At 42.3% G+C, this 72,089-nt stretch overlaps 1 protein-coding gene and 1 long non-coding RNA gene across 2 annotated transcripts; one reads left to right on the forward strand and one right to left on the reverse strand.

Annotated features, from left to right (window-relative positions):
• Positions 1 to 25,865: 25,865 nt before the first annotated feature.
• Positions 25,866 to 31,113, reverse strand: LOC110499470 (zinc finger protein 503). The gene is made up of 2 exons (XM_021576607.3): positions 28,424 to 31,113; positions 25,866 to 28,054 (listed from the first exon to the last, which is right to left on the reverse strand). Exons 1-2 carry the CDS (start codon positions 28,676 to 28,678, stop codon positions 26,630 to 26,632), a joined length of 1,680 nt encoding a protein of 559 aa, XP_021432282.3. The 5' UTR covers positions 28,679 to 31,113; the 3' UTR covers positions 25,866 to 26,629.
• Positions 31,114 to 46,610: 15,497 nt separating this feature from the next.
• On the forward strand, positions 46,611 to 50,814 carry LOC149974605 (uncharacterized). Its single transcript, XR_016489524.1, has 2 exons — positions 46,611 to 46,880; positions 50,570 to 50,814. It is a non-coding gene; the product is annotated as an uncharacterized LOC149974605 (long non-coding RNA).
• Positions 50,815 to 72,089: the final 21,275 nt, after the last annotated feature.

The raw sequence follows: 72,089 nt of genomic DNA on the forward strand, positions 1-72,089 counted from the left end.
CTGGGAGTATCAGAGGGGACTAATTGTCAAGGTTAGGTCTGGGAGGATGATTGATGTCGGGCTGTTTTTTGTCAGCCTGTCAGGTGACTGGAATGTTTAATGTTCTCATTATTAGTTGATATGTTATGTATATTTCTCTGTCGGTGCCAAGTGGACCCATCTGAACTGCTCCTGTCAGCGTCAAGAGGACCCATCTGAACTGCTTCTCTGTCAGCGTCAACCAGACCCATCTGAACTGCTTCTGTCAGCGTCAAGCAGACCCATCTGAACTGCTCCTGTCAGCGTCAAGAGGACCCATCTGAACTGCTCCTGTCAGCGTCAAGAGGACCCATCTGAACTGCTTCTCTGTCAGCTTCAACCAGACCCATCTGAACTGCTTCTGTCAGCGTCAAGCAGACCCATCTGAACTGCTCCTGTCAGCGTCAAGCAGACCCATCTGAACTGCTTCTGTCAGCGCCAAGCAGACCCATCTGAACTGCTTCTCTGTCAGCGTCAAGCAGACCCATCTGACCTGCTTCTGTCAGCGTCAAGCAGACCCATCTGAACTGCTTCTGTCAGCGTCAAGCAGACCCATCTGAACTGCTTCTCTGTCAGCGTCAAGCAGACCCATCTGAACTGCTTCTCTTTCAGCGTCAAGCAGACCCATCTGAACTGCTTCTCTGTCAGCGTCAAGCAGACCCATCTGAACTGCTTCTCTGTCAGCGTCAAGCAGACCCATCTGAACTGCTTCTGTCAGCGTCAAGCAGACCCATCTGAACTGCTTCTCTGTCAGCGTCAAGCAGACCCATCTGAACTGCTTCTGTCAGCGTCAAGCAGACCCATCTGAACTGCTTCTCTGTCAGCGTCAAGCAGACCCATCTGAACTGCTTCTGTCAGCGTCAAGCAGACCCATCTGAACTGCTTCTCTGTCAGCGTCAAGCAGACCCATCTGAACTGCTTCTGTCAGCGCCAAGCAGACCCATCTGAACTGCTTCTCTGTCAGCGTCAAGCAGACCCATCTGAACTGCTTCTCTGTCAGCGTCAAGCAGACCCATATGAACTGCTTCTGTCAGCGTCAAGCAGACCCATCTGAACTGCTTCTGTCAGCGTCAAGCAGACCCATCTGAACTGCTTTTCTGTCAGCGTCAAGCAGACCCATCTGAACTGCTTCTGTCAGCGCCAAGCAGACCCATCTGAACTGCTTCTCTGTCAGCGTCAAGCAGACCCATCTGACCTGCTTCTGTCAGCGTCAAGCAGACCCATCTGAACTGCTTCTCTGTCAGCGTCAAGCGGACCCATCTGAACTGCTTCTCTGTCAGTGTCAAGCAGACCCATCTGAACTGCTTCTGTCAGCGTCAAGCAGACCCATCTGAACTGCCAAATAATTTCAAAGTCTTTCAGGTCATCCGTCTTCCTCCTGATGTCCGCAATGTTCAGCCTCAGCTGAGTGCCGGTGATTTGTTATGACTCCAGAGCCGCAGTTGACAGACAGGACAGGACTCCTATTAAAAAAACCACAGGACACATTTCCCTTTTGTGGTGAGGTGCGGAAAGTGAAAATATCACTGTGGAAACATCACCGGCGTAATGGCCGACAACGGTCACAGTAGGCTGACACCTGACAGTTGTGTTGTCTCGCTAATTTGCTGGAGTTGGACTGACTGAATTCTATTTATTTTTAACTCACACCCCATCACACTTATTCTGGTTATGATGTCACAGGCTGTTGCTGAAATGTCTCCTTATTCTCTGGTGCAGTTGTTTTCATTGGGGCCTGGAGTTCCCTATGGGCCCTGGTCAAAAGGACCCATAACCCTATTCCCTTATGGGCCCTGGTCAAAAGGACCCATAACCCTATTCCCTTATGGGCCCTGGTCAAAAGTAATTAACTATATACAGAATAGGGTGCCATTTTGGATGTAGCCACAGATGTGTACAGGTCACAATCTGTGGCGGCGTACCAGGGGAATGGGCGGTAGGCAGCGAAGAAGGATCACTATGCTCAGGCACATTTTCAAGTCATATTCATCAACAGTGACACCTAGTATACCAGCGAGGGAGATGCAGATAGTGTTAGCCACATAGCCAAACCTGAAGAGAGATGGAGAGAGTGACAGAGAGAGGCAGAGACAGAAAAAGTGAGAGAGAGAGAGAGGAGCGTTGCCTGAAAACTAGACATTGAAAACTAGAGGTTGAGAAATGAAATCTGAATCTAGATTATTTTCCCAGGCCGTGACAAGATTGATAGTGTTCTGCTGATCTAATTTAGGAACATGGGAAAATAGTCCATCCGTCTTGAAGAGAAATGATGTGAAAGCTGAAAAAGATTAAAGAGAAACTCTCGTCCTTAGACCTAATCACGAGCCATAGATGATTCTGTCCCCAGACGGTAAGGCTTGATTCGGCAGCTCCTCCTGTATATTAATGAACACCAGTCTGTTATATTTGACTTAGGTAAGTGAGATGTCCATCACCCATAATGGTCTGCCAGCTGGCATTATGCATGTTGTTACACTCTAATGTCCTAGCGGCATTCTTCAGCCACCACATCATCCGCTACATTATCAACTACATCATCCACCACATCATCCACTACATCACCCACCACATCATCCACTACATCACCCACCACATCATCCACTACATCACCCACCACATCATCAACTACATCACCCACCACATCATCCACTACATCACCCACCACATCATCCACTACATCACCCACCACATCATCCACTACATCACCCACCACATCATCAACCACATCAACCACCACATCATCTGCTACATTATCCACGACATGATCCACTACATCACCCGCCACCACAGCACCCATCACATCACCCACCACATCACCCACCACCCACCACATCATCCACCACATCATCCACTACATCATCCACTAATCACCCACCACATTATCCACTACATCACCCACCACATAATCCACCACATAATCCACTACATCATCCACCACATTATCCACTACATCATCTACTACATCACCCACCACATAATCCACTACATCACCCACCACATTATCCACAACATCATCCACTACATCACCCACCACATAATCCACTACATCACCCACCACATAATCCACCACATCATCCACCACATTATCCACTACATCATCCACCACATTATCAACTACATCACCCACCACATTATCAACTACATCATCCACCACATTATCCACTATATCATCCACCACATAATCCACTACATCATCCACCACATAACCCACCACATCACCCACCACATCACCCACCACATCACCCACCACATCACCCACCACATAAACCACCACATAAACCACCACATAAACCACCACATCAGCCACCACATCAGCCACCACATCACCCACCACATCAGTCACCACATCAGTCACCACATCACCCACCACATCAGCCACCACATCAGCCACCACATCACCCACCACATCAGTCACCACATCAGTCACCACATAAACCACCACATAAACCACCACATCAGCCACCACATCAGCCACCACATCAGTCACCACATCAGCCACCACATAAACCACCACATAAACCACCACATCAGTCACCACATCAGCCACCACATCAGCCACCACATCATCCACCACATCATCCACCACATAAACCACCACATAATCCACCACATCACCCACCACATCAGCCACCACTTCAGCCACCACATCAGCCACCACATCAGCCACCACATCAGTCACCACATCAGCCACCACATCATCCACCACATCATCCACCACATAAACCACCACATAAACCACCACATCAGTCACCACATCAGCCACCACTTCAGCCACCACATCAGCCACCACATCAGCCACCACATCAGTCACCACATAAACCACCACATCAGCCACCACATCAGCCACCACATCAGTCACCACATCAGCCACCACATCATCCACCACATCACCCACCACATAAACCACCACATAAACCACCACATCAGCCACCACATCACCCACCACATCATCCACCACATTATCCACTATATCATCCACCACATAATCCACTACATCATCCATCACATTATCCACTACATCATCCATCACATTATCAACTACATCATCCACCACATCACCCACCACATAATCCACTACATCACCCACCACATAATCCACTACATCACCCACCACATCAGTCACCACATAATCCACTACATCACCCACCACATAATCCACTACATCACCCACCACATCACCCACCACATAATCCACTACATCACCCACCACATAATCCACTACATCACCCACCACATAATCCACTACATCACCCACCACATAATCCACTACATCACCCACCACATCACCCACCACATCACCCACCACATAATCCACTACATCACCCACCACATAATCCACTACATCACCCACCACATAATCCACTACATCACCCACCACATCAGTCACCACATCACCCACCACATCATCCACCACATAATCCACTACATCAACCACCACATCATCCGCTACATTATCCACTACATCATCCACCACATAATCCACTACATCATCCACCACATAATCCACTACATCACCCACCACATCATCCACCACATAATCCACTACATCACCCACCATCTGATCATAATCTGACACTTTTAGACAGAAAGCTGTCTAAGAGCAGGTTTAACCTCTACTATTAGAAAGCTGGATCAACTAAGAATACCTAAGAGTGAACTAAGCTATTTTGAAAACGCAATTAAGGGAATTAACTAGATTGATCTCTTGTCCTATACAGACGTGGAAGCTGATAGTCAGGTTTTTCTATCCACAATCCAGACTACAATAAATGGCTTCCTAAAGAAAATCAAATCCAAACCTGGCCAAAAGAGCACTCTTCCTTGGCTAAATGGAGAAATCTGGAAATTGATGTAGGAACGAGATTATGCTCTAAAAACAGCCCTAAAATCCAAATTAGAGCATGACAGACGTAGGTTTACCATGTTGAGAAATAAGGTGATGAAAGAAATCAGACAGGCCAAGGCAAACTTTTTTATTAACATAATTGGTGAAGCAAAGGGAAATTCTAAACTGATCTGGGAGAATCTAAAAAAGTTAACAGGGAAAGACCATAGTAACACTGCAAAAAGACTAGAACTCATGGTGAATAAAAATCTAACACAGGATGCAGTCGAAATAGCAATAGCCTTCAATTCCTACTTTATTGACTCTGTCAGGGTACTGACACAGAACCCCTCCACTGGATTCCTGGGCTCAGTGCTAGTGAATGACGCTCAACCTGTCTTCATCATTAGGGAGGTTTCTGAGTCAAAGGTGAACAAGGTGATTAGCTCACTAAATAACTCTAAAGCCAAAGATGTGTTTGGGCTGGACTCTACCTTTCTTAAAAACTACAAAGAGTCACTCATTGGCCCCATTACTAAGGTCACCAACACATCTATTGGTCTCTGGGTGTTTCCAAGGGTATGGAAGTCGGCCATAATAACGGCCATCTTTAAATCAGGCGACCCTGCCGACGTGAGTAACTACAGGCCCATTAGTATACTACCTGTGGTGTCAAAGGTTGTTGAAAAGTGTGTAGCAGAACAACTGATTGCCCACCTCAACAACAGCCCCTTCACATTACATTCCATGCAGTTTGGCTTCAGAGCGAAACATTCCACAGAAATGGCCAGCTGCTTTCTTCTGGAAAATGTGAAGTCCAAGCTGGACAAAGGGGGCGTTGTTGGGACTGTGTTTCTGGACCTGAGGAAGGCTTTTGATACTGTTAACCATGAGATTCTCATCACAAAATTGTCCAAGTTAAACTTTTCCCCTGATGCCTTGAGATGGATGAAATCATACCTTGAAGGCAGAACTCAGTGTGTCAGAGTGAGCAATGAGCTGTCGCCCACTCTTAGCTATGATGTGGGAGTGCCCCAAGGGTCAATACTGGGGCCCCTCCTGTTCATTAATGATCTGCCTTCTGTCTGTACTGGGTCTGAAGTTCAAATGTATGCAGATGATACAGTGATATATGTGCATGCAAAGAGCAAACAACAAGCTGCACAAGAACTCACTACTGTAATGGTCCAGGTTACAAAGTGGCTCAGTGACTCGTGTTTGCATCTCAATTTGATTTTTTTTTTTTGCATGTTCTTTACAAAGAGGGCAACAGATGCTACTGAGCCAGATGTCTATGTGTCAGGGGAGAAGCTCCAGGTGGTATCTGATTTGAAGTACCTTGGCATCATACTTGATTCCAACCTCTCTTTTAAAAAGCATGTGAAAAAGGTAATTCAAATAACCAAATTCAACCTAGCTAATTTCCGATATATACGAAATTGTTTGACTACAGAGGTAGCAAAACTGTACTTCAAATCTATGATACTACCCCACTTAACATACTGCTTGACTAGTTGAGCCCAAGCTTGCTGTACAACATTAAAACCTATTCGTCTGTCTACAAACAGGCTCTCAAAGTGCTTGATAGGAAGCCCAATAGCCATCATCACTGTTACATCCTCAGAAAGCATGAGCTTGGGAAATCTTGTGCAATACACCGACGCATGTCTTGTATTCAAGATTCTTAATGGCCTGGCTCCCCCTCCACTCAATATTTTTGATAAACAGAAAACCCAAACATATGGCAGCAGATCCACAAGGTCTGCCATGAGAGGTGACTGTATAGTTTCCTTAAGGAAAAGTAGTAAATCCGCTTTCTCTGTGAGAGCTTCCCATGTCTGGAATACACTGCCATCAGACACACATAACTGCACCACCTATCACACTTTCACAAAATGCATGAAGACATGGCTAAAGGCCAATCAGATTTGTGAACATGGTCCTTAACTGTGTTGCCGCTTTCCATGTTGTCTGTTGTCTGTAGCTTGTGAGGTGTGGAAACACTTTGTTGCTTTTATGAATTTTGTCTTGCTGCTTTTTGTTCTATGTTGCTCTGTCTGTATGCTATGTCTTGCTTGTCCTATGTTGCTCTGTCTGTATGCTATGTCTTGCTAGTCCTATGTTGCTCTGTCTGTATGCTACGTTTTGCTTGTCCTATGTTGCTCTGCGTGTGCTCACTGCTCAATGATTGTCTACATTGTAATTGTTTAAATAACCTGCCCAGGGACTGAGGTTGAAAATTAGCCGGCTGGCTAAAACCGGCACTTTTACTGAAACGTTGATTAATGTGCACTGTCCCTGTAAAAATTAAATTAACTCAAACTACATCACCCGCCACATCACCCATCACATCATCCACTACATTATCCACCACATTATCCACTATATAATCCACTGCACTATCCACCACACCACCCACCACATAATCTGCTACATCATCCGCTACATTATCCACTGCATCATCAGCTACATTATCCACTACAACATCCGCTACATTATCCACTGCATCATCAGCTACATTATCCACTACAACATCCGCTACATTATCCACTGCATCATCAGCTACATTATCCACTACAACATCCGCTACATTATCCACTACAACATCCGCTACATTATCCACTACAACATCCGCTACATTATCCACTGCATTATCAACTACATTATCCACTACAACATCCGCTACATTATCCACTGCATCATCAGCTACATTATCCACTACAACATCCGCTACATTATCCACTGCATTATCAACTACATTATCCACTACAACATCCGCTACATTATCCACTGCATTATCAACTACATTATCCACTACAACATCCGCTACATTATCCACTACAACATCCGCTACATTATCAACTACATAATTCACTGCAGTATCCACTCCATTATCGTGGAACATTTTTGTTTCCATCATTGTCAATGCCTGGCCAAACAATACCTTTCACCTGGAAAATAAATAAATACATCTGGAAAAAGCACACATTTTCAGAGTCGGCCACAGCTCGTTTCTTCCCATAAGTCAAGTCTAATACTTCTGGCACTAAAACCATCACCTTGGGTGAGGCACAACAAGTTCCATAGTAACTTGATTAAGTTAGTCACATAACTGCAAAAAAACAGCAATATGTTAACAAACCTAATTATAGGAGGCACGTGGGTGATAAAATGTGTGCGACGGCTACAGCATATCTCACAAGGCATGTGTCGGCTAGCACAGGGTGGATCCCATTGCCTACATTCATTTTCACCAGATCCCTATGGGCCCTGGACAAGTTAAGTACACTAAATATGGGAATATGGTACATTTGGGAACTTTCAATTTTAGTTGGGAATATTGTTTGTTAGTCTGTACTAAATGTTATGTTCGTACAGTGTGTATGTTTCCTCAGGAAACAATTGCACCATTTTCTGTTTAGATTGAAATTCAAATCGATGTGGAATTTTGACGGAGAAAATCCCCAGAAACGTTAAAGAACTGCTTGCCTTGTCCCAGTTAACTACGTTTAAAAGAAAGTGCTGAATACTCTCAAAAGGGAAAAGAGCACATGTCTGCCAGGTTAGTATCTCAGAAATACACTACATGAATAAACCAATCCTCATTTTTAAACCCACAGCGGCGGGGGGGGGGGGGGGAAACTCGGACTGCCGTTTCCAAACTGTTCCAGAGCACCAACAGTGCAGGAGCATAATGCCAGTATGTCATACATTTAAACACAGTTAACTTATAGCCTGTTTACTATTCCTGGAAAGACCATTCATCAACGTTGGTCTGCTGCTTACAAATGTGTCAGTAAGAGCTTCCACATGCCAAGGTTTCTGCGAGTGGGAGGAAGGGAGCGAAGAAAGAGTTCAGGTTATCAGGAAAGATTTTCATAGCGTGTCTTCACTCAGTCTGCAGTTAATTAGTGAGCCTCTACACAATAAGGCCATAAGTCATTAATCATGGCCCTAGCAGCAGTCAGTGTGCAGAGACCTGGGATCAGTCCCAAAGGGCACAATATTGCCTATATAGTGCACTACTTTTGATGAGGGCCCATAGGGTCAAAAGCAGTGGACTGTGTAGGGAAAAGGGCGCCATTTGGAACGCAATTCCAAAGACGTTGGTGGGAGACATAAAATGTGCTTTCTCTGAATGCTATGGTGGTCGGACATGTCTGTCTTCAGTTGAGAATGGATCCTGGCTGAATGACTGGACTGCCAGTAGACTGTTGTATAAATTACAGGACAGTGTAGTCCGTCTTCGGTCGACTGCCAGTAGACTAGTGTATAAATTACAGGACAGTGTAGTCGGTCTTCAGTCGACTGCCAGTAGACTAGTGTATAAATTACAGGACAGTGTAGTCGGTCTTCGGTCGACTGCCAGTAGACTAGTGTATAAATGACAGGGCCATGGTGAGTACTGGCAGACAAGGGACCACTGTTCCACACACTGCTGCCCACCCTCTCTACAATGTAGTAGCCAGTGCACCAAAACATCTAAGAAGTTTAGCCTCGAGCTCCAACGCTTTTAGTTGTTATGGAAACTGACCCATTACACTGTTTACTCTGTGCATCTACTTCACATCCCTGAGTCTACCCTTAAGCTATGATATGTCCTTTGAGTAATATTGATCAATTGCTATGGATTTTGGCTGAATATATATGTTTCACTGAATAGAGTAGAAAATTCTACCGAATTTAATATGATAAGGATGGCAGCATGCCATTGGTTCAGAGTAATCTGTGTGATCCCTCACAGAAAAAAAAACATGATTTCACATGTGGAAAATTACATGATTTCCTGTGACATGTGAAATCATGCGAAACCATGTTTTTTTTGGATGTGATGATATTTCACGTGAAATTCACATGTGGATTTTCACATGAGATTTGCAAACAAAAATGTGTTGTTATGACACATACACAGTGCTTTTAACATAGTATTTTCTACTTATATTTTTTTACACACTTTGACACACAGTACATGACTACATTGTGTATCTTTATATGTACAGTAATTCATATTCAACATGTCGTTACCTGGGATTTAATGTAAGGATCTGGGTGTAGCTGGTGCAGAGGAGTCAGGCGCAGGACAGCAGAGATGAGTAAACACAAGGAACTTTACTCAAAATATCAAAATACATGAAGTAACACCAGGCCCACAAACAACGGACCGAATTTACAATAAACAAACACACACAAAAACCATGGGGAAAACAGAGGATTAAATAATTAACATGTAGTTGGGGAATTGAAACCAGGTGTGTAAAAAAAAGACAAAACAAATGGAAAATGAAAAGTGGATCGGCGATGGCTAGAATGTCAGAAGGTGAGTGTAGCTGGTGCATGATGTCAGTCGCAGGAGAGCAGAATGAGTGAGCAACGTACTTTACTCAACAAGGCACAAGGCAACAATTACACTTGACCAAAACAAGACGGTAAAGATAACGCACGGGTGAAACACAGCAACTGTCAAAAAAAACAGCCATCAAAATAAACCTAACTGAGCATGTAATAATCCTGCACAACACCATGGGGGAAACAGAGGGTTTAAATACAGGAACAAATAATTGTGAAATGGGAAACAGGTGTGTGAAAACAAAGACAAAACCAAAGGAAAAAGAAAAGTGGATCGGGCGATGGCTAGTAGACCGGCGACGCCGACCGAACAAGGAAAGGCACCGACTTCGGCGTAGGTCATTTAAACTCACAACCTCTTGGTTCACGGCATTCCGATCTTCCTGCTACGCCACCATGTTTATGTCAGTAACTGATTTCACCCGTATTCCAACACTTTGGACTTCACAGCAAATCTCAGCTCTGTTAAAAATACACAAGAAAAACTATCCTAGTGATTCGGTGAATAACATTAAAACAGAATAATATTCCCCACCAACATTAGACAACAGAAAAAAACACAGAAAAAAACTAAATAATTAAATCAATGATGAGATGAATAGTCAGAATAACTGTCACGTTCTGACCTTTATTTCCTTTGTTTTGTATTTATTTAGTATGGTCAGGGCGTGAGTTGGGTGGGCAGCCTTGTTTGTTTTTTCTATGATTTGGGGATTTGTATGTTTCGGCCTAGTATGGTTCTCAATCAGAGGCAGGTGTCATTAGTTGTCTCTGATTGAGAATCATACTTAGGTAGCCTGGGTTGCACTGTTTGTTTGTGGGTGATTGTCTATGTTAGTTGCTTGTGTCAGCACAGGTCTCATTTATAGCTTCACGGTCGTTATTTGTTTTTGTATTCAGTGTTCAGTACTTTCTTTAATTAAATATTCATCATGAACACATACCACGCTGCATTTTGGTCCTCCGATCCTTCTCACCTCTCCTCTTCAGATGAAGAGGAGGATGACCGTGACAATAACAGATGGCACCTGTAAGTGCAGAGATGTATTATAGGAAATTAATGTTGTTGTTTTTTTACCCCCTTTTTCTCCCCAATTTCGTGGTATCCAATTGTTAGTAGCTACTATCTTGTCTCATCGCTACAACTCCCGTACGGGCTCGGGAGAGACGAAGGTTGAAAGTCATGCGTCCTCCGATACACAACCCAACCAAGCTGCACTGCTTCTTAACACAGCGCGCATCCAACCCGGAAGCCAGCCGCACCAATGTGTCGGAGGAAACAGGAAATCAGAGCTCAGGAATGATAGACGTGTTTCTCACCAGTAATTACCAGTTGGAAGGCCATTCAATATAATTTTTGCCAGTCGTATGTGGTAAATTCCCACTTTCCACTTGGTTACGAATGCAGCATTAGGTACACTCATTACTGCACTTTGAAATGTAGGCGGGGCAATGTGCTGCTGAGGGCTCATTAGCATATTTGGGGGCATGTTGTATTTGTGGCAACCGTCAGTGGAAATGTTGTACCAGTTTGGGGTTTCATGATTATGTTGTTGAAGGTTGAGCACGTCTTTTGAAATTGTCAGTTGTCAATTGCAATCTTAGTAAGAAGTTGTGACAATCAAGAGCTGCACTGTTAAGACGTTCCTGTGCATTTTCCAATAGCTTTATGACAGTTAATTCGAAGGTAGTTCATGTTTAATTTGCAATAACTTATTGTCAACTAGTTAAAAGGGATTTATTGTCAAATTCACAGTAACTTACTCTAGCTGATCCATCACACTCACTGGTGTGATAGGGAAGTGAGTATTCAAAATTCAAAAGGCACTAGCACATCTAAGCTATCTTTACTGCGGGTACACGGCAACAGCTGAATATGATGAGAAAAAAAAGAAACCCGCACACTGCTCTTGCTAGTATCACTGCTCTTTATTAAGCTTTAAAGAGCTCTGACGGAGGCCTTGAGGCCGAAACGTAAAGCTTAACAACGAGTAGTGATACTAGCAAGAGCAGTGTACATGTTTCTTCTTTTCTCATGACTTCAACCCAATAGAAATGGTTTGGGATGTGTTGGACCACAGAGTGAAGGAAGAGGAGCCAACAAGTGCTCAGCATATGTGGGAACTCCTTCAAGACTGTTGGAAAAACTTTCCAGGTGAAGCTAGTTGAGAGAATGCCAAGAGTGTGCAAAGTTGTCATCAAGGCAAAGGGTGGCGACTTTGAATAATCTAAAATATATTTTGATTTTGTTTAACACTTTTTTGGTTACTACATGATTCATATGCGTTATTTCATAGTTCTGATGTCTTCACAATTATTCTACAATTTAGAAAATACTAAAAATAATGAAAAACCTTTGAATGAGTAGGTATGTCCAAAGTTTTGACTGCTACTGTAATATATATATTTTTATTTTAAAAAAAATTATCATGAAATTAGTGCACTGAGCCTTTAATAGTGCTGTATTAGTAGACCAATATAGCTCTGTGGCATGTGCACAACATTTATTTCAGCACCCGCCTACTCAACAAAAGAGTAAAGAAATAATAAAATAATATTATTAACCCCCAAACTACTTCCTGTAACTTACTGACAAGTAGTTTCCAGTTAAGAAATGACAAATTCACAGCAACTTCTGGCTACAAGTTGCCATTAAGTCAATGCACAAAAACCTCTTCACAGGGTAGCTCATTATTTAGCTATGGGCTTTGCTCAATCCACCACATCCATCGATACCTGTTGCCTTTGTGGTGAAAAGTGGCAGAGCTACAGAGCTGTTTGTCAGACCAGGAAACGTTCCTGTTGCATCCCTGGGTAAAGGAAGCGGGTTCTTTTTAGCTATTGCAAAGAGAAACTCGACAGTATAAAGCCTTAACATCACAAAGACGGTTTATTTCCAACATGACAGCAGATACAACGTAGCCGCTTCCGAGCTGAGTCCATCTGCACCTGCTCAAAGGAAGCATACTTGAATACCCTGGCCCAAAACCAATGAGGCCCTGCCAATTAAGCTATGGGCATCCAATCAGATGTGCATTTCTAATATCACGCACTGAACACGTGCATACCATTTCAACCAGGTGTGCAAAATAACATGCTGCTTATCTCTCAAACACTACAGTTCCGAAAATCTGTCTTCTCACGAAAACGTCTATGGGCATCCGTATGGGTTTGCCTACAAACGAATTGACCTATTTACCTATCTATGGAAAGGGGAGACTCACAAACACGATGGTGTTCCCCGTTTAGTTCTACCTGTTCCAATTTCAAAAAGGAATGGAAGTAGTTTTGTGCCCCACCCCCCCCAAAAAATGGGTTAAATATGTTTTTAAAAAAAACATCTTACAAATAATGCCTGAGCTTTCTTATATCTCAATACCGTATTCCTGATGTATTTTTTTGTACTGTGTGTTTTTCCCTTTATGAATGTCTTATTCAATGTATTTCTATGGGCTATAGCAGTAAAGGCCGAATTCTACATTTTATCAAATACTTTTTAAATATATTTTTTAAATACCTACAGAGGCCGTACATTTCCAAACCAAACAGCAGCTTAGTACAATGCAGAGTTCACATGTGCTTTTATTCATAAGGAATGTAAAACACAGGTTTATAACTCCCCCTGTTTTAAGGTCTGGCTTAGGTCCCAAATGCCACACTATTACCTAAATAGTGGATTACTTTTGACCAGAGCACTATGGGGCTTGGTCAAAAGTAGTGCACTATATAGGGAATAGGGTGCCATTTTGGATGTAAGCGGTTTACTCTGTCCTGTCAGTATCAGGATGTGATGAAGTGGTGATTAATATGGCTCTTGTTTGGAGAACTAAAGTCTTTCTCCAGCAAAAATAAACCAGCCTTTTTTCTCACAATGATTGAATACACACTTCTCAGTTGATTGAACAGGCAAAAGGTCATCTGTTTTCCTATGCCTTTGTAAGCAGTGAGCCAGCAGCAGCGAAGCAGTGAGTAGTGAATGGTCTCCTTTCCAGGACCAGAAGGTTACATAACCATTGTGGAAGGTGTATCAAAGCAAGCCAGTCAAACCAACGCTAAATTTGAAGTAAAAACAGGGTCTCTTGATTGGGTCATTTATTTAGAACTACAAGGCTACGTACATAGTCACTTTAATAACTCTACCTACATGTACATATTACCTCAATTACCTCGACACCGGTGCCCCCGCACATTGACTCTGTACCGGTAGCCCCTGTATATAGCCCCGCCATTGATATTTACTGCTGCTCTTTTTAATTATTGGTTATTCTTATCTCTTACTATTTTTTGGGGGGTATTTTCTTAAAACTGCATTGTTGGTTAAGGGCTTGAAAGTAAAGCATTCACCGAGAGGTGGAATACGACACCTGTCATATTTGGCGCAAGTGTCAAATAAAATTTAATTTGATTTACATTTACTATGTTACGTCTAACCCTGAGTCCAGGTTGCACCTGTAGTCAGCTGTGACTCGTACTAAGCCAAGGTGAGTCAAAGGTAAAAACACACAGAACATTATATATATATATATATATATATATACAGTTGAAGTCGGAAGTTTACATACACTTAGGTTGGAGTCATTAAAACTTGTTTTTCAACCACTCCACAAATGTCTTCTTAACAAACTATAGATTTGGCAAGTCGGTTAGGACATCTACTTTGTGCATGACACAATAAATGTTTCCAACAATTGCTTACAGACAGATTATTTCACTTATAACTCACTGTATCTCAATTCCAGTGGGTCAGAAGTTTACATACACTAAGTTGACTGTGCCTTTAAACAGCTTTGAAAATTCCAGAAAATTATGTCATGGATTTAGAAGCTTCTGTCGTGTCTTTGGCTATGCCGGATTAATTGATATGACATGATATTCTATAAAATAAATTCTCCGTAATTAATATCACCTGATTGAGCTAATCATGTAAATGTAATTAACTAGAGAGTCGGGCACCACAAAATAATATTTATAGAGCTGTTATCTTCCGAATAAACTCTTAAAGACCTAGTAATATTTTACATCAATACCAGTCAATATCAATAGTCATCTCAATTCAGTCTCATCTGAAAGTTGTAAATTATTTTATCTGCACGAACCCTGGCTAACAAGTTGAATCAGCAATCCAAAATTGGGTTAAATGATTTATTTACTAAATACCTAACTAATCACACAGAATTACACATACACATAATTAAATCATAACTTGATTACAAATTATGTCATAAAGGAAAACGTCCCTAGCGGGCGGAACAGATATGACGGCTTGTTACACAAAAGAAAAGGGCTGGGTTGAGTGAAGGAGCGGGAAGACTGAGGAACAAAGGGAAGAAGCTGTGCTATCGTAAATACAGTATCTTATGCATTCTAAATTACCGCCCATTTGGAAAAGGAAAATGCAATAAATATTTACTTTGAGCTGCGCTTTAGTAGGTTGGTGGTAGATGGAAGGCCGTGTTGCCAAACTGAGTCCTTTGTCCTTTGAAGAATGTCTCTGGTGGTCTGGTGGTTGTTGTAACGTTGTTGTGTGGTAGACGGGATACTCTGTCTGTTTCTTCCTAACCTGCAGCTGTGGTCGCTAACTCAACAGCTAGGAGGTATCACTTCTGTAGTGAATAAGAGTTCAAAGTTCATACCATTCGCAACCATAGCTCACGCTAATGTTGGCTTCATTCTGTAGTTATTATCTGAACCATTCTGACATCGGACCGTCGTCCTCGGAACAGGTGGTTCTATTGTCGTCAAGGCTTTATATAGGAAGGGAGAAAAGGGGTGTGTTTCATAGTTTACAACCTCTGTCTCTTCACGTGGGCGGGCCACTCAGTGAGCAGCCCTATCTTATGAAATTTCATATTCAAACATTTAAATTGAACAACAATTCCATGTGAATCCAATAACTCTGTGTAGACTTTCCACTGTAGAGTTTGTCATCTTATCATTGATGAGAATGTCTCAGATGACAACCGAACTGACATCATATTCATTAAGTAACACTGCATATGTTCAATTGGTCGGATTACCAGAATTAGTTAATTTCCCCCCACCTTCTGATGTTCCCAGAATCTCTATGTTAACCAAGGGGTTTGCAAATGTAACCTCAATAGGGTAGAGAGAGGAAAAAGGGGAGGAAGAGTTATTTATGTCATAAACCTACCCCCCAGGCCAACGTCATGACACTTCTGATAGGCTAATTGACATAATTTGAGTCAATTGGCGGTGTACCTGTGCATGTATTTCAATGCCTACCTTCAAACTCGGTGCCACTTTGCTTGACATCATGTGAAAATCAAAAGAAATCAGCCAAGACCTCAGAAAAAAGAAGTCTGGTTCTGGGAGCAATTTCCAAACGCCTTAAGGTATCACGTTATTCTGTACAAACAATAGTACGCAAGTAAAAACACCATGGGACCACGCAGTCGTCATACCGCCCTAGAGTTGAACGTACTCTGGTGCGAAAAGTGCAATCAAATCAATCCCAGAACAACAGCAAAGGACCTTGTGAAGATACGTTTGTACCTGTTTGCTAAAGCATCTATATCTACAGTAAAAAGAGTCATATATAAACATAACCTGAAAGGCTGCTCAGCAAGGAAGACGCCACTGCTCCAAAACCGCCATAAAAAAGCCAGACCACGGTTTACAACTACACATGGAGACAAAGATCGTACTTTTTGGAGAAAAATCCTCTAGTCTGGAGAAACTAAATTGAACTGTTTGGCCATAATGACCATCATTATGTTTGGAGGAAAAAGGGGGAGGCTTGCAAGCCGAAGAACTCCATCCCAGCCGTGAAGCAAGGGGGTGGCAGCATCATGTTGTGTGGGTGCTTTACTTCAGGAGGGACTGGTGCACTTCAAACAATAGATAGCATCATGAGGTAGGAAACTTATGTGGATATACTGAAGCAACATCTCAAGACATCAGTCAGGAAGTTAAAGCTTGGTAGCAAATGGGTCTTCCAAATGGACAATGACCCCAAGCATACTTCCAACATTGTGGCAAAATGGCTTAAGGACAACAAAGTCAGGGTATTGGAGTGGCCATCACAAAGCCCTGACCTCAATCCTATAGAACATTTGTGGGCAGGACTGAAAAAGCATGTGCGAGCAATGAGGCCTACAAACCTGACTCAGTTATACCAGCTCTGTCAGGAAGAATGGGCCAAAATTCACCCAAATTATTGTGGGAAGCTTGTAGAAGGCTACCCGAAATATTTGACACAAGTTAAACAATTTTAAGACAATGCTACCAAATACTAATTGAGTGTATGTAAACTTCTGACCCACTGGGAATGTGATGAATGAAATAAAAGCTGAAATAGATAATTCTCTCTACTATTATTATGACATTTCACATTATTAAAATAAAGTGGTGATCCTAACTGACCTAAAAAAAACTGAATTGAAATGTAATTGGCTAAGGTGTATGTAAACTTCTGACTTCAACTGTATATGTGGTATTGTATTAGTGTTGTATTTATTAGGGTTCTGGTGAAAAGTAATCCACTATATAAGGAATTGCAGGGAGCCATTTAGGACTCATTTAAAGAAGGAGCTACATTCATATTACTACGAAATGTATTCACAAAATCCCAACCGTATAAAAGTGAATGTACCAATAAAAGGTGTCTGGAGTCCAATAATATTGTATTGGGACATTTCAATCATTATTTTTATTAGATAGGTTACTTCAAGCATGTGTGAATAATAACCGAATGTAACATCGACATGAACGAACCCATGTATCCCTCAGCACGTACCCCCCCCTCCCCGAAACACATTGAATAACACATTCATAAATGGCAAAACAGACTGTCAAAAAATACACCGCAAGGAATAAGGTTTTGAAGTGTCTGTCCTACATCTAGGAGATATAAGAAAGCTTAGGAAATATTTATGTTTTTTTGACACATACAAAAAGGTTCTGTACAGAGCCTTCAGACAGTAGTCACACCCCTTGACCTATTCCCCATTTTGTTGTGTTACAGCATGAATTTAACATGGATTAAATAAATAAAAATTCACCCATCTTCAAACAATATTTTGTAGAAACGTTTGCAAATGTATTGAAATTGAAATACAGAAATATCTCATTTACATAAGTAGTCACACCCCTGAGGCAATACTTTGTAGAAACACCTTTGGCAGTGATTATAGACGTGAGTCTTTCTGGGTACATCTCTAAGAGCTTTCCACACCTGGATTGTGCAATATTTGCCCATTACTCATTTAAAAATTCTTACATCTCTTTCAAATTGGTTGTTGATCAAAACTTGAGAACCATTTTCAAGTAGATTGAAGTCAAAACTGTAACTCGGCTACTCAGGACCATTCACTGTCTTCTTGGTAAGCAACTCTAGTGTAGATTTGGCCTTGTGTTTTAGGTTATTGTCCTGCTGAAAGGTGAATTAATTTCCCAGTGTCTGGTGGAAAGCAGGCTGAACCAGGTTTTTCCTCTAGGATTTTGCCTGTGCTTAGCTCCATTCCATTTCTTGTTTATCCTGAAAAACTCCCCAGTCCTTATCGATTACAAGCATACCCATAACATAATGCAGCCACTACCATTCTTAAGAATATGGAGAGTGGTACTGAGTAATGTGTTGTATTGGATTTGCCACAAACATAACACTTTGTTTTCAGGACAAAATTATTTTGTTGGCGCAAAACTACCTCCATACTTCCATGACTTTTTTTATACCAAGTTACCTTCAGACCAGTTCCGCCGACATGGGAGGATATGGTGGTTTGAGAGGAAGCCCAGATATCTCTAGCTTAAACTGACTGATTTTGATGTGATTTTTGTATCATTTGTTTATTATGTTACTTAGATCGAAGCACGGGTGCATCAATAGACTATTAAGAATTAAGGTGTCTCCAGAGCCTTTCAAGCATTACCCCAGTAGTGTTTGACTCACTGTGGTTTTCAGTAGCGACCCGTCACCTGTTCAGATAAAAAAAATGTTTTGTTTGTTTTGCATGTTATTTTGGCATTAATACGTGTCACATATGTGTAATGTTCTCCAGATGCGCCGTAATTGGCTCAATGTTCTGTCACTCATGGGGACACTACGTCACCGTAAAATCGACCGGGAGAGCTCGAAATTCAAGCCCCTTGGGTGCTGCCATAGATTTACTTTAGAAGTGCCCATCCAAGAAGGCTCAACGTCATTGGCCACAGATAAAATTACGTCAAATCACGTTATATCTGATTGGACTGATCATGTCAACATCATACTTTCAAAATCTTAGCTAGCAAGCTAGCAGACATCGTCATGAATCAAGTCGACAATCTACTGGCAAAAACTTTTCGATCCTTGTCATATCAAGAGAAATTATGAAGAGAAATTATCGATAAAACGTATCAGTGCTCATCAGCCATTGGACATGAATATTACACAGCAAGTTGGAAATTGCAAATTCAACAATATGTGGTTTTGAAGGAATCAGTGGCTAACTCCAGGCGTTGCAAAGCAATCAATAGCCTGCTATTCAGTGGAGAGGTTGCGTGGTCCAAGTCTGGGTTTAAGGGTCTCTTTTCCAAGCTTAAAAGGATAAACATTCACACGCAACACCATGGGCCAGAAAAAGGTTGGATACATTGGTCGTGCTGTCAATCCAGCTTGACTTCTGGTGCATTCAAAACTACTGGAAACTCTGAACTGGGAAATCTCAGACTTCAGTGAGTTCAAGACAACTGGGAACTCTGAACTGGGAAATCAGTGAGTTCAAGACAACTGGGAACTCTGAACTGGGAAATCAGTGAGTTCAAGACAACTGGGAACTCTGAACTGGGAAATCAGTGAGTTCAAGACAACTGGGAACTCTGAACTGGGAAATCTCAGACTTCAGTGAGTTCAAGACACGCCGCCAAACTTACCCTAGTAAAACTGACTATCCTACCGATCCTCGACTTCGGCGATGTCATCTACAAAATTGCTTCCAACACTCTACTCAGCAAACTGGATGCAGTTTATCACAGTGCCATCCGTTTTGTCACTAAAGCACCTTATACCACCCACCACTGCGACTTGTATGCTCTAGTCGGCTGGCCCTCGCTACATATTCGTCGCCAGACCCACTGGCTCCAGGTCATCTACAAGTCCATGCTAGGTAAAGCTCCGCCTTATCTCAGTTCACTGGTTACGATGGCAACACCCATCCGTAGCACGCGCTCCAGCAGGTGTATCTCACTGATCATCCCTAAAGCCAACACCTCATTTGGCCGCCTTTCGTTCCAGTTCTCTGCTGCCTGTGACTGGAACGAATTGCAAAAATCGCTGAAGTTGGAGACTTTTATCTCCCTCACCAACTTCAAACATCTGCTATCTGAGCAGCTAACCGATCGCTGCAGCTGTACATAGTCTATTGGTAAATAGCCCACCCATTTTCACCTACCTCATCCCCATACTGTTTTTATTTATTTTTCTGCTCTTTTGCACACCAATATCTCTACCTGTACATAACCATCTGATCATTTATCACTCCAGTGTTAATCTGCATAATTGTAATTATTTGCCTACCTTCTCATGCCTTTTGCACACAATGTATATATAGACTCCCCTTTTTTCTACTGTGTTATTGACTTGTTAATTGTTTACTCCATGTGTAACTCTGTGTTGTCTGTTCACACTGCTATGCTTTATCTTGACCAGGTCGCAGTTGCAAATGAGAACTTGTTCTCAACTAGCCTACCTGGTTAAATAAAGGTGAAATAAAAAATAAAAAAAAATAAAAAAGACAACTGGGAACTCTGAAAGAAAATAGCTCCCACTGGGAAAATATGTTTTGATTGGTCATCCAACACGGAGTTCCAAGTCAGGAACTCGTGCCTCTTTCCAGAGCTCGTACCTGAAGATCACTGACGGTATGATTCAACCTTGTTTTTTTTTTTTACAGAGTTCACAGCTGTCTTGAGCGCACCATAAATCCAGAGAATGCCAGACTTTGATGACAAAGTTTGATGACAAAATTTGCCCACAAGAAGGACCACGCCGCCACCTTCCTGTTCAAGTGAACAGAGCACAATAGGGTGAGTCCAACAATGTACTGTATGCTGCTGCATAAATGATGTAATATGCCAGGGAGATATGTGTACTGTAGCTAAGTAATACTAAGTGTATGTTGTGTAGTAAGCTGTTAGTAGGCCATATGCTTCATCTTAATAATGTGGTTCCTTTCCCCCTCATAACTTAGCCTGCCATTCTGACTTAGTGGTGCACATGTAGCCTATAGCCTGTTTTTAGAGAAATGTCATCATTGAATATTGTATGAGCTTCAATTGTCTGCTTATATCCCCCCTTCGTTTATCCTACAGTTCTGATTTGGTGTACAGGGAGAATACTGTAAGAACGGCCCATGTTCTGAGTTCTGTCACTGTACATTTCAAAAGTGCAGAAAAATTGTTGTATTGAATACATCCGTCTTAGCTCGCTCATTAATGCCTTAATCGAAATTATAGATTGCCTCTTATCCGCTCATCTGTCCCTTATGCCATAGTTTGTACATCTCAATTGTTAGTAGAAACCACATTTGTTTAAGCAAGTCAGCCATTTCATCTATGTTTTTTTTAAAGGCAGTAAATGAGGATGAATGAACTGTTTTGCTGCCAGACAAGGCTCCGCTGATTTCCAGGTGTAGTGGTGCTAAGGATTCACTCCATGGTGCTGAAAAGAAAGCTCTGCTGTTGGGATATCTTTATGTCGGCCTAAACAGTTTGTCAATGTTATAGTACAATTAATATATTGTTTAGTGTTGTGTAGTGGCTTTGCTGCCATGCATTAAAACAATTTGAGTTTACCCCACCAAGATTTACATCCTAAAATCTGGAAGTGTTTAAGACAGTAACAGCGCCAACACACACACACACACACACACACACCACCACATGGTGTGCAGCTGTGCAGCACAAATGATGGGCATGCCCATAGTGTACAGCCCATGCCCAGACGTACATACACCATTCTTAATGTCAGCATTTGTCTGTTGCACGTCATGGTACACTGCTATGTTCTCTGGGCCAGAAGGGGCCAGATGTCGTCCTAGCGTTGGAATTCAAAGTAAAACAGGTGGCAGGCTGGAGATTCAGTGGGAGGCACCAAACCATCTAGTCTCTCATGTTAAGGCTATATCACCTCGACAACATGTGGAAAAGCAGATTCTGTCATTTCAGTGTGATTTAGGGGGGACATAATCCAATGGTGGGTAGGATGAGAGGAGAGGAGAGGAGAGGAGAGGAGAGGAGAGGAGAGGAGAGGAGAGGAGAGGAGAGGAGAGGAGAGGCAAAGGGAGGGGAGGGGAGGGGAGGAGGAGGGGAGATGAGAGGTGGGGAGGGGAGGAGAAGGGAGGTATTTCAGTACACTCTGCAAGGGGAAGACAATGTATTGAGTGGAGATGTTCAGGGTTATTTCCTGCTGTTTTCATTTTTTGCACAATGTACAGTATGCATTAGTATGTATGTATGTGCTGTTTATGTACAGTACATATATGTAAACATCTATAGTATACACTGAATGAACAAAAAATTAGGAACACCTTCCTAATATTGAGTTGCAACAGTTCAAACTCAAAACCAGGAAGTCCCCAAAACCAGGAACTCCCCAAAACGTGTAAAGATACTTGAGCTACATGAGTGACATCATTTATATTCTCACATGTTCTCAAAATCACATTGATGTGCCATTTGTAAATGAGAAACAGGCCCCACGTCATTGAGACAGCAGGCTGGTTGGGGTGGTGAGTTGTGGGCTAGCATCATGCATCATGGGAGAGAAGGATAGGAAAGAATTAATCTGTTGAAAAGGGCTGGTCAATTTGATGAATATGACTTGTGACCATTAATAATGATGTTGATTTTATCTCTTGGGAATAGCTGTGATTCACTCTGGGATGGGTAATGACAGAATAGCTGTGATTTACTCTGGGATGGGTAATGACAGAATAGCTGTGATTTACTCTGGGATGGGTAATGACAGAATAGCTGTGATTTACTCTGGGATGGGTTATGACAGAATAGCTGTGATTTACTCTGGGATGGGTAATGACAGAATAGCTGTGATTTACTCTGGGATGGGTTATGACAGAATAGCTGTGATTTACTCTGGGATGGGTAATGACAGAATAGCTGTGATTTACTCTGGGATGGGTAATGACAGAATAGCTGTGATTTACTCTGGGATGGGTAATGACAGAATAGCTGTGATTTACTCTGGGATGGGTTATGACAGAATAGCTGTGATTTACTCTGGGATGGGTTATGACAGAATAGCTGTGATTTACTCTGGGATGGGTAATGACAGAATAGCTGTGATTTACTCTGGGATGGGTAATGACAGAATAGCTGTGATTTACTCTGGGATGGGTAATGACAGAATAGCTGTGATTTACTCTGGGATGGGTAATGACAGAATAGCTGTGATTTACTCTGGGATGGGTAATGACAGAATAGCTGTGATTTACTCTGGGATGGGTAATGACAGAATAGCTGTGATTTACTCTGGGATGGGTAATGACAGAATAGCTGTGATTTACTCTGGGATGGGTAATGACAGAATAGCTGTGATTTACTCTGGGATGGGTTATGACAGAATAGCTGTGATTTACTCTGGGATGGGTAATGACAGAATAGCTGTGATTCACTCTGGGATGGGTTATGACAGAATAGCTGTGATTTACTCTGGGATGGGTAATGACAGAATAGCTGTGATTTACTCTGGGATGGGTTATGACAGAATAGCTGTGATTTACTCTGGGATGGGTAATGACAGAATAGCTGTGATTTACTCTGGGATGGGTAATGACAGAATAGCTGTGATTTACTCTGGGATGGGTTATGACAGAATAGCTGTGATTTACTCTGGGATGGGTAATGACAGAATAGCTGTGATTTACTCTGGGATGGGTAATGTGTTAGGCCTTGCTTGAATCCATGCTATCTACTTCATACTGTTTCATTCTACTTCATACTGCTTCAATACTGCAATCACAAAAATTGTGTAAATGTCTCACACCGGGGGTCATCATAAATCATTGTTTAGCACAATTAGCCAATTATTTATTTGTTCACAAAATAAGGTGTGATCTCATAATTTAACCTGGAGGATTAAAAGTATTCTTCGGAGAAATCATTTGACAATGTTTAAATGAATTAATCCATTAATCCAGCGTTATATTGACATACATCCTTTTGATGTGGAAAACGCACGCACACACACACATACGCACACACAGTCATTATTAATTGCGGTTGTAATGTTGTCCTAATACATCACATAGCGGGAATAGGTGTGCAGCCTAGTTACCCGATGTGTGCATGCATATAGGCCTACTGTGCGTAAAGACGCGTCAGCAGCGGCGCGGTCCCTTTTCTTCAGGAGTAGGATGGAGGTGTTTTCATTTTCCAGATTGTAGAATCATAAAACAAGTGAAACCCCTTCCTTAGTAGATTATGTAATAACAATCCCCTCAAAACAGCAATAGGCCTACACTTGATGTGCCTTCTCGACGGTAGTGACCTATAAGTACTTTCAGACAGCTATAGATAATTTCGCCCGCATGTTGGTTTCTTGGTTGAGTGCCTCGGATATTGATCTGTGCAAGGATTGTATCGAAAATATATGCGTACTTATGGAGTGGTCTATCTGATTTAAGATATTGTGTTCGCCATAATTTGATTGACATTCAGTAACTGTAGTTTGACGATATAAACGTGTGTTGGTTTATCCTATATGGTAGGCTATGGAGCAATGGAGTCTGAAAAACATATTCCAGAACGCGTCGTTTTTCATTAGACAAGTTGATAAAGAAAAACATTTCAACGCAATGGATTTACAACCCCCACAATCTAAAACATAACGCCATAACCTAAAATAGAACAGCAATTTTTTCGTAGAATAAAGAGTTCTGACTTTAGGATATATGATGTGGCCCATAGGGCGGCGCGCAATTGGCCCAGCGTCGCCCGGGTTAGGGTATGCCCGGTGTAGGCCATCATTGTAAATAAGAATTTGTTCTTAACATACTTGCCTAGTTATGAAGGTTAAATAAAAATCAAATAAATAAATAGATCATATAGCCAATATTGCACCCTGTACACAGTATAGCCTGAACTAAATATTTACCCTAACACAAATAATAGGCATAATTGTTTTTAGAGCAAATGTATAAAATATCTAATCCCACTTTTCCTTTATGAAAAACTCTCTGCCCAGACAAATAAGCCAATGTCCAAAAGTAATCCTGCGAGACGAAAACAAGACCCCAAAACATTAATTTATGTTCTTTGGGATGTTACTTTTTAAGATTGATTGTTCTTTCACAACGTGCTGCTGAAATTGCATATTTTTAAGGACAACTCTACACGCGGCTAACTTCCTTATTCGGATTTTATCTGACTGAGACCATCATTCGTTTAAAGGTGTAGGCTAAATATAATTTGTAAAAAAATTATGCTACATTTTCTAATGGCATGTTGAAATGAATATCGGTGAAAGATTATTAGGCTACTGCCTAAATTACTGCAACAACAAACAAAACATTTACTCTATTGCACATTGAGTGGCGAAATGCATTTGTGGCAGACAGACAGTAGTTTAGGCTGCATTTTGGTTTCATTATTTTAAAGGTTGAACAAAATATATTTTGCAGTCTTAAAGGTATGACATGTGAATAAAATGTGATTCGAATAAAATGTTACTAAAATGAAGTTTATGTGGCACAGACTTAAAATGGAAATAGGCTTACACACATCTTAAATGCAATTCCACAAATTAAATTGCATCGATTTTTTTTTTTTAAACAGACCAATTATGCTCATGTCCCACATACTCAAGTGTTTATCATTAAGTCATTTTTAGGTCGAATTATTTATTCCATAAACAACCTACCAGGTTCATAAACCTGATTTAGCTTGTGGAATGAATAATGTAATTTATGAAGAAATATGAGAGAGCCCAATTTACCAGAAAAATGATTTAAACATGTCATTCTAAGGCATAGCCTAACGTGGAAAAGTGATTTGCAATGTGCGGTATAGGCCCAACAGACACAGAAATAGGCAACCGCTTTTCCGATGAAAAACACAATGAAAAAAATAACGAATAGGCTGCAGACTTTTGTATGTAGGAAACATAAAAGTCAAAAAATTAGCATTTCAAAAAACAACATGTACATACTGACTTGTAATGTCAATGTAACATCAAAATGGCGTCATCAAATAAAGCCTACATCTTAACTGTAAAAAAAACAACAAAAATAATGCACCTTGAGCTTCTTACCAATTATATTATAATTACTTTATTTTTGTCACGCTTGTAGCTATCGCAAATAAATACATTGAGCCCACGGATCCTGTCCTGCATGAAATACATCCCAAATAATGTCATTTAGGCGTAGAATCTCCTTTATAAATGTATAGTTCTTGTCCGTATGTCGGTCTGTCCTGCATCTTCTACTGGTATCCTAATGCCGATGCCGTGGTGAGCCTCTGTCCATACAAGGCATAGGGAGAGTAATATGAACCTGTTGCAGCGGGCATCTGAATCGATGCGCCGGGTGGCAGGGGGCTCTTTGAATAGGGGTGATAGCGCGTGCTCAGTCCCAGAGGGTGATGCGGGCTCCTGAGTGTGAGCGTTCCAGGGCTTCCCGGCGCCCCGTTCGGGGGCATGTGCATATGGCAAGCCATGGCGGCCGCGGCAGCGTTGGCTAGCGAAGATGAAACCGGGTACCCTGATATCAACTTCTCCGTCCCCGCAAATGCAGTGTGAGTCCTTAGGTGGTTGAGAAGCTCTTCTGAGGAAGAAAAACGCTTGTCACAAGGTCCGTTAGCCGACACCCAATTACAGACGTGTGGCAGAGGGTCATTTGGGAGCATGAAGCCATAGGGGTATAACGGGTGTCCAGCAAAAGATGGCGGCGAGGAATGCACGCTATGCAAAGGGTGAGTTGGGTACATGAGAGGGTATCCTGACTTCAAAGCCGAGGATTCATGGCACTGCGAGGCACCGGAGGCACCGGATAAGTGGCTCGGGCAGTGGTAACTCAGGCAGTACGGGTCTCTGCACAGACTAGCAGACATTAGAGACGGAGGAGAAGACCTGGACAAGGGGCTCCCAGCCTTACTGCACTGAAGTTGGCTGGCAAACTGAGCGCTTAGTAGTTGACTGCTAGATTTCGTCGGGTCTAAAGTCATTCCATGAGGGAGAAAGTGTTGGGGATAGGCTGCATACGCACCTGCTAAACTTCCAGGGTAGGTCATGCCGGAATGCGGTAGGGGAAAAACACTGTGACCAGGTTTGTAGGGGGAGACGGGCGCTACGAGTCCTCCTGAACCCAGAACAGATGATGACGAGGAGACAGATGTGAGTGAGTCTGATGTGATAGCCTTTGAACCAGAAGTGTTCTCCTGGCGTTGGTTAACCTCACCATTAACCCCACATATCCGGCTGTGACCGCTGCTGCTCTCCGTTGTACTGTTTTTATTGCTATCAAATTCCTTCTTCTTTTCCTCTGTGTCTCCCTGCTTACCATCTGACGGCAGCGGAGACACAGAGTGGCAGGAGCTGGGGCTGCCTGTCCTGGGGGTGAACGGCTGGCAGGTGGCGCTAGGCACTCGGAAACTAGCTTTATCTCCACTCAGACTGCCGCTGCCGAATGAGGAGTCCTTGTTCTTCTCCGATGATTTGGAGTAGGGTTTGAAGCTTGATTTGTCTTCATTTCCAATGTCACTCATTTTTAGTGGTCCGGGTTTGGTCTCTTTGTCACTAGATCCATTTGAGGTTACGGATGAGATTTTGGAAGAGGACGAAGGATCTGGTTTACCGATTTGAGAGCAGGTCTGTGCTAAGAGAGCCAACGGACTTTTCTTGGCATCCAGCTGCGAAATAAGAGAAAATAATACTTATTATTCATGTTTTCACTCTATTGTTTTTTTTTATGGGGTGTTTAACTAATTTGTTCCTGTTATATATGGAGTATTTTATGGGCGGTTGGAGAACACCACTAAATTACGCACAAGTTTATCGCATTGCGCATAGCACTTTAGCCATATATTAACACCTTATACATTAATCTACAGTTAATTTTACAATTACAATATGATAATAAACTGATATAGGTACAAGACAAATGGCCTAATACAAATGGCCTAAAACATATGAAGATTAATTTGTAACTGCCAAAATCACACTTTTGCTATCCTTATTTTATCACGTCCCCCGTAGCCCGTAGCCTATGTGGTGCTTACCTCGATGGGACTGATAGGGGTTGATGGCAAAGGTTGAAGGTACTCCGGGTGCAAAATATGACCTCCCCGTGCAGTAAGCATTTTCAAAATCTTTATGGGTATACGATTAGCCTGCCTTAAAGGGTCTGAGGGAGAGACGAGATGAAGAAATGGCTTGTTGATTGTCGTTGCGCCCTTCTCCCCTGAAGAACTGCGCTCCCACACCGGATTCACGACACTATTTCTCAGAACAGACAATGCAGGCGATGTGATCATGACCTAATTCTCATTGAAATGGGAGAAAAATACATTTGATGTTCACGAAGAGACAAAAAAAACCCGCATCAAAGTAACATGTTGTTCTATAGCACCGTAGTTCGAAATTAAAAACAATTAATAGTTCAACTTCGTCTAATCCTTATTAGAGGAGGAGAAGATCAGAACATATCCCGTTCATATCGCAGCAGGAGTGTGCGGCTGCATCCTTCCTCAGTGTCGCTGTGTGTGTCAGTGGCAGGAGCACGTCGGTGCGTTTGCTCTCTACGTTGGATGCAGTAGAAAAACTCTTCTCCCTTCAGCAGCATCTGAATTTGCCTCGAGATTAAAGCCTTTACCGCCTTCCAATCAAATGAGCCCCTGAGGTGATTGGAGGGTCAAGGGAATGTGACGTCGCCTCCTCAAACGGGCGTATTATTTATCCTGGGGATATCCTGGGAATTACTTAAACCATGTCCATTGACATAAATAGTCTATTCGTTTTATGGGAAGTGTTGTTGTTTTAAACATGTTATGCATGTAGAATAAATGTAAAATCAACAGTATGTACATACCCCAAACAGAAGCCATGGATTACATGCAACATCCGGACTCCAACCCAGATGCTTATAAGAAATCCCGCTATGCCCTCCGACGAACCATCTAACAGGCAAAGCGTCAATACAGGACTAAGATTGAGTCCTACAACACCGGCTCCAACGCTAGTTGGATGTTGCAGGGCTTGCAAACTATTATGGACTACAAAGGGAAGCACAGCCATGAGCTGCCCAGTGACACAAGCCCACCAGATAAGCTAAATTACTTTTATGCTCACTTTGAGGCAAGCAACACTGAAGCATGCATGAAAGCACCAACTGTTCTGGACGACTGTGTGATCATGCTCTCCGTAGCCGATGTGAGTAAGACCTTTAAACAGGTCAACATTCACAAGGCCTACCGCTGAGCCATTGTTGCTCCTAAATGTTTCCACTTCACAATAACAGCAGTTACAGTTGACCTGGGCAGCTCTAGCAGGGTAGAAATTTGACAAACTAACTTGTCGGAAAAGTGGCATCCTATGACGGTTTCATCTTGAAACTCACTGAGCTCTTCAGTAAGGCCATTCTACTGCCAATGTTTGTCTATGGAGATTGCATGGCAGTGTGCTCAATTTTATACACCTGTCAGCAACGGGTGTGGCTGAAATAGCCAACTTCACTAAATTGACGAGGGTGTCCACATACTTTTGTATACATTGTGTACATGTGTGTGGCTTTTCAGTATAATTAGTTATTCTCCATTAAAACACTCGCTGACATCAGTGTGCTGTGGCACTTACCGTGGAATGTGCATGTCTCCGGTGTTCACCCCCACACCCTCCCAAGCCCTCGGTCAATCTTACTCTTTGTCATCTGTCAATTTGTCCCTATACTGCCAGTTATGTGTCAGTTGTCTAGATTCAGGTCATATGCAGCAGCAGCAGTCAAAGTGAAAGAGGAGAGGAGATGGTGTGCCAGCCTGATCCTCCTTCCAATGCCTGAGGTTTCCGTTCCAAATAGAACCCTATTACCTATCTAATGCACTAATTTTGACCGAAACTGCATGGTCTCTGGTCAAAAGTAGTGCACTATATAGGGATTAGAGTACCGTTTGGGACGTAAGCCAATGCCTCAGTCTAAAGTAGACAACTCTCATGTCATCATATTTCATCAACACTGAAGACTGACGTATTCGATTAGGCAGCGCAGCTCCAAGGGACAGTAATTCAGGCTTGATAGAAAATATCAAATATTGTTTTTATGTTTTGAGTTGAAAAGTGCACAATGTTTGTTTATATTGACTGTGGTTCAAATGACATTTATTCACGTGCTTGTTCTCTCATAATATTTTACAATGTCGCCTACTGTTCTGTGTCTTTTCATTAGGCCCATGTGTCAGAATTTAAATATGACAACGAGAAAAATAAGGACTGATGCAAAAAGTCCCCAAAAATATCAAACTCCTTATTTTCAATTTATCTGAAGGGAAACCCTAAATTCAGTAGTTTGACATTTGATTTAGTTTAGATTGAGTTGCTCAATTTGCCCAATAAAAAATATGATACACATAAATTGTCACATCTAAACAAGATATTATGAATGCAATCTGCCCTATAGGATCATTTCCCCTGACAACAAGTAAAAATTACTTGGGGTATCTACTTTTATTTGACTATTTATATTTTTGCTAACTTTTACTTTTACTTCTATATTACTTACATCTTCCCTGACACCAAGAAGTACTCGTTACATTTTGACAGGAAAATGGTCCAATTCACACACTTATCAAGAGAACATCCCTGCTCATCCCTAGTGCCTCTGATCTGGAGGACTCACTAAACACAAATGCTTTGTTTGTAAATTATGTCTGAGTGTTGGAGTGTTGCCCCTGGCTATCCGTCAATAAAAAACAAACAAGAAAAATTTGCCGTCTGGTTTGCTTAACATAAGGAATTTGAAATGGTTTACACTTCAACTTTTACTTTGATACTTAAGTACATTTTATCAATTCCATTTACTTTTGATACTTAAGTACATTTACAACCAAATACTTTCACTTTTCCTCGAGTGATTTTCTATTAAGCGATCTTTACTTTTACTCAAGTATTACAGTACTTTTTCAACCACTGCTGTAAACTTGCATACTACGTCACTCACATGACAAGATGCCTGTTACATTTGACCAATTATACAAGCTAAAAGGCTCCAAAACTATTTGTCGTTCATTTTGATTTTTAGTTTGTTCCTAAACAAAAAACGTCATAGCGTAATATCACCTAATTTAAGTGTAATGCTGGTCAGAAATATTTTTTATTGATAACTGCTTTTTTCGGCAACGGCTGTCAGGTGCCCAACACAGCGTGTGAGTTATTAGGGCGTAGAAGGGCGACCATACATTTCCAACGTCAAGCAAAAACTCATTTTATTGTCCACGTGATGGATAGCCCCACTGCACCCGACACCAAGTACTCGACATTATCCTTAATCGGAAACAGGTTTTTTTTTTTTCTTCCGTTGCCATAATTCTTGACATTCAAATATAACGTTTGAAATCCCTACCCATATTTTCACACCAGTGATGTGTTTATGGATCACTCCCTACACGATGCAAATATAATTATTTACAATTATTTACAGCACAGACTCTCTGAGGACAGTCACGGTGGTTTAAGACTAATGCAGGATGGGTAACTGATTCTCTCCTACAGTATGTCTTTATTTTATTTAACCTTTATTTAACTAAGCAAGTCACAATACAGGCATACAGAAGGCATTTTTGTGCATTTGTTTAATAGTAAATGTTTTATTGTACTGTGTGTATATATATATATATATATATATATATATATATATATATATATATATATATATATATATATATATATATATATATATACAGTTGAAGTCTGAAGTTTACATACACTTAGGTTGGAGTCATTAAAACTTATTTTTCAACCACTCCACAACTTTCTTGTTAACAAACTATAGTTTTGCCAAGTCGGTTAGGACATCGACTTTGTGCATGACACAAGTAATTTTCCAACAATTGTTATTAGACAGATTATTTCACTTATAATTCACTGTATCACAAATCCAGTGGGTCAGAAGTTGACATACACTAAGTTGACTGTGCCTTTAAACAGCTTGGAAAATTCCAGAAAATGATGTAATGGCTTTAGAAGCTTCTGATAGGCTAATTGACATAATTTGAGTCAATTGGAGGTGTACCTGTGGGATGTATTTCAAGGCCTACCTTCAAACTCAGTGCCTCTTTGCAAGACATCATGGGAAAATCAAAAGAAATCAGCCAAGACCTCAGAAAAAAAACTGTAGACCTCCACAAGTCTGATTCATCCTTGGGAGCAATTTCCAAACGCCTGAAGGTACGACGTTCATCTGTACAAAGAATAGTACGCAAGTTTAAACACCATGGGACCATGCAGTGGTCATACCGCTCAGGAAGGAGACGAGTTCTGTCTCCTAGAGATCCCAGAACAACAGCACATGGGGACAAAGATTGTACTTTTTGGAGAAATGTCCTCTGGTCTAATGAAAAAAAAATAGAACTGTTTGGTCATAATGACCATCGTTATGTTTGGAAGAAAAATGGGGAGGCTTGCAAGCTGAAGAACACCATCCCTACCGTGAAGCACGGGGGTGGCAGCATCATGTTGTGTGGGTGCTTTGCTGCTGGAAGGACTGGTGCACTTCACAAAATAGATGGCATCATGAGGGTGGAAAATGATGTGGAAATATTGAAGCAACATCTCAAGACATCAGTCAGGAAGTTAAAGCTTGGTCTCAAATGGGTCTTCCAAATGGACAATGACCCCAAGCATACTTCCAACATTGTGGCAAAATGGCTTGACAACAAAGTCAGGGTATTGGAGTGTCCTTCACAAAGCCCTGACCTCAATCCTGTAGAAAATGTGTGGTCAGGACTGAAAGAGCGTGTGATCCAAGTTAAACAATGTAAAGGCAATGCTACCAAATAGTAATTGAGTGTAGTAAACTTCTGACCCACTGGGAATGTGATGAAACAAATCAAAGCTGAAATAAATAATTCTCTCTACTATTATTCTGACATTTCACATTCTTAAGATAATGTGGTGATCCTAACTGACGTAAGACAGGGGATTGTTGCTAAATTGAGTTTAAATGTATTTGGCTAATGTGTATGTAAACTTCCGACTTCAACTGTATTTATATATATATATATATATATATATATATATATATATATATATATATATATATATATATATATTTATAAAGGACTTAAACACTGTATTTGATAGTGTGTTGATGTTTTATTTTAATGTCCAATGTTGATTATTTCAAGTACATTTCTCAATTCCTATAAAGTAAAACTAATTTATGGCTTAGCCTTTGTAGTGTTGTTTTGATATGATGTAGCTAGCTTAGGTTCCACTATTTCAACAGCTGAAACTCTCTCAGAATAGGCTATAGTCAATATTTTGGGCCCCAGTTCTTTTTCAGATATAGTCTGGGAAACATTACCTAAACAGCAGTGACCTTCAGGAGGAGCCATTAGCTAAACAGCAGAGAACTTCAGGAGGAGCCATTAGCTAAACAGCAGAGAACTTCAGGAGGAGCCATTAGCTAAACGGCAGAGAACTTCAGGAGGAGCCATTAGCTAAACGGCAGAGAACTTCAGGAGGAGCTGTTAGCTAAACCGCAGAGAACTTCAGGAGGAGCCATTAGCTAAACCGCAGAGAACTTCAGGAGGAGCCATTAGCTAAACAGCAGAGAACTTCAGTAGGAGTCATTAGCTAAACCACAGAGAACTTCAGGAGGAGCCATTTAGCTAAACAGCAGAGAACTTCAGGAGGAGCCATTAGCTAAACCGCAGAGAACTTCAGGAGGAGCCATTAGCTAAACAGCAGAGAACTTCAGTAGGAGTCATTAGCTAAACCACAGAGAACTTCAGGAGGAGCCATTTAGCTAAACAGCAGAGAACTTCAGGAGGAGCCATTAGCTAAACAGCGGAGACCTTCAGTAGAAGCAATTAGCTTAACAACAGAGACTTTCAGTAGGAGCAATTTGAGATGAGATGAATCCATAAATTATACATTCTATTATATAGGCTCTTAATATCCATGAGCTGGACTGTCTCCTCCAATCTGTTAGACTACATTCATTTTTAATAATTGGTTGAATTACCAGGGGAACTTATTGCAGATAGTAATTATTATGACATGGTATTATTATGACTATAGTCATGCATTGTACATTACCCTACAGACAATATAAGTGCAAATATAATTTACAGCAGTTTTTTTTTTTGCTATTCATGAGCACTGTAGTATTCATTTGTTCTCAACTCAGGAAGTCTCTACTCTCCCAATTAACGTCAAACATTCAACGAAACACACGCAATGCGACTTGTCCCATGCTGTAGCTATGTTTACACACCCTTCATGCAATTCCAATGACAACGCTCTTTGTTATTTACAGGAGAGTTACCCAATGAATAATAACTCCTCTACTGATACATTGCTGTTTCTGTTAATGTAAATATATTTGACCTCGACTATCATATGAACTGTAGTGTTGTGTACTAACATATCTTTGTCTGTCACCTTGAAGTATTTATGTAGCGGCAAGGCCTAATGCTACAATAAGAAATACCTGCATTATAATCATAATACAATGTGTCTGTAATTTCACTGAAGGATGCTATCTAAGAGCTCCTGACTACTGTATCACAGCTATAAGCCCGGCTGTTTATGAATATAGATTCAGGGCCCGATTTCCCAAAAGCATCTTAAGGCTAAGTACAGCATTAGAACCTTTGAGCTCAATGATTTAGGCTAAATTCATTGTTAGAACTATTGAGCTCAATGGTTTAGGTTACGTTCATCGTTAGAACCATTGAGCTCAATGGTGAAGGTTAAGTACATCGTTAGAACGATTGAGCTCAATGGCCAAGGCTAAATTCATTGTTAGAACCATTGAGCTCAATGGTTTAGGCTAAATTCGTTGTTAGAACCATTGAGCTCAATGGCCAAGGTGAAATTCATTGTTAGAACCATTGAGCTCATTGGTGAAGGCTAAATTCCTTGGGGCAGCAGGGTAGCCTAGTGGTTAGAGCGTTGGACTAGTAACCGAAAGGTTGCAAGTTCATATCCCCGAGCTGACAAGGTACAAATCTGTTGTTTTGCCCCTGAACAGGCAGTTAACCCACTATACAAAATAAGAATTTGCCTAGTTAAATAAAGATAAAATAAATTGTTAGAACCATTGAGCTCAAAGGTGAAGGCTAAATTAATCTCAGCAGACAGACTGACTGGTGAAAAGGGGAGCTGATGGATAGAAGGTGTTATTGTTTCATACCTCTGTTCCTGTCTTGTCAGGTGGTGCAGGGCAGAGTAGAGCCCACAGAGACATGAATAATGCCCTAACTCTTTGTCACATGGAAGTATCTAAGCAGTTCAAATACTATCTGAAATACTTTATTGTTTCTTAATTGAGCTTGTCTGGCTTATTGGAGCTGATAGAATCGTCCAAAAAACTGGAGAGGCTAGTCATATGGCACTCAGGGCAGGCTAAATATGGCACTCAGGGCAGGCTAAATATGGCACTCAGGGCAGGCTAAATATGGCACTCAGGGCAGGCTAAATATGGCACTCAGGGCAGGCTAAATATGGCACTCAGGGCAGGCTAAATATGGCACTCAGGGCAGGCTAAATATGGCACTCAGGGCAGGCTAAAGCACATTCTCAATGTATTTGATCCCGGGGTTGATTCTTTGTCACATGGAAGTGGTCCTAAGAGTTATCCGTTCCAGGGCCTGGGACTGAGTTGGGATTAAAATTGCTCCTGTGCAATTGATTGGCTTTGCCCGGAGGGCTGTCACATTAATGATGGTAAAACACGTGGCCCTACCGTGTCGCACAGAGTGGCGTGTTTATCAGGAAATTAAAACCCTTAGCAAACGAACTGAACTAGGGGTGTCTTTGGAGCCATGGGAGCATTGACACTGTATTCCCTATTTCGTGCACTTCTTTTGATCAGGACACAAAGGACTGTTTGTTTCATTTCTAGAAAGTAAACATTTCAGTTCTTCTTTAACTCAGTATGTCATCGTAAACTGTCGATGTTTAAAGCAGTGTTTTTTTTTTTAAACTGTTGGCTCTGTTTTTGTAATGTCTGGTTTGTTGTGGATCTGTTGTAATGGAATTTACATTTTGTAATGGATACTCCTCTCACTCCTAAATGTTGTGGAATGCCGACTAGTTGATTCAAATCTGTTTAATGTTTGTTTTGAGTTTGTAATTAGGCAGATGCCTTCCCTGATTAGGTTCTGAGTGAGCCTCTTGGTATTTGTGTATAACTGATCTAATTCAACTTTGAAGTGCATATTTGCTCTTGTCTGTTGATAACGTGTAAATGGACTCTTCCTCAGCCCATGTTTCATTTTGTAGATTGTTGTAACGTGTAGCTTGACCAAGCTGTGTTATAGTGTGTTTTGGCGACCTACGTAGATATCACGGGACATCTGCAGGGCACTACCTCTGAAATAGGAAAGCACACTTTATCAGAAACCAGGCAGACTACTGGAATCATTGAATGTTTTTTTTAATACAGGTACTAGTCCAGAATGGGGCGGCAGGGTAGCCTAGTGGTTAGGGCGTTGGACTAGTAACCGGAAGGTTGCAAGTTCAAATCCCCAAGCTGACAAGGTACAAATATGTCGTTCTGCCCCTGAACACTGTTCCTAGGCCGTCATTGAAAATAAGAATGTGTTCTTAACTGACTTGCCTCGTTAAATAAAATAAATGTTTCCAGATGATGCATTGTTTGATCCTCAAGAACAAAAGGGAGGTGTGTCAATATGTTTTAATAAGGGTCTAAGCTTTACGTATGGAAATACAGTCCTGAATGAACCAAAAATAGGCTGAGGATAAACTAGATGAAGCCTGACTACAATACCCTAATGAGAGGGTATATACTGACTACAATAACCCTTATTGTAGGGTATATACTGACTACAATAACCCTTATTAGAGGGTACAGTACATTCGGAAAGTATTCAGAACCCTTCCCTTTTCCACATTTTTTGCGTTAAGGCCTTATTCTAAAATGGATTAAAAACAGTTTTTAAATCTTTTTTTTTTAGCAAATCTTTAAAACAAAAAAAAACAGAAATACCTCATTTACTTAAGTATTCAGACCCTTTGCTATGAGACCCGAAATTGAACTCAGGTGAATCCAATTGATCATCCTTGAGATGTTTCTAAAACTTGATTGGAGTCCACACGTTTTGAAAGGCACACTGTATATTTTTGAAAGGCACACTGTATATCTGTCTATATAAGGTTGACAATTCATTTCAGAGCAAAAACCAAGCCATGAGGTAGAAGGAATTGTCCGTAGAGCTCCGAGACAGGATTGTGTCAAGGCACAGATCTGGGGAAGAGTACCAAAACATTTCTGCAGCATTGAAGGTCCCCAAGAACACAGTGGCCTCCATAATTCTTAAATGGAAGAAGTTTGGAACCACCAATACTCTTCCTAGTGCTGGCCCCCTGGCCAAACTAAGCAATCGGGGGAATCAGGAAGGTGACCAAGAACCCAATGGTCACTTTGACAGAGCTCCAGAGTTCCTCTGTGAAGATTGGAGAACCTTTCAGAAGGACAAACAATCTCTGCAGCACTACACCAATCAGGCTTTCATGGTAGAGTGGCCTGACGGAAGCTCCTCCTCAGTAAAAGGCACATGACAGCCCGCTTGGAGTTTGCCAAAAGGCACCTGAAAGAATCTCACACCATAAGAAACACGATTCTCTGGTCTGATGAAACCAAGATTGAACTCTTTGGCCTGAATGCCAAGTGTCAAGTCTGGAGGAAACCTGGCACCATCCTTACGGTGATGCATGGTGGTGGCAGCATCATGCTTTGGAGATGTTTTTCAGTGGCAGGGACTGGGAAACTAGTCAGGGTCATGGGAAAGATGAACGGAGGAACGTACAGAGAGATCCTTGATGAAAACCTGCTCAGGAGCTCAGACTGGGGCGAAGGTTCATCTTCCAACAGGACAACGACTCTAAGCACAAAGCCAAGACAATGCAGAAGTCGCTTCGGAAACAAGTCTCTGAATGTCCTTGAGTGGCCCAGCCAGAGCCTGGACTTGAACCCGAACGACCATCTCTGGAGACACCTGAAAATAGCTATGCAGTGACTTTCCCCATCCAACCTGACAGAGCTTGAGATGATCTTCAGATAATAATGGGAGAACCTCTGAACACTTTCATAATGTACTGCATATACTGACTACAATAACCATGTCTTTACGTGTGAGAATTGGACTCTGAGTTAAGAGATACCTTTCAATGTTAAATGGCAAGGAACTAGACTGCTTTCTCCTGTTCTGCACCCAAAGACCAAAAAGTAGAAACCATCACAAAAGCTGTTAGGGAAAAGGTTGGTAGAATGTGTCACAAAGTATTAAAGATTTTAGGCGCTCAGGACGTTTCAGTTACTTATTTCATTACCTTCAACTGTCTGTGCGCTGGATGGAAGATTTTTTTCTCCCTCTAAGTAGCACTGATATAATTTCTAGAAATTAAACTCGGAGAGAGCTGACATACGTGAAAGTATCATGATGCCTCTCATCACACCAGAAGTGAGACAACTTAAGATCAGGTGTAGTTAGCATGTTATGACTGAAACAGAAAAGTTGAGGTGAAAACCTAGAAGGGTCTTTTTCAGGCTGTCTCATCAATTAGCTAACACTGCGGTCTGAAGAGCCTTGAGGTGAAGTACAGCCTGGAGCCTGGAGTACAGCCTGGAGAGGAGACGTTGTGGATCTCTCGGTCGTCCACTTCTTGCCACCAGGTAAATGAGGAGGAACATGACAAGCTGCAGTCATGGTATAGACCGGATCTGACTGGATCTCCTTGTTAGGGCTGGAACCAATGTGTGGTACGGCTGGAGCATCACAAAAGGACAACTACCATATTACTGCCCTTTAGGAAGAAGCCTATAAAACGGTTCTCTTTTCCTAAAAGTCTTACAGTAGATGAAGGAAATGGAATCAAGACTTCTGAAGGAATCTTATTGACATGATTTAGGTACATTTCTTATTATTTTATAATAAGTAAAATGACAACACTGAATAGAAAGACAACAATAAAAAGACAACAATAACAACAATAATTACATACTGCTTTTGAAATGTACTGTATAACCAAGAGTATTTTTAAAAATGGAAATCAATATTATACCAACATTTATTCCAAATACAGTTCACATGCTGAATAGCATTCAGTGAATGCAACATGGTTTGTTAGTTCACTGATCCCATATTTCTTTACTAATTTAAGATTTAATTGAAGAGAGTTGAGCCGGGCTGGAAAGGGAGCAGGTCGCATGTTGACCGTGGGAAGGAGTGGTGCAGGCTGGGATGACTGTCAGTGGTAGGCAGATCATTAGGCAGATTATTCGTCTTAAAGTAGTCCCAAAGAATGATCTTGTCACATTTCACAGGTCGGATTAAGGATATAACCAGGAGGGGCGCTTCAATCGGGACTTAGTGTCACGCGGTGGGGAGACTGGATAGCAGACAGGCTGGCAGGCAGGCAGGCAGGCATCGATGCATGCAAGGCATTTATGATGGCAGGAACTGGAAGGTAGAGTTTAAAAAAACAAACATTTTTTACCTTTATTTAACTAGGCAAGTCAGTTAAGAACAAATCCTTATTTTCAATGACGGCCTAGGAACAGTGGGTTAACCGGCCTAGGAACAGTGGGTTAACTGGTCTAGGAACAGTGGGTTAACTGGTCTAGGAACAGTGGGTTAACCGGCCTAGAACAACATATTTGTACCCAGTCAGCTCAGGGGTTTGAACTTGCAACCTTCCGGTTACTAGTCCAACGCTCTAACCATCAGGCTAGTTTGGACGCTGCCTTGCAACAAGGTGGTCAATGGTCATTGTCTTTGGTCATTTTTAGGCGTGGCAATGACAATAGGGTTTTTTCCTTTGGGATCAAATACTAGCCTGGACCCAAGACTGTTGTACTGCCTTGTTAACTCCTATGGCCATTGTCTATAGCCATTTTCTATGGTCATTGTCTTTGGTCATTTTTAGGCGTGGCAATGACAATAGGAGGTGGCAAAAAAGATCAAACCGACCTGCCTGGGATCACACTAATCACACTAATCACACTAATCACACTAATCACACTAATCATCTACACTGATTGGTGGTTGTTGCTGTGTTTATAAAGTGGATTGTTTCTCTTTTTGCTTTTGTTTTCCCTTTTATCAGTACCTTATTTTATCAGTACCTTATTGTATCAGTACCTTATTTTATCAGTACCTTGTTTTATCAGTACCTTGTTTTATCAGTACCTTGTTTTATCAGTACCTTGTTTTATCAGTACCTTGTTTTATCAGTACCTTGTTTTATCAGTACCTTGTTTTATCAGTACCTTGTTTTATCAGTACCTTGTTTTATCAGTACCTTGTTTTATCAGTACCTTGTTTTATCAGTACCTTGTTTTATCAGTACCTTGTTTTATCAGTACCTTATTGTATTAGTACCTTGTTTTATCAGCACCTTATTTTATCAGTACCTTGTTTTATCAGCACCTTCTTTTATCAGTACCTTGCATCTGTCATTAAAGACAAGTGTTTTGCATTTAAATGAAAATATCACGAATGCCATGTTGGATTTTAAATGAAAGTGATTTAAATGTCCCCATTGGTTGTCAGAATGAGACGTTACTTCCCTGATGGAAAGAGAACAAAAAGACAAAGTAAGATAGTCCGGGATAGAGTGACAAATTAAGTAAAATATGTCACACCCTATTCCCTACATAGCGCAATACTCCAGCATGGACCCTGGTGTAAAGTAGTGCACTAAAAAGGGAATAGGATACCATTTGGGAGGCAGTCAAAGTAAGATAGTCTTGGATAGAGTGACAAATTAAATGCAACCTTATATGACCTGTCAGTGGTGCCGTTTGATATTCATATCTAAAGCAAATTATGGTTTATCGTAATGCAGCTCCCAGTTTACCATCGTAATGCAGCTCCCAGTTTACCATCGTAATGCAGCTCCCAGTTTACCATCGTAATGCAGCTCCCAGTTTACCATCGTAATGCAGCTCCCAGTTTACCATCTTAATGCAGGTCCCAGTTTACCATCGTAATGCAGCTCCCAGCTTACCATCGTAATGCAGCCCCCAGTTTACCATCGTAATGCAGCTCCCAGCTTACCATCGTAATGCAGCTCCCAGTTTACTATCATAATGCAGTTCCCAGTTTACCATTGTAATGCAGCTCCCAGTTTACCATCGTAATGCAGTTTACTATCGTAATGCAGCTCCCAGTTTACCATCTTAATGCAGCTCCCAGTTTACCATCATAATGCAGTTTACCATCGTAATGCAGCTCCCAGTTTACCATCGTAATGCAGCTCCCAGCTTACCATCTTAATGCAGCTCCCAGTTTACCATCGTAATGCAGCTTACCATCGTAATGCAGCTCCCAGTTTACCATCGTAATGCAGCTCCCAGTTTACCATCGTAATGCAGCTCCCAGTTTACCATCTTAATGCAGCTCCCAGTTTACCATCGTAATGCAGCTCCCAGCTTACCATCGCAATGCAGCTCCCAGCTTACCATCGTAATGCAGCTCCCAGCTTACCATCTGCCATTTGCCACTTTTGACAAATGTTGTTTTGATGAGCTATTATTGGCGTGAGGCAGTAGGAGAGACAGGGCAGTCTGTCTGGAGATGAGAAGGGATGCAGTAGGAGAGACAGACCAGTCTGGAAATGAGAAGTGAGGCAGTAGGAGAGACAGAGCAGTCTGGAAATGAGAAGTGAGGCAGGAGGAGAGACAGAATAGTCTGTCTGGGGATGAGAAGTGAGGCAGTAGGAGAGACAGAGCATCTGTTTGGAGATGAGAAGTGAGGCAGTAGGAGAGACAGACCAGTCTGGAAATGAGAAGTGAGGCAGTAGTTGAGACAGAATAGTCTGGAAATGAGAAGTGAGGCAGTAGGAGAGACTGAACAGTCTGGAGATGAGAAGTGAGGCAGTACAAGAAAGAACAGTCTGTCTGGAGCTAAGAATTGATGAAGAAGTAGAGACAGAACAGTCTAGAAATGAGAAGTGAGGCAGTAGGAGAGACAGAGCAGTCTGTATGGAGATGAGATGTGAGGCAGTAGGAAAGAAAGAATAGTCTGTCTGGAGATGAGAAGTGAGGCAGTAGCTGAGACAGAACAGTCTGTCTGGAGAAGAGAAGTGAGGCTGTAGTTGAGGTAGTATCAACTTTCATTTAAATTTGAACACTGAAATATCATTGCACAGTGTTTTTCCTATTGTCATTTGACCATGCAGAAAAGTTCAATTAAGACCTCTTACATCTACACTGACAGATACTGTTGGCTTCAGGACCGGGTTGCGTACTTCAGTATTTAATGCAGTTTCAAAAAACATGTTAACCATGGCTCTGAGTACATCCGTCATGTATGAATAGCTCACTGTAAATCAATGGGGTGTCTGCCAGTCACAGTTCAGTAGGACCTCTTCAATTATCAAAACTAATGCTGCTTCATAGCCTTCACTATAAAGCCAAACCCCTCATCACCACACACAGGCTTCATCTAAAATGGCACCCTATTCCCTGTACAGTGCGCTACTTTTTGGCCAGGGCCCATAGATGCCTGGTCAAAAGTAGTGCACTTGGCTATATAGGGAATAGGGTGCTGTCTGGGACCGACAGTCACTACTACTGTGAATATACCACTTCAGGCTACTATCTCCCGGCTGTAATACAGTCATACAAATATGATTTGGGCCAGCTGAAGAAAGTCAGGCAATTTTTTTCCTCAGGAAAATTACCCTTTTTAGTTTACACTCTTTTCAGTCATTCATGTTTTCTGTTTAAACTCAATCCATAGCATGAACATGTGTGGTGTAGTGCTGCTGGGTTTATGAGCCCCATTACAGAGGTTTTACTGTGTATCCTTCCACTAATGGCCTTCTATAGTCCCAATAATTTATTGCCTGTCGGCTCTGTGGCTGACCGTTAGAAAAGCAGGTTGACACACAGCCAATGGTTAGAAGAAGTGCCAGACCTGGTTTCAAACACAATTTGAAATCGTTTCAAATTCGTTATCTGTGCTTGTTTGAGCTTGGGGGGGGGGGGGGGGGGGGGGGGGGGGAATAACATGTCATACCTGAAAGCCAAGCGAAATATGTTGTCTCTTAATTAAAACCTACCAATGCCATGCTGTTGTCATGGTTTCAAGGTTTCAAGGCATATCAACAGCTTTATTTTCTTGGTTCTCTGACATCTTTTTCTGCTTCATGTGTGGTTTATAAGTGTGTTTGGGAAAGATCACATTGTTCCCATGGAGATTGATTGACAAAATGGACACTTCTCCCAATTAGAGTGGAAAGAAAGCCTCATTAGTTTCTTAAGGGCTTTTGACAGAGAGCCCAATAATTTACCATAAACTCAAGACTTCATGTTTGGGAAATAAAAGTCTCATAAAGCAATGTTTAAATACTTAATTAATAGTTTATGATGTTCTCTAAAATGTGGTGCTCGTATATAATTGAATACTTAAACACCCAGTTAAATTGTTGCATTTCATTACGGGAACTTATTTTCAGCATTTATTTGGTGGTGTGTGTTTATGGTTAGATGGTTGTCGTCAGTTAGTGAGCTGTGACGTGAAGTGCACATGGCCCTAAGACCAGCTTTCAGACGCTGGCATGATTTTCTGGTTCCTGGTGAGAGACATGAGATTGCATCCTAAATGGTACACTATTCCCTATGTGGTGCACTACTTTTGACAAGGCCCTCTGGTTTTTAGATTGACTTTTTACTCAACATGGGGGGGGGGGGGGGGGGAGAGAATCCACTCTTTTTTCTCAAGACCTTTTCCAGAACGGAAAAATAAGCTAGAACATTTGGAATTGGAACAAAATAATTCATTTTTTTTAAAACATCAAAATCAGTTCCTTCGCTTTCCCTTGTCTACTTTCGCCGTCTCTTGTTCAGTCAGTGGTGTGTTGCGAGTGACAGCAGAGTAATGGGGTAACGTGGGTCATTGATCTTTAGCAGAATTTAACGTTGGACTATGCCTCCAAGAACGTGGAGTTTAGGATATGGGGGAAAGGGGAAAGGGTGATACCAAGTCAGTTGTACAACTGAATGCCTTCAACTGAATGCCTTCAACTGAATGCATCTTCCACATCTAACCCAACACCTCTGAATCTGAGAGATGCGGGGGGGGGGGGGCATAATCTACATCCACGTCTTCGGCGCCCGGGGAACAGTTGGTTAACTGCCTTGGACAGAGGCTTGTCAGCTCGGGGATGCAATCCAGCAACCAGCAACCTTTCAGTTACTGGCCCAACGCTCTAACCACTAGGCTGGTTGATAGTTTATGGTTTATTATGAGGACATTATTGACAACAAATGCCCGAGAATCTATTGAATCAGTAGATTCACGGGTTAAACATTGAAACATGTACAAGAGGGAAACAAAATGGAAGATTAAAAGCGAGGCAGAGCCCAGCATGTCAGCAGGAGACTGTGAGCTGAATTTAACAATAACCTTTCAATAACATTAATGTTTATATTGCATGTCAGTACGGTTTACAGAAATGGGAAAGAATGTTTAATTTAAAGGGGATCATACCAGGATCAGGGTACAAGGCCAGACATCTCAGGCTTTTATCTCAGTTGGCTTCTCAACGACCCTACTGCATTTTATAATGTACAGCTGGACTAAGTTGAAATCTTCTTCAGTCATAGACTTATATGTCCTTGTTACCAGGTAATCTGCAATAAAAGTACAATGCATTATACTTCCCTTGGTAATCTGTGCTTTGAGTGTTCCTTAAACCTCTCTTTATTAGCTCATACAAAAGGAAGATCCTCGTGGAATTAGAGCAAAGTTTACCGTGGCCATTTAGGGTTGTCTCTGAAATGGAACACACCAACTGTAAGGTAAACTGTTGAGCAATTAGGGGTGCTGAGGGTGGTGCAGTACCCTCTCCCCCAAAAAACAAAAAAAAAATATATATATATATAACCCAACCGTAGACATACAGTACCAGTCAAAAGTTTGGACACACCTACTCATTCAACGTTTTTTCTTTTTTTGGACTATTTTCTACATTGTAGAATAATAGTGAAGACATTAAACTATGAAATAACACACATGGAATCATTTAGTAACCAAAAAAAGTGTTAAACAAATAAAAACATGTTTTATATTTGAGATTCTTCAAAGTAGCCACCCTTTGCCTTGATTGACAGCTTTGCACACTCTAAGGCAATTCTCTCAACCAGTTTCTTGAGGAATGCTTTTCCAACAGTCTTGAAGAAGTTCCCTCATATGCTGAGCACTTGTTAGCTGCTCTTCCTTCACTCTGCAGTCCAACTCATCCCAAACCATCTCTATTAGGTTGAGGTGCAAGAAAAGAAGATACACCCACACTGCTCTTGCGAGTATAACCTCTCTTTGTTAAGCTTTACGTATCGGCTTCAAGACTTTTGTCAGAGCTCTGTAAAGCGTAAGAAAGAGCAGTGATACTAGCAAGAGAGAGAGAGAGAGAGAGATGTGGGCAGGGGTTAGGCAAGTGATTCCTAGGAGGAGGAGCTGGTTATGCTTCACACAAAATACATTCTGGCCCTTGGTATTGGCCAGTCAGCAGGGGGGTATGGGGGTGTCGAGTTTCCCGGGACCAGGGTCTCTCTGTCTTTTTCACAAGGTACTGTTTGAAGTTTTAAAACCCTATAGAGGATTATTGGGGTGATGAATGAATCTAAAAAAGGGGATAGTGTAGGCATTGAGGCGCCACTTCATCATGAATGAGGAGGACTTTTGGCCATTTTTTATTTTAATGTCCCGAGTGGTGCAGCAGTCTAAGGCACTACATCTCAGTAGTGCCTTGGAATCCAGGCTGCGTGACATCCCATAGGGTTGCACACAATTGGCCCAGCGTTGTCTGGGTTTGGCAGGGGTAGGCTGTCATTGTAAATAAGAATTTGTTCTTAACTGACTTGCTTAGTTAAATAAATGTTAACTAAAAAAAGCAAGGGGGAACATTTTCTCCATCTGCAAGTGATTTAATTAAGAGGTTTTTTTAAGTGATCTAAAACTGTCCCTTTAAACTGAGAGTATCTTATCCTGGTCTATTCTGGAGAAAAAGTGGGCCAGAATTGCAGAGGAGATTGACCTACTACCATGTATTCTCCAGGAGGCAGTGGAGGGTAGAGCTGTCTGGCCAGCTGGGATTCTTGTGATGGGGATGAGTACAGTGAGGGGGTGGGGCTGAGGGATGAGGTTAGTCAGGGGGTGGGGCTGACAATGACATGGTTGAACACTCCCAGTCCTGGTGGTCTTGTCTTTCATGCATTCAATCTTGAAATTATTCCCTGGTTCCGAGGTCCATGTCTGTGGTGAAAATGGTGACGTCATCACATAATTATTTTTATTTTAAACCTGTGTGTTTAGGCTTGTAACTTCCTGTTTTTTTTGCACGGACTGCATCACAATCCACTGAATCTGCCGTTGTCAGTCATTCGCCTATGCAGAAGACAGGTGCTTTAGAAAAATCTGTGAGAGGATGCAGACATGAGAGGATGCGGAAAAGTAATTTTTCACGAAAACATCTGTGAAGTCCGGAAAGGTTTGAGCTAGAAAGTATTTTGTCCACCATGGATAGCTGAGGCTCTCAGAAAAAGGACATGTCAGCTGTTTTGCTCAGCCTGGTCTCATAGGCTAGACGTAACATAGTAAATGTAAATCCGGAACACTCAAATTAGTATGATATGCTACCTTTGGTATGGTTACATTAGACAGAAAATTACTTAAGGCAAAAATGAAAGTAGGGTGGTTGGTCAAGGTGCATGGGTGTTTAAATCTCATCATGGACAACTTTAGCATTTTTGCTATTTAGCAACTTTCTTCAGCTAATTAGCAGCTACTTTTTAGCTAACTTGCAATTACTTAGCATGTTAGCTAACCCTTCCCCTAATCCTTTAACCTAACTCCTAACACTTAACCCTAACCTTAACCCAAATCCCTAACCCTAACCCTTAGCTTAGTTAATGTTAGCCACCTAGCTAACATTAAAGTTAGCTACCTAGCCACTTAGCTAATGGTAGCCACAACAAATTGGAATTCATAACATATGATACATTCTGTGAATTTGCAACATATCATATGAATTTTAATTTGTAATATATAATGCGAAATGGATGATGAATATCCACACATTAATACATACTAAAATGTTACTTATCATACTAATTAGAGAATTCTGGATTTACATTTACTATGTTACGTTTACCCCTGAGTCCAGGTTGTTTTGCTCTATAACCTCCATAAGCTTTACAGCACTTGTCTGAAGGTAAACAGGGCGATAAAAATGCTTTCTTCCACGTATCAGATATAGGATAAACAATTCAAAACATACATCATTTTGGTTTATTTTTTTACTTATCTGTTTTGCAATGTTGTTGGTTAAGGGCTTGTAAGTAAGCATTTCACTGTAAGGTCTACTACACCTGTTGTATTTGGCACATGTGACAAATACAATTTGATTTGATTTGAATGTGTTGTTCAATATGTTTCTATGGGCTAACAGCAGTGAGGCCCCCCAAAAAAAGTGTCCTAAAATTCTAAATCAAATAGCTAAACGATCCATGTTCTGACCATCTTAAAACAATTCCATACGTTCGCTTAGTAGAAGCCGTAAATTGGTGCACTAAATAGGGAATAGGGTCCCATTTGGAACGCAACTCTTCCTTTAACAGATGCTGCTTCAGCCTGCCTGCGAGACCTCATGAAAGCGCTCATGTCCTAGGTCTGGTGGAAGGCACACCCTTCCTTCCATTTGCTGTATAAATATATCTCTCTGACAGAGGTAATTCATCTCCATCCACGAATCACATCAACGTTAAAAAAAAATAGCCCGTTGAGACCTTTATGCTTGTTAGTGCCAGTTCAGCAGTCCAGATGCCGGCGATGTAAACTCATTGACATCTCTTCCCTGCCTTTGACAAGTAGTTGTAAATCTGATTTAGCTGTAGCATGGGAGGCCAGGCAGAAGGACATTAATAATGTGATCATGATTTCAAAAGAGTGATATCTAGAGGGCTAATTCGTGACACCGATGGTACTGCCTGAAATGGGTCAAAAGATCTAGCAGGATGTATAGTACCAGTCAAAAGTTTGGACACACCTACTCATTCAACGGGTTTATCTTTATTTTTACTATTTTCTACATTGTAGAATAATATTGAAGACATCAAAACCATGAAATAACACAAATGAAATCATTTAGTAAACAGATCAAAATATATTTTAGATTTTAGATTATTCAGAGTAGCTACCCTTTTCCTTGACGACAGCTTTGCACACTCTCAACCAGCTTCATGAGGAATGCTTTTCCAACAGTCTTCAAGGAGTTCCCACATATGCTGAGCACTTGTTGGCTGCTTTTCCTTCACTCTGCAGTCCAACTCATCCCAAACCGTATCAATCTGATTGAGGTTGGGTGATTGTGGAGTCCAGGTCATCTGATGCAGCACCATCACTCTCCTTCTTGGTCAAATAGCCCTTACACAGCCTGGAGGTGTGTTTTGGGTCATTGTTCTGTTGAAAAACAAATGATAGACCAACTAAGCGCAAACCAGATGGGATGGCGTATCGCTGCAGAATGCTGTGATAGCTATGCTGGTTAAGTGTGCCTTGAATTCTAAATAAATCACAGACAGTGTCACCAGCAAAGCACCCCCACACCATCACACCTCCTCCTCCATGCTTCACGGTGGAACCACACATGCGGAGATCATCCGTTCACCTACTATGCGTCTCACAAAGACACGGCAGTTGGAACCAAAATGTTTTACTCATCAGACCAAAGGACAGATTTTGTGTTTCTTGGCCCAAGCAAGTCTCTTCTTCTTATTGATCTCCTTTAGTTGTGGTTTCTTTGTAGCAATTTGACCATGAAGCCCTGATTCGCTGTCTCCTCTGAACAGTTGATATTGAGATGTGTCTGTTACTTGAACTCTGTGAAGCATTTATTTGGGCTGCAATCTGAGGTGTAGTTAACACTGATGAACTTATCCTCTGTAGCAGAGGTAACTCTGGGTCTTCCTTTCCTGTGGCGGTCCTCATGAGAGCTATTGTCATCATAGCACTTCCACAAATTAACTTTTAACAAGGCTCACCTGTTAATTGAAATCCATTCCAGGTGACTACCAGGTGACCTCATGAAACTGGTTGAGAGAATGCCAAGAGTGTGCAAATCTGTCATAAAGGCAAATGGTGGCTTCTTTTAAGAATATAAAATATAAAATATATTTTGATTTTAAAACTTTTTTGGTTAGGACATGATTCCATATGTGTTATTTCATAGTTTTGATGTCTTTACTATTATTCTACAATGTAGAAAATAGTAAAAATAAAGAAAAATTGTTGAATGAGTAGGTGGGTCCAAGCTTTTGACTGGTACTGTATGTCTACGGTTGGGTCCCAAATGGGAGTTTATTCCCAATGTGCCCTATGGGCACTGGTTGAATGTAGTGGTCTATAAAGAGAATAGGGTGCCATTTGGGATGAAGCCTGTGCATGGTGGTGAGGGGTTTGGGACAGTTAAAAGAAAAACATTTGGCTGTGTGTTGTTCTCACCCCTCAAACCCACACCCCCTCATTCTGCTGTTATTTCCAAAATGGCGGCGTCGGTCATGTGAGGCGCCCTGGAAATAGAGAACTCTGGGAGGGTGTCAAAGGAGTTATTTACTGGTAGATTGATGGGAACAGGCGATAAGAGGGTGGTCTGGCTATCTGCGGTCTCATCCTGTGACCATCGGCATGGGAGTCATGCTAGTTATTCAGATAGGGCTGCAGCTGAACATGAGTTCCTGTACTTACTCACCCGAGCTGCAATCTATGCACAGAAACTACATCCCAAATGGCACAATATTCCCTACATAGTGCACTACTTTTGACCAGACCCCCCCCCCCCCCCCCCCCCCCACTGGGAGCCCAATAGGCCCTGGGAAAAAAGTAGTGCACTTCATAGGGAATTGGATGCCACTTGAGATGCGCACAGAGATATTTGGACGTCTTACAAGAGGTTTAATCACCACAGTTCACAGTTCAGGGAATGTCAAGTTGTCATGTTGTTTATGACTTGAAAACGTAGATATGTGCATGTTCAGCAACAAGAATGCATTTCAGCAGCTGGTATTTTACTTCGCATGTAACTTCATCCGCTGAATTTTAGAATGACTAACAAATAGGCAGACAAACAATCCGATTTTAATTAATATATCGACAACACATTTCCTGTCTTTTATCTGACAGACAAAACCAGCTGGAAAATTCCAACCTTGACAATCAAGATGATGTCAAGATGACGATGTCAAGGAGAAGTCTACTCAAACTGGTCGTCAACGTAGGCCTACATAGTAACGGGTTCGGACATTCTCCATTTCACCACATTAGATGACACGGATATGATCATGTTGAAAACACACTGACTGCTATGAGATCCTTTAGGAGGGAATGAAATGTCTTACCACATTAAACAGGTAAATCACTTGATCAAAGTCATCTGTCGGGTAGGTTGTTTGTGCAGGTGTCAGGTAGTTTGTGTGTGTGTGTGTGTGTGTGTGAAGTTGATCCTTTTTAATGTGTCCATGTTCCAGTTGCTCAAATGTAGTTGTACGGTACACAATACAGGCCTGTGTGACAAGAACTAAAGAGTGATTACAGCACGTTACAAGAGACCACATTTTTTAAAATAGACAAGAAGCAGAAAATAAAAATGATCAATCAAGTTTGTCGTGGTGACATAAGGGGTTAACAGTCCCAGTTATTACAGTCATGTGAATATTCCTTTCAGACGCAGTGTAAAACAGGGTTAGAAAAGTCCCCAAACTCTAACCCCTGCATTTTTGACAAGCAAACACTCAAAGATTTAAAATAGTATCTGAACACAGATCAGTCACAGAGAAAGGCATCTGAACCACAGCAGGTCTGATTGAGTGAGCCAGGTCATCTAGGGGCCAACAGGGTCTCTCTCTCTGATGATTAAGGCTCCTCTCTGCTTTCTGTCCATGACACACAGACAGGGATGAATGATGGCCAGCAGAGTAAATGCCAAGACTATAAATGTTATCCAGCACTGACCCAAAGCTCCACTAAGGTTTATTTACATTTCCACATAGCATCCACCCTCAAATGTCTATGTTTATGTTTTTCAAGACAGAATGAATAGAATGAATGGATTAGTGACCCGGTTGAAGCGTAGCATGCAGTGTTGTTGTACTCGAAACCGGTCTCCAGACCACATTTTGAGTGTCTCTGTGTCAGATATATTTTTACTTTGTCTTGACTTGGTCTCGGACAATGAGGACTTGTAATATCTTGCCATGAACAACTGAGACCAGCTGAGACCAGCTGAGACCAGCTGAGACCAGCTGAGACCAGCTGAGAACAAATGAGACCAACTGAGACCAGTGGAGACCAACTGAGACCAACAGAAACCAGTGAAGACCAGCGGAGACCAGCGGAGACCAGCGGAGACCAGCGGAGACCAGCGGAGACCAACTAAGACCAGTGGAGACCAGCTGAGACCAACCGAGACCAACTGAGAGCAACTGAGACCAACTGAGAGCAACTGAGACCAACAGAAACCAGCGGAGACCAACTAAGACCAACTGAGACCAGCAGAGACCAACTGAGTCCAGCAGAGGCCAACTGAGGCCAGCTGAGGCCAGCTGAGACCAGTTGAGACCAGCAGAGACCAGCAGAGGCCAACTGAGGCCAGCTGAGACCAGCGGAGACCAACTGAGACCAATGGAAACCAGCGGAGGCCAACTGAGACCAACAGAAACCAGCAGAGACCAACTGAGACCAGCGGAGAACAGTGGAGACCAACTGAGACCAACTGAGACCAACAGAAACCAACTGAGGCCAGTGGAGACCAGCGGAGACCAACTGAGACCAACGATAACCAGCGGAGACCAATTGAGACCAGCGGAGAACAGTGGAGACCAACTGAGACCAACAGAAACCAACTGAGGCCAGTGGAGACCAGCGGAGACCAACTGAGACCAACGATAACCAGCAGAGACCAACTGAGACCAATTGAGACCAACTGAGACCAGCGGAGTGAAGAACACATACTTATCAGCTCTCATTCAGTCAGCCCATAAAACCGCTTTACCAGGCCAAATGACTACACCTCTTTCATGACACATTATAATCCTATTGAAACCTACTCTACTGTCCTTTATGTTATAGCCTATTGAAAACTACTTTACTCTACTGTCCTTTATGTTATAGCCTATTGAAACCTACTTTACTCATAACACTACTGTCTTTTATTTTTTCACCATTCTGAATGTCTCAAAAACCTCATATGTTCTCCTGAAATATGAACACAGAAATCTGCCTTACAAAAAACGATTACAGTTTTGAAACTGCAATAAATGTGCAGTAACTGAAGCCGACTGCGATATTTTGGAAACAGTAATTGCAGAATAACCTCAGTTAAAAAACTGCTAAATTATTTTGGACGCAGTAATTGCAGCATACTGCAGTAGTACTGCAATCTGACTGCAATATTTTTTCGTAAGGGACTGGGCATTTTAGACTTATTATGGTGGTAACTTGACACAATTACAACCATTGTCTTGAATTAGACTCCTGGTCTCGGTCTTGACTTGGTCTCGGACCTCTTGCCCCTCGCCCCCCTCCCGTCTCGGTCTAGACTCGGTCTCGCCCCACCCCCTCCGGGCTTGACAGGTTCATGTGTTGTGGGTTGTGCGCTAACTGAAGAGTAGGCTGAAAGGATATTTTAGTAACATAGGTTAAGAACCGGGTATAGTTTAATGTCCAGTAGAACCGGGTATAGTTTCATGTCTAATAGAACCAGGTATAGTTTAATTTCTAATAGAACCGAGTATTGTTTAATATCCAGTAGAACCGGGTATAGTTTAATGTCCAATAGAACCGGGTATAGTTTAATGTCTAGTAGAACCGGGTAGAGTTTTGATGTCTAATAGAACCGGGTATAGTTTAATGTCCAGTAGAACTGGGTATAGTTTAATGTCCAGTAGAACTGGGTATAGTTTAATGTCTAGTAGAACCGGGTAGAGTTTAATGTCTAATAGAACCAGGTATAGTTAATGTCCAGTAGAACCGGGTATGGTTTAATGTCTAATAGAACCGGGTTTAGTTTACCGTCCAATAGAACCGGGTATAGTTTAATGTCCAGTAGAACCAGGTATAGTTTAATGTCCAGTATAACTGGGTATGGTTTAATGTCTAATAGAACCGGGTATAGTTTACCGTCCAATAGAACCGGGTATAGTTTACCGTCCAATAGAACCGGGTATAGTTTAATGTCCAGTAGAACCAGGTATAGTTTAATGTCCAGTATAACTGGGTATAGTTTAATGTCTAGTAGAACCAGGTATAGTTTAATGTCCAATAGAACCGGGTTTAGTTTACGTCCAATAGAACCAGGTATAGTTTAACGTCCAATAGAACCGGGTTTAGTTTAACGTCCAATAGAACCAGGTATAGTTTAATGTCCAATAGAACCAGGTATAGTTTAACGTCCAATAGAACCAGGTATAGTTTAACGTCCAATAGAACCGGGTTTAGTTTAACGTCCAATAGAACCAGGTATAGTTTACCGTCCAATAGAACCGGATGTAGTCCAATGTCAAAATGGCTCTTGGAATACAGCCTAAGTCCATAAATTACATTAATGAGCGCCCATAGCTGACACATTTGTACATGTTATAAATAAATAAATAGATAACTAAGCCCATGCAACACCCTTTTGCTTTTTAACTTTCCCATGGGCTTTGCAGGCAGAGTCGGAGTTGGAGGCAGGGCAGTGTGTGGTTGATGTGGACAGCTAAAGGCCGTGCCCCAATTGACACCCTATTCCCTATATAGTACACTAGTTTTGACCAGAATCCAATGGACCCTATATATGGAAAAGGTTGCAATTCAAGATGTAGCTTTGTCACCTGGGAGGGATTAAGTAAAGCACTGCTCTTAAATTATTTGTTACTTTTATTTATTATGTTTCTTGAGGTATATTTCATAGAACTGCATTGTTGGTTAAGGGCTTGTAAGTGAACATTGCACTGTAAGGTTGTATTCGGCACATGTGACAAATACAATTTGATTTGATTTGATCACTTCCTGTTGTGTTTACTTTGGGCTACCCTGTGGTTCATAGAGTGTGTGTGTGTGTGTGTGTGTGTGTGTGTGTGTGTGTGTGTGTGTGCGCGTGCACATGAGTGTGTGTCCGTTTGTCCGTTCAAAGACTTAGCTAAGGCTGCTACCTAGAGCCAATCATGTTACTGCCGTTAGTCTCTACAACCTCCACTACAGTAAATACGAAAGCAGTTAGCTCTTCTAACGCAAACAACCAAACCTGCGTGTTAAACATTCAAGTTTAATGACGATATACTGCACCTCTGATTGAAAACCCTCAAAACACACAATTCTCATTTCCTTCAAAGTGAATGACAGTGGCTAAACTAAAACACTACTGCCACACAGCCAGGAAGCAGCTCTTATGAAATAAAACTGACTTGTTCAACAGAGACCTGTTAAAAAAAGGAGAAGAAAAAAAGAGCAAAATATATCTGCTGTCATGTATTCTGTCAAATGTACTGTCATATATTCTGTCATATATATTGTCATATACTATATACTGTCATATATACTGTCATATATACTGTCATATATACTGTCATATATACTGTCATATATACTGTCATATATACTGTCATATACTATATACTGTCATATATACTGTCATGTTTAGTGTCATGTTTAGTGTCATATATTCTGTCAAATATACTGTCATATACTGTCATATATACTTTAAGATATGCTGTCATTTATACTGTCCTGTATACTGTCATATATACTGTCATATATGCTGTCATATATTCTGTCAAATATACTGTCATATATACTGTCATACATGCTGTCATATATTCTGACATATGTACTGTCATATATATTTTAAGATATGCTGTCATTTATACTGTCCTGTATACTGTCATATATACTGTCATATACAGTATATTGTCATATACAGTGGGGCAAAAAAGTATTTAGTCAGCCACCAATTGTGCAAGTTCTCCCACTTAAAAAGATGAGAGAGGCCTGCCATTTTCATCATAGTTACACTTCAATTATGACAGAGAAAATCTAAGTTTATCATTTTATAAGGCTAAATGATCATTAAAATACCCTTTGACAATTATGTTAGCACAGCTGAAAACTATTGTGCTGATTAAAGAAGCAATACAACCGGCCTTCTTCAGACTTGTTGAGTATCTGGAGCATGTAGATTTACCATTAAAAAAATCTGCCGTTTCCAGCTACAATAGTGATTTACAACATTAACAATGTCAACACTGTAGTTCTGATCAATTTGATGTTATTTTACTTTCAAAAAGTGACCCCAAACTTTTGAGCGGTAGTGTGTATACTGTTATGTGTACTGTCATATATATTGCCAGATATTTTGTGTAGTGGAATGAAAATAATAAGTAATCCTTACTCCCATTTTGTGGTGTGGTGTGGGTGGGAAGCATGGCCTCATTTGAGAAAAGGGAACATGCATAAGTTATTAGAGTGGGACGACCATCTGTCAAATCCTGGCTGTTTTGGCATAGCGCATACCGCTGCTGAGATCAGAGAGGTAGATTCTGCTTGCAATTACTGCTAAAGGACCTTGGATGGAGGCAGCTAGCTATTAATTCTCGCTCTGCCTCCTTGGCCTCAGACACTTTGACATGTCAGATATGGTATGACTCCCAAATAACACCCTATTCCCTATATAGAGCACTACCTTATTGGCTCTGGTCAAAAATAAGTGCACTATAAAGAGAATAGGGTCCCATTTGGGACTCATTCGTTCTCTCCTGACTGTGTTCTGTTCTGTTCTGCCACGGCACGGAGAGGAAAAGGTCTCTACTGGCCAAACCTTGTGCTGTAATTCATACCATCATTAGGGTAATTTGTATCACTCAGCTTTTTCTCAATTACATCACGTGATATGATAGTTTATAATGAAGTGGAAATTTGAGGATAGTGTTTGAGTTTAATGCAATTTGATGCATACAAAGCTCTACCCCGTCCTCCATTTCGCAAAATCTAAAGCAGGAAGTACCAGTGACTCTCTCAATGCGGAACTGATCAGATGACGAGGATGCTACACTAGAGGACTGTTTTGCTGGCACAGACTGGAATATGTTCCGGGATTCAACCAATGGCATTGAGGAACACACAACCTCAGTCATTGGCTTCATCAACACGCGCATCGACGACATCGTCCCCACAGTGACTGTACGTACATATCCCAACCAGAAGCCATGGATGACAGGCAACATCCGCATCGAGCTAAAGGCTAAAGCTGCCGCTTTCAAGGAGCGGGAGACTAATCTGGACCCTCATAAGAAATCCCGCTATGCCCTCAGACGAACCATCAAACAAGCAAAGCGTCAATATGGGATTAAGATTGAATCCTACTACACCGACTCTGACAGTCGTCGGATGTGGCAGGGCTTGAAAACTATTACGGACTACAAAGGGAAACCCAGACGTGAGCTGCCCAGTGACGCGAGCCAACCAGACGAGTAATGTCTGAGAAGATTTCACAAAAAATCCTGTCAAAAACAAACATTGAAATTACTGTGATAACTGGGACTGCTAACCCTTACGTCACCATGACTCGAATAATACATATATACAGTATTTGCTTAGGCATATAAACAAAGGCAAGATATATAAAGATGCATACAAAAGATGCAGTGTAAAGTACTTAAGTAAATATACTTTAAATTACAATTTAAGTCGTTTTTTGCGGTATCTGTCCTTTACTATTTGTATTTTTTGAAAACTTTTACTTTTATTTCACTACATTCCTAAAGAAAATAACATAGTTTTTACTCCATACGTTTTCCCTGACACCCACAAGTTCTCATTATATTTTGAGTGCTTAGCAGGACAGGAAAATGGTCCAATTCACACACTTATCAAGAGAACATCCCTGGTCATCCCTATCAGTGGTGTAAAGTACTTAAAGTAAAAACACTTGAAATAACGACTTAAGTCGTTTTTTTGGGGTGTCTGTACTTTACTATTTGGCTTTTTGACAACTTTGACTTTTACTTCACTACATTCCCAAAGAAAATCATGTACTTTTAACTCCTTACTTTTTCCCTGACACCCAAAAGGACTCTTTACACTGGCTACATTTTGAATGCTTAGCAGGACAAGAAAACGGTCTAATTCACACACTTATCAAGAGAACATCCCTGGTCATCCCTCGTGCCTCTGATCTGGCGGACTCACTGAGCACGTTTCATTTGTAAATTATGTCTGAGTGTTGGAGCATGCCCCTGGCCATCCATAAATATAAGTAAAAAATAAAACGAGTCCGTCTGGTTGTGAAATGGTTTATACTTTTACTTTTGATACTTAAGTACATCTTAGCGATTCCATTTACTTTTGATACTTAAGTACATCTTAGCAATTCCATTTACTTTTGATACTTAAGTACATCTTAGCAATTCCATTTACTTTTGATACTTAAGTACATCTTAGCGATTCCATTTACTTTTGATACTTAAGTACATCTTAGCGATTCCATTTACTTTTGATACTTAAAAACCTGTTAAAGAGGCTGCGAATTTTTGCAGCTTTTTGTTAAAAATCGCGCAAAATTTCAACATCCTGCTACTCATGCCAGGAATATAGTATATGCATATGATTAGTATGTGTGGATAGAAAACACTCTGAAGTTTATAAAACTGGTTAAATCATGTCTGTGACTATAACAGAACGCGTTTAGCAGGAAAAATCCCAAGGAAAACTGTTCACAAAAATACCCCAAATAATATCCCTCCGCCAGTCTCCGTATTGTCTATGGCAAGGGAAAATAGATAGGGCCCTGTTTACAATGCCTACAGCTTCCACACGATGTCGCCAGTACTGTCAATTGATTTTAAATTCATCCTTGGTAACATGAGGAATAGGCACTTCCTGTCGTCGACCGCACCACAGGAAGTAATGAAAGAGAGAATGTGAACCATGATTTCAAAAAGTACTGCTATTAAATACAGATCGCCCCGTGATCAATTTGATCGATTATTAACGTTTACTAATACCTAAAGTTGGATTACAAAAGTAGTTTGAAGTGTTTTGTCAAAGTTTATAGGTAACTTTTTTAATTAAAAAAAATAACGGTGTGTTTTGGAACGGTGCTTTTTCATGGATCAGACAGCCTTCATAAATGGACATTTTGGGTATACATGGACGGATTTAATCGAAAAAAAGACCCAATTGTGATGTTTATGGGACATATAGGAGTGCCAACAAAGAAGCTCGTCAAAGGTAATGAATGTTTTATATTTTATTTCTGCGTTTTGTGTAGCGCCGGCTACGCTAATTATTCTGTTTACGTCCCCTTTGTGTATTTCGGAGGTTGCATGCTATCAGATAATAGCTTTTCATGCTTTCGCCGAAAAGCATTTTAAAAATCTGACATGTTGGCTAGATTCACAACGAGTGTAGCTTTAATTGAGTACCCTGCATGTGTGTTTTAATGAAAGTTTGAGTTGTATCGAGTACTATTAGTTGTCACTCTGAAATTTCTGCTGATGTCCGCTGATGTTGATCCCTGTACAGGGACAGCAGCAGTACATCTTAGCAATTCCATTTACTTTTGATACTTAAGTACATCTTAACAATTCCATTTACTTTTGATACTTAAGTTTATTTAAAAGCAAATACTTTTAGACTTTTACTTTCTATTAAGGTATCTTTACTTTTACTCAAGTGTGACAATTGAGTAGTTTTTCCACCACTGAAAAGAGGAATATGCTAAAGTATCAGAACTGATTATATTAGATGTATATGAACGTCTGAGTGTGTTTTAATAACTCGGCAGTAGTTTTCCCCAAGCCAACACAGCCAATAAAGTTCTAAAAATCGAGAGGTTGCCTTTAATTCATCCAAAAGTTGGAGAACATTATCACATGAGGAGGGAGGAAGTAGATGTGCTTAATGTTGCTTAAGACTTAATGAGTTTGGCAACCTTTCAGAACTCTCTCTGCAGGCATGCTGTATAACACATTGTGCAGTGCTGTAAAGCTATACTAAACAAAAATATAAACGCAACATGCAACAATTTCAACGATTTTACCGAGTTACAGTTCATATGAGGAAGTCAATTGAAATAATGAAATAAATTCATTAGGCCCAAATCTACGGATTTCACATGACTGGGCAGGGGAGCAGCCATGGGCGGGCCTAGGAGGGCATACGTAGGCCCACCCACTTGCGAGCCAGGCCAGCTCACTGGGAAGCCAGACCCAGCCAATCAGAATAAGTTTTATTCCCCAAAAAAGGTCTTTCCTACAGACAAAAATACTCCTCAGTTTCATCAGCTGTCTGGGTGGCTTGTCTCAGACGATCTCGCAGGTGAAGAAGCTGGATGAGGAGGTCCTGGGCTGGTGTGGTTACACGTTGTCTACGGTTGTGATACCAGTTGGACATACTGCCAAATTCTCTAAAATGACTTTGGAAGCGGCATATGGTCGAGAAATTAACATTAAATTCTCTGGCAACAGCTCTGATGGACATTCTTGCAATCAGCATGCCAAATGCACGCTCCCTCAAAACTTGAGACATCTGTAGCATTGTGTTGTGTGACAAAACTGCCTTTTATTGTCCCCCAGCACAAGGTGCACCTATGTATATGCCACACCTGTCAGGAGGATGGATTATCTTGGCAAAAGAGAAATGCTCAGTAACAGGGATGTAAGTGTCACGTTCTGACCTCTATTTCCGTTGTTTTTGTATTTATTTAGTATGGTCAGGGCGTGAGTTGGGTGGGTAGTCTATGTTTGTTTTTCTATGTTTTGGGGCATTTCTATGTTTTCGGCCTAGTATGGTTCTCAATCAGAGGCAGGTGTCATTAGTTGTCTCTGATTGAGAATCATACTTAGGTAGCCTGGGTTTCACTGTGTGTTTGTGGGTGATTGTTCCTGTCTTTGTGTAGTGTTCACCAGATAGGCTGTATTAGGTTTCACGGTCCGTTTGTTGTTTTCGTATTCATTTAGTTATTTCATGTATCGTCAATTATTGATTAAAGAACATGAGTAATCACCACGCTGCATTTCGGTCCTCTCTTTCAACAAACGAAGAACGCCGTTACAGAATCACCCACCACACCCGGACCGAGCAGCGTGTTAACAGGCAGCAGCGAAGGGAGGACGTTATGGACAGCAATGGCATGGAGTATACTAGTTGGGAGGACGAATTAGACGGTAAAGGACCTTGGGCTCAGCCAGGAGAATATCGCCGCCCCAAGGAAGAACGGGAGGCGGCGAAAGCGGAGAGGCGCTGGTATGAGGAGGCAGCGCGGCGTCGTGGATGGAAGCCCGGGAGTCAGCCCCAAAAAATTCTTGGGGGGGGGCTAACAGGGAGTATGGCTACGCCAGGTAGGAGACCTGCGCAAACTCCCTGTGGTTACCGGGGGGCTAGAGAGACCGGGCAGGCACCGTGTTATGCTGTGGAGCGCACGGTGTCCCCAGTGCGGGTGCACAGCCCGGTGCGGTACATTCCAGCTCCGCGTATCGGCCGGGCTAGAGTGGGCATCGAGCCAAGTGCCATGAAGCCGGCTCTACGCATCTGGTCTCCAGTGCGTCTCCTTGGGCCGGTTTACATGGCACCAGCCTTGCGCACGGTGTCCCCGGTTCGCCTGCATAGCCCAGTGCGGGCTATTCCACCTCGCCGCACTGGCAGGGCGACCGGGACCATTCAACCGGGTAAGATTGGGCAGGCTCGGTGTTCAAGAGCTCCAGTGCGCCTGCACGGCCCGGTCTATCCGTCACCACCTCCACACCCCAGCCCTCCGGTGGCAGCTCCCCGTACCAGGCTGTCTCTCCGGCCCATCCGTCCAGAGCCTTCCTCTTGTCCGGCGCCTCTGCCGGAGCCTCCCGCCTGTCCGGCGCCTCTGCCGGAGCCTCCCGCCTGTCTGGCGCCTCTGCCGGAGCCTCCCGCCTGTCTGGCGCCTCTGCCGGAGCCTCCCGCCTGTCCGGCGCCTCTGCCGGAGCCTCCCGCCTGTCCGGCGCCTCTGCCGGAGCCTCCCGCCTGCCCGGCGCCGCTGCCGGAGCCTCCCGCCTGTCCGGCGCCTCTGCCGGAGCCTCCCGCCTATCCGGCGCCTCTGCCGGAGCCTCCCGCCTGTCCGGCGCCTCTGCCGGAGCCTCCCGCCTGTCCGGCGCCGCTGCCGGAGCCTCCCGCCTGCCCGGCGCCGCTGCCGGAGCCTCCCGCCTGTCCGGCGCCTCTGCCGGAGCCTCCCGCCTGTCCGGCGCCTCTGCCGGAGCCTCCCGCCTGTCCGGCGCCTCTGCCGGAGCCTCCCGCCTGTCCGGCGCCTCTGCCGGAGCCTCCCGCCTGTCCGGCGCCGCTGCCGGAGCCTCCCGCCTGTCCGGCGCCGCTGCCGGAGCCTCCCGCCTGTCCGGCGCCTCTGCCGGAGCCTCCCGCCTGTCCGGCGCCTCTGCCGGAGCCTCCCGCCTGTCCGGAGCCTCCCGCCTGTCCGGAGCCTCCCGCCTGTCCGGCGCCGCTGCCGGAGCCTCCCGCCTGTCCGGCGCCGCTGCCAGAGCCTCCCGCCTGTCCGGCGCCTCTGCCGGAGCCTCCCGCCTGTCAGGCGCCGCTGCCGGAGCCTCCCGCCTGCCCGGCGCCTCTGCCGGAGCCCCTCTGCCCCGAGCAGCTGCCCCTCTGTCCCGAGCAGCTGCCCCTCTGTCCCGAGCAGCTGCCCCTCTGTCCCGAGCAGCTGCCCCTCTGTCCCGAGCAGCTGTCCCTCTGTCCCGAGCAGCTGCCCCTCTGTCCCGAGCAGCTGCCCCTCTGTCCAGTGGGGTCATTGAGAGGGGTGGGCAGGGTGAGTAAGCCACGGAGGCGGACAATAAGGCGGACTAGGACAATGGCGAAGTGGGGTCCGCGTCCCGCGCCAGAGCCGCCACCGCGGACAGACGCCCACCCAGACCCTCCCCTATAGGTCAAGGTTTTGCGGCCGGAGTCCGCACCTTTGGGGGGGGGTACTGTCACGTTCTGACCTCTATTTCCGTTGTTTTTGTATTTATTTAGTATGGTCAGGGCGTGAGTTGGGTGGGTAGTCTATGTTTGTTTTTCTATGTTTTGGGGCATTTCTATGTTTTCGGCCTAGTATGGTTCTCAATCAGAGGCAGGTGTCATTAGTTGTCTCTGATTGAGAATCATACTTAGGTAGCCTGGGTTTCACTGTGTGTTTGTGGGTGATTGTTCCTGTCTTTGTGTAGTGTTCACCAGATAGGCTGTATTAGGTTTCACGGTCCGTTTGTTGTTTTCGTATTCATTTAGTTATTTCATGTATCGTCAATTATTGATTAAAGAACATGAGTAATCACCACGCTGCATTTCGGTCCTCTCTTTCAACAAACGAAGAACGCCGTTACAGTAAGCAAATTTGTGCACAACATTTAGAGAGAAATAAACTTTTTGTACGTATGAAAAATGTATTGGATATTTTATTTCAGCTCGTGAAACATGGGCCCAACACTTTATATGTTGTGTTTATATTCTGTACAGTATAAATAAAACCTAACAAAGGCTATGACGTCTCTAAGTAAAGTTACATCTATGGTCGATTAATCCTATAAATGTAGCAATTACATACATGTTTCTTGGTTAACTCATTTACAATTATTGTAGCATACAAGTTCTATAGTACAATGCTATAGTCAAATAACATCCCATGTACAACACTCTTTCCAAATATGTCATTCCGCATTAAGCAGTATATTCGAGTTCATATCCTTCTAAACAAAATGACTAGCCCCAAATACAATTAATCAAGAAAACAATTCACAAAAGTTATTTTGAGCAGAGCCATTTTTGGAAATAACACAACATGACAGTCTTGTGAAAGTAAATCAACAAGCAAACGCTGAGATAATAATCATTTGAGGTGCACACAAGATGCTATTTCCTTCCCTTTCTCCTCAGTATCTCTCTCTTTCTCTCTTTGCTGAAATCAGATATTGTTGCCTGCAGAGATGGGCATCATAATTCATGGCAGTTCAACCAAAGTTCACAACAGAACTACAAAAAAACAGTTAGAATCCGTCCCAAATGACACCATATTCCCTATATAGTGCACTAGAGCCCTATAGGCCCTGGTCAAAAGTAGTGTACTAACAAGGGAAAAGGGTATCATTTGGGAGGCAGCCTTTTCCTCTGTCTGGGAGGCAGTCTTTTCCTCCGTCTGGGAGGCAGCTACACCCTGTATAGAGCCTCCACCCTCCCTCCCTCCCTCCCACCCTCCCTCCCTCCCTCCCTCCCTCCCTCCCTCCCTCCCTCCCTCCCTCCCTCCCCCAGTACCACAACACTGGCCCTCCAACCTCTTCCCTCCCTCCCTCCCTCCCTCCCTCCCTCCCTCCCTCCCTCCCTCCCTCCCTCCCTCCCTCAGTACCACAACACTGGCCATCCAACCATTTCCCTCCCTCCCTCAACACTGGCCCTCCCTCCCTCCCTCAGTACCACAACACTTGCCCTCCAACCTCTTCCCTCCCTCCCTCCCTCCCTCCCTCCCTCCCTCCCTCCCTCCCTCCCTCCCTCAGTACCACAACACTGGCCATCCAACCATTTCCCTCCCTCCCCCGCTCTGTACCCCAACACTGTCCCTCCCTCCCTCCCTCCCTCCCTCCCGCAGTACCCCAACACTGTCCCTCCCTCCCTCCATATCCCAACACTGGCCCTCCCTCCCTCTGTACCCCAACATTGTCCCTCCCTCCCTCCCTCCCTCCCTCCCTCCCTCCCTCCCGCAGTACCCCAACACTGTCCCTCCCTCCAGCCCTCCCTCCCTCCCTCCATATCCCAACACTGGCCCTCCCTCCCTCTGTACCCCAACACTGTCCCTCCCTCCCTCCCTCCCTCCCTCCCTCCCTCCCTCCCTCCCTCCCTCCCTCCCTCCCTCCCTCCCTCCCTCCCTCCCTCCCTCCCTCCCTCCATCTGTACTCCAACACTGGCCCTCCCTCCCTCCCTCTGTACCCCAACACTAGCCCTCCCTCCCTCCAGCCCTCCCTCCCTCCCTCCCTCCCTCTGAAACTCCAACAATGGCCCTCCCTCCGTACCCCAACACTGGCCCTCCCTCCCTCCCTCCAGCCGTATCCCAGAACTAAGCTTAGAGACCTGATGTGTTTGATGAAGGCTTATCCCTCTGCTGACATATCGTTGGACAGGCTGCTGGCTGTGCCAAAAGAACAAGTTAAGCAAAGGATTAGCGAGCACACTCGTGCTAATGCAGTCAACCTGTCACCGAGATCAAAGTCGCTCACTACAGATTAGGACCAATTAAAGCAGGTGGCCCTACGCAAATGAATGGCTAGATCACAGGGCACTCACTACAGATTAGGACCAATTAAAGCAGGTGGCCCTACGCAAATGAATGGCTAGATCACAGGGCGCTCACCTGTTAAACGTAGAAACAGCTGAATGTCTTTGTTCTCTTTAAATTACGTGTTTAAAGGGTGAAAATGCTTGATTAGGTTTATCATATGTTCTCATATGACTAATAAATGCTGTTCTCATCATGACATTGTCACACATGATTTGGAATATATACTTGAAATACTGTATGTAACTTATCATTTATTATCTTATTTAAGAAGAGAATAAATAGAAATAAGAGAATAAATAGAAATAAGAAAATAAATAGATGCTAAAAGTACTTGTAGCAAAAGCCACACTTTTTCTTATAATTTTGAGTTAACTGTCACTTTAACTGCGGGCACCTCTGAGCCATAGATACAGGGCCGGCGCCAGAACGAATCAGTTGGACGGGCCTTTGATTTCCATAGGTGGGCACGTTTTGTCATGGTACTTCCTATGTTTTCACGCACTTGAGCTTTCCAAATGTTTTTAATGGGTGTTTTAGTAAAGACCATTGGGCAACTCGTAAGTTTCAAGTTTGGGGAAGCTTACAATTTATCCTACTATTTCTACCGATCTGCGTACCTAAATCCGACAAAGTGTTCTGTCATTTTTATATTTTTTATATTTCGTGGAACACTTTCATTTCAATAATAATGTTTAAGTTTCTCAAAATCATTAAAATGATAAAAATGATAAAAATCTAAAAGTTAAAATTCAAATACGGTGAGAGGACCAGCCTCTGCCATGCTGACACATTGATACACTGGGATCCATTGAATACTAAAGAAATGAGAGCATAGAATTCAGAGATAGCCTATAGGCCAACGTTTCCCAAACTCGGTCCTTGGGACACTAAGGGTGCACGTTTTGGTTTTCCAAAGCATGATGATTAGTTGATTATTTTAAATCCGCTGTGTAGTGCTAGGGCAACAAAACGTTCACCGCTTGGGGTCCAGAGGACCGAGTTTAGAAAACCTTGCTATTGGCCAATGCAGCAGTAGGCCTATAATTTCCATCGTCAACTAAGTAAAATACATACAAAGCCGAGAAAGAAAAACAGTAGAAATTATCCCATTGAAAAATCCTGTTCTATCAATCACCTTTATCTCTCTTCTCCGCCTGTCTGCCTCCCTTTCTACCTGTCTTGACTTGAGCTATTGCAAAAGAAGTGCAACATTGCATCAAATCATCACTGGGTCCGGCCCGAAGCTGTCTCTAGCGAAGTTGTGACATTGTATCAACAAGCCTATTCCTGGCCCTCAGAGTTTTCTGCGCCAGTGAGCTTGGGACAGACAGCTGTTTTTTTTGTGTTTCCACTGGAAATATGGTATCAACAGATTATGATATTTCTCTCTTTCACACTGGGTCTTGGTGATTATCGAGGCCGAGAGTGTTGGAAAGATTTTTCAAATACGGAGGAATTGTTATTGGCAATGGATGTATTGAGTAGCTTTGATGAATAAGGTGCTCAGAGGTTCCCAGATTAAACTGCCTGCTCCTCAGTCCCAGTTGCTAAAATATGCATATTATTAGTATATTTGGATAGAAAACACTCTGAAGTTTCTAAAACTGTTTGAATGATGTCTGTGAGTATAACAGAATTCATATGGCAGGCAAAAACCTGAGAAAAAATCCAACCAGGAAGTGGGAAATCTGAGGTTGGTCGATTTTCAACTCATTCCCTTTTGAAGATACAGTGGGATATTGGTCATGTTGCACTTCCCAAGGCTTCTACTAGATGTCAACTGTCTTTCGAAACTTGTTTTAGGCTTCTACTGTAAAGGAGAGGCTCATAAGGGCTCTTTGAGTCAGTGGTCTGGCAGAGTGCCACAAACTCGTGACGCTCGTTCACGTGAGAGGTAGCTCACATTCCATTGCTTTTCTACAGACAAAGGAATTCTCTGGTTGGACCACTCCAGGACACTCCAGGACACTCCAGGGCACTCCATGACACTCCATGACACTCCAGCACACTCCAGGACACTCCAGGACACTCCAGGACACTCCAGCACACTCCAGCACACTCCAATAATCTCAGCATTGCTCTCACCAACTTTATGTAGCCTTAAATAGTAGACTACAGACAAGAGAACACTGCTATACAAGACAATAATGCTATACACTGCTATACAAGACAATAACAGTATTGTAGCCTATAGTATTGTAGCCTATAGCCCAGTCGTTCTCAAATCTCTCTTCGGGGACCCCTGGCGTTTCACAGTTTTGTGGTAGCCCTGAACTAGTACAACTGATAATTAGTTGACTAATTGAATCAGGTATGCTAGCTCTGGAATAGTTCAAATACATGGAACGGCAGGGGGTCCCCGAGGAGAGGTTGGAGACGTTCAGGCTAGCCTAGCGTAGCATGCTAATTTGAAATATTAGGCCTTAATTTTCTCTTCCGGTTGTCAGCTAAATACAGCTTCCTAGCTTGGCTAGCCACCAAATATTCTCACCTAACTGCCCCTGGCCCCACTGGTCCCTCCAAAGCCATCTTTAATTAGTCCTATGCTTTCATTTGTTTCCTTTCAAGGCCCATTTTGCTGCTCCACCATCCGTCAGAAAATAGGAAAGAAAAATATGAGGTGTTTGGGGACGGCATGGCATTCAAAGCAAGGTGACTCACTACCGGACGTGAACACAAGGTAAGAATGAATTAATTGTCCATAGTGCCATGGCCATCACCAGCTGGCTGGGACAGTCTGAGCTCTCCCAGTTAGGGAGTCCACAGAGAGGCCTTCATGGCACAGCTGAGTTTGTCTTGTAAAGGTGCAGCTGTCGAGAACATGACGGCTACAGCATTAGCAGGGCCATTAAGAGCTGTAGAACATTTCCAGGGAAACGATTTGAAAAATGACAACCCCTGCCTACAGTGAGGTATTAATTATACTCGGCACCCCATGGCAAATAGCGCTTTCTAAAATGGTTGGGAGGACAAAGGGCTGCCTTGTTTTCTGTGCTCTCGCTCTCGTGCTCATTCTCTCTCCGATCGAGCATTTAATATGCAGGAATGAAAAAAGTTACATGTGCTCTGACAGGTAACACAATCCTTTGTAACCGTGTGACAAAGTCACTTTGTCACTCAGAGCAAGGGTTGGTGAACCTCTCTGGGCAAGGGTTGGTTAACCTCTCCGGGTAAGGGTTGGTGAACCTCTCCAGGTAAGGGTTGGTGAACCTCTCCGGGTAAGGGTTGGTGAACCTCTCCGGGTAAGGGTTGGTGAACCTCTCTGGGTAAGGGTTGGTGAACTTCTCTGGGTAAGGGTCGGTGAACCTCTCCGGGTAAGGGTTGGTGAACCTCTCTGGGTAAGGGTTGGTGAACCTCTCTGGGTAAGGGTTGGTGAACCTCTCTGGGTAAGGGTTGGTGAATCTCTCTGGGTAAGGGTTGGTGAACATCTCTGGGTAAGGGTTGGTGAACCTCTCTGGGTAAGGGTTGGTGAATCTCTCTGGGTAAGGGTTGGTGAACCTCTCTGGGTAAGGGTTGGTGAACCTCTCCGGGTAAGGGTTGGTAAACCTCTCTGGGTAAGGGTTGGTGAACCTCTCTGGGTAAGGGTTGGTGAATCTCTCTGGGTAAGGGTTGGTGAACCTCTCTAGGTAAGGGTTGGTGAACCTCTCTGGGTAAGGGTTGGTGAACCTCTCTGGGTAAGGGTTGGTGAACCTCTCCGGGTAAGGGTTGGTGAACCTCTCCGGGTAAGGGTTGGTGAACCTCTCTGGGTAAGGGTTGGTGAACCTCTCTGGGTAAGGGTTGGTGAACCTCTCTGGGTAAGGGTTGGGGAACCTCTCCGGGTAAGGGTTGGTGAACCTCTCTGGGTAAGGGTTGGTGAACCTCTCCGGGTAAGGGTTGGTGAACCTCTCTGGGTAAGGGTTGGTGAACCTCTCTGGGTAAGGGTTGGTGAACCTCTCCGGGTAAGGGTTGGTGAACCTCTCTGTGTAAGGTGGGTATGACTCTGAAACAGGTATGCTATTAGAGACGGTGCTCTTTGATGTGGAAGCAAAGCCTCATATATTTTGTTGTTTGAAACTAAATAGAAACGTTGGTAACAAAAGACCACTTCGTTGTTAGTGTGGACCATAGATATCCTATAATTATTGGATTTCATATATAATTATATGATGAGAACCTGCAAGTTTCTTCTCCACTTTCTTTATATTTATAAATAACAGACATAAAAAAAAATATCAGCCCTTATTATATGAAACAAACATCTCAATTTGTAACTGAACATAAAAAAAAGTGGTAACAAAAACCTCAGTAACCAAGTGTTTTATTACATTTTCTTATTTAACCTTTATTTAACCAGGAAAAGCCCATTGAGACCCAGAGTCTCTTTTTTAAGGGAGACCTGGCCAAGAAGGCAGCAACAATCAATACATTACAGAATTAAAACATTACAACAATACAACAACATGATCCATCCTAAAAAAAAGTATTTACACTCCTCTGTAACAGAGTCTCCCGTCAATATTTAAAATTCATTTAGTGACACTAACATATCTAGATGAAGCAGGGATTGTAGACTATTCCATGCGTCCTGTACACAAGCCGAGAAGGCAGTCTTGCCTAATTCTGTAAATGTCCTGGGGACTTTAAGTAGCAACCACCTAGCAGACCGGGTTTGGTTACTGTTTGTGGTGAAGAAGACCAGACTACAGAAGTAAAGAGGGAGCTTACCCAAAAGGTATTTGTAGATGAACACATAGCTGTAACATAACATAACGTACTGGTAACATAATCCTCAGTAACCAAGCTGTAACATACTATAAAGGACTGGTAACATAATCCTCAGTAACCAAGCTGTAACATACTATACAGGACTGGTAACATAATCCTCAGTAACCAAGCTGTAACATACTATAAAGGACTGGTAACATAATCCTCAGTAACCAAGCTGTAACATACTATAAAGGACTGGTAACATAATCCTCAGTAACCAAGCTGTAACATACTATAAAGGACTGGTAACATAATCCTCAGTAACCAAGCTGTAACATACTATAAAGGACTGGTAACATAATCCTCAGTAACCAAGCTGTAACATACTATAAAGGACTGGTAACATAATCCTCAGTAACCAAACTGTAACATACTATAAAGGACTGGTAAAATAATCCTCAGTAACCAAGCTGTAACATACTATAAAGGACTGGTAACATAATCCTCAGTAACCAAGCTGTAACATACTATAAAGGACTGGTAACATAATCCTCAGTAACCAAGCTGTAACATACTATAAAGGACTGGTAACATAATCCTCAGTAACCAAGCTGTAACATACTATAAAGGACTGGTAACATAATCCTCAGTAACCAAGCTGTAACATACTATAAAGGACTGGTAACATAATCCTCAGTAACCAAGCTGTAACATACTATAAAGGACTGGTAACATAATCCTCAGTAACCAAACTGTAACATACTATAAAGGACTGGTAACATAATCCTCAGTAACCAAGCTGTAACACACTATAAAGGACTGGTAACATAATCCTCAGTAACCAAGCTGTAACATACTATAAAGGACTGGTAACATAATCCTCAGTAACCAAGCTGTAACATACTATAAAGGACTGGTAACATAATCCTCAGTAACCAAGCTGTAACATACTATAAAGGACTGGTAACATAATCCTCAGTAACCAAGCTGTAACATACTATAAAGGACTGGTAACATAATCCTCAGTAACCAAGCTGTAACATACTATAAAGGACTGGTAACATAATCCCCAGTAACCAAGCTGTAACATACTATAAAGGACTGGTAACATAATCCCCAGTAACCAAGCTGTAACATACTATAAAGGACTGGTAACATAATCCTCAGTAACCAAGCTGTAACATACTATAAAGGACTGGTAACATAATCCTCAGTAACCAAGCTGTAACATACTATAAAGGACTGGTAACATAATCCTCAGTAACCAAGCTGTAACATACTATAAAGGACTGGTAACATAATCCTCAGTAACCAAGCTGTAACATACTATAAAGGACTGGTAACATAATCCTCAGTAACCAAGCTGTAACATACTATAAAGGACTGGTAAAATAATCCTCAGTAACCAAGCTGTAACATACTATAAAGGACTGGTAACATAATCCCCAGTAACCAAGCTGTAACATACTATAAAGGACTGGTAACATAATCCCCAGTAACCAAGCTGTAACATACTATAAAGGACTGGTAACATAATCCTCAGTAACCAAGCTGTAACATACTATAAAGGACTGGTAACATAATCCCCAGTAACCAAGCTGTAACATACTCTACAGGACTGGTAACATAATCCCCAGTAACCAAGCTGTAACATACTATAAAGGACTGGTAACATAATCCTCAGTAACCAAGCTGTAACATACTATAAAGGACTGGTAACATAATCCTCAGTAACCAAGCTGTAACATACTATAAAGGACTGGTAACATAATCCTCAGTAACCAAGCTGTAACATACTATAAAGGACTGGTAACATAATCCTCAGTAACCAAACTGTAACATACTATAAAGGACTGGTAACATAATCCTCAGTAACCAAGCTGTAACACACTATAAAGGACTGGTAACATAATCCTCAGTAACCAAGCTGTAACATACTATAAAGGACTGGTAACATAATCCTCAGTAACCAAGCTGTAACATACTATAAAGGACTGGTAACATAATCCTCAGTAACCAAGCTGTAACATACTATAAAGGACTGGTAACATAATCCTCAGTAACCAAGCTGTAACATACTATAAAGGACTGGTAACATAATCCTCAGTAACCAAACTGTAACATACTATAAAGGACTGGTAACATAATCCTCAGTAACAAAAAAGGCAGCCTGACATACCGCTGTTAAATATATACTATCCCCTTTCCAATGTGTCATCAGTCTGGCAGCTATTGATCCTGTTGAGGCCGTTAATTATCCTCACCTTATTTGCTGTTACAGTGTATGTAAGGAAAGCTGCAATACCAAAAATAAAAAAGGTGCCTGTCTCATTTAATTGCCGGTTCAGTTGTGCCAGTCGTAAAATTGACTTAGTGCTTCGCTGTGAAAGATGAGCCATTGTATTATACATTTGCACCGTGGAGCTGTTGCTAGACTTCTGTGGGGAGCTATAAGGGGGAGTAAGGGTCAGGCGTGGGCTAACCCAGTAGTAGCCATGTGTGGGGGAAGGGTGGAGACAGACCCAGGGCAATGCTTTTTCCCCTTGTCACAGATTAAACTGGTAGTCAGTTTACATAGTGGTTGTTTTAATCCCTTCATAGCTAGTAGCTGCTTCTTTTTGAAAAGCTGTTTGGTAATGACTTAAATCTGCTCATTCTTTTAACTGGGGAATTAATTTGCAGTGTTTCCATTATATCACTTGTGGGTTAATT

Source organism: Oncorhynchus mykiss, chromosome 20, assembly GCF_057628025.1.
Source record: "Oncorhynchus mykiss isolate SJ-2025 chromosome 20, ASM5762802v1, whole genome shotgun sequence".
Classification (NCBI taxonomy): domain Eukaryota; kingdom Metazoa; phylum Chordata; class Actinopteri; order Salmoniformes; family Salmonidae; genus Oncorhynchus; species Oncorhynchus mykiss.

Excerpts from the sequence above, each read along its gene's own strand:
- LOC110499470 (XM_021576607.3), bottom strand. The coding sequence starts at position 28,678 with ATGATCACATCGCCTGCATTGTCTGTTCTGAGAAATAGTGTCGTGAAT. Across the intron at positions 28,055-28,423 it reads CCCCTATCAGTCCCATCGAG|CTGGATGCCAAGAAAAGTCC; the intron begins GTAAGCACCACA and ends CTTATTTCGCAG.